The sequence below is a fragment of the Nymphaea colorata genome, chromosome 6 (assembly GCF_008831285.2).
Source record: "Nymphaea colorata isolate Beijing-Zhang1983 chromosome 6, ASM883128v2, whole genome shotgun sequence".
In the NCBI taxonomy this organism is placed as follows: Eukaryota; Viridiplantae; Streptophyta; class Magnoliopsida; order Nymphaeales; family Nymphaeaceae; genus Nymphaea; species Nymphaea colorata.
The window spans coordinates 11,042,446-11,114,534 of NC_045143.1; the positions used below are offsets into that span (position 1 = coordinate 11,042,446).

Below are 72,089 nucleotides of genomic sequence, written 5' to 3' on the forward strand. Positions count from 1 at the left end.
GACCAAATGAGGCAAGAAACCCACATGGCACGAGAAGAAGTTACGTGCTCTGGGCGCACTGGACGCAGTAAAGAAGGGGAGGGTATTTTGGTAATTTATGCAAAAACAGTTTTTTATTTTAAATTTTGTCTTCACAAAAAGTTTTCTTTTTCAGTATGAACGAACTAAAGGTATTTTAGTCATTAACCATACTAGCGCATGAAAAAATGTGAACAGTATGGTGCTTATAACCAGACATGGCACCCTTTTGTTTTGGAAGGAACTCATTGGGTGCGGGCTTGCTCCATGAGATGTAAGGTTTTCTTTTTAAGCCCATGCAATATGTAGTTAGGGTCGTTCAACGAGTTGAGTAACTTGAGCTCGGCCCATTTAGTTCAAGTTAAATAAATGTGCTTACTTACTTAACTAGACTAGAGCCATGCGAGCTCGGCTTTTTTATTCTCAACTACGTTCTTGGCTAGAGAATATGTAAAGGTGATTCACATTATTATCACAAAAACAAGTAATTCCAATGGGTTTCTTTGTGGCTAGCAAGCGCTAGGTTCAAAGTTCAAATCTAGTTGTTTCTTAGTGACAATCAAAGTCAATTCTCCACTCAAGATTGCTCGAGTGGAGTTCGAGCTTTCTTTAAGCTTGAGCCAGGATCTATTTGTTGAGACTGGAGTGGAACTCAGCTTGTGGTGTAGGCTTGGGTTTCTTATCTGCATGCCTCTTTTGATTGCAAACCCCTAGTCATAAAGCTGGGCACCTGGCCAGGGGCCAGCTGGGCTTTTGAGCCCCCTGCACAGCCTATCTGACTCAGCCCAATGGAACGTACTATTATTAATTTTTAAATATAGTTTATAAATTGTTTCCTATATTTATATAGGAGACCTAAATATTTTAACTTTTTATAAAAATAAAATCAAGTCGAGTCCGAGCTAACAAAATGGAGCCCTGCCGGCCCAGCCCGATGTCCAACCCTACCTGATAACAGTGCCACTCCTTACTATTACCATTTGTCATTTACATCTAAGAATGAGTGCTCGAATGATTGATAACAGGACAAAGTTGAAGATGTGGTTGTCATATATAGTAACAAGCACATGGACAAAGGGGGCTTCAATATTGAGGCGATCAACATTCCCTCTCCAGGCAGCTCAATTCCGAGTTGGGCCCAGCCCGACCTGGGTCCCATTTTGACTATCCGGCCTTGTCTGGCCTGGTTCAGCTTGTGTAATATATATATATATATATATATATAATGTATATATTTATAAAAAAAATAAAAATATAATTAAAATTAATTAAAAAATTATCTGGCCCGGCCCAGTTCAACATGGGTTCAAGCACGGCCCGAGGCCTATTTTCATGGCCCTGGCCCAGCCCAACCCGGGCCGAGGGCCCGAAAGTCTGTTAAAGAAATGTTTGAATTACCTAAAAATTAAATACTAAGGCATCAACATGTTCGGCATTTAGTATGAACAACCTTTTTGGTGGAATTTTTGTTTCACCTTCCATATACTTCATTTATTTGATTCCTAAAACTGATGCTCTGAGTATTTTCAGCACCGCGTTTGCTTGTTCATGAAACTTAAAATATTGTACTTTTAACAATAGTTCAACAAAGCATATTAAAAAAGATGCTGACAGTTCAACAATAAAAAAAAACTCAAGAAATAAAGTTCCACCAAAATTTGTGGAACTTTATTGTTAGGAGTAAAGAAAGTTTCTGGTTTAGTGTTTAATGGAACTTTCCACCAACTTTGAACTTTTGTTTCACTTCTACAATAAAGCTCCAGATTTTCAAATTAGCCTTAAAAGAATGATTTTTGGGAAACCAATATTTGATAAAAATCATTTGTTAAATGTGTCATCCAAACACAACTGTTCGAGGTTTAAACAGATGTTAACCTACATTAAAAAGAAGCACCAAGAAACCCAACTCAAAAATCTTTTTAAGCCCCTTGATATGACCAAATCATCAGAAATACAAAACATACCTTATTTTCTTTTAATTCCAAATCAGAGATCAAGATCAAATGCATCCATCCTTTTCTCCTCATCCCCTAAGGTCTTAGGGCTGTTTTATGGTGCCTCGAGTAAACATTCCTTTTATGCACTAAGAGCACATCAATTCCCATCCTTTTGAAGCACAAAGAGTTGACATCACAAGATTTTAAAACAGAAACTAGAAAGATAGCTAGACATCATTCTTTGGTTAAGAATTAACCACAAGCCACTTTCTCTATATAACCTCCAACGTTATGTATTCAGCTATAACTGGAATTGAATTCGGTGTCATGAACGATATTCATATAAGTGCCATATTAAGGCTCTTGATGAACTAGTTTGAGCCGAGCCCAGTTGAACAATATAGAACCTTCTATATACCAGTCATGTGTATATCCATTTGAACAATTTATTTGAACAATTTACATTTTTTGATAATTTTATGATATGTATTTTATATATTTTTTTTCTCGAACCTAGCCAAGCCCCCTTAACTCGAGCTTGACTCGTTTAGGTTGTCGAGCTTATTTCTTAACTTGAACTCGACTCGTTTAATAAACAAGTCAAATTCAAGTTAAATTTATGGAGCAAATTCGAGTTAGCTTGACTCATTGAACAACCCTAACCCTAAGCCATATGGGTTTCTTCGCTAAAACGGTGCATCAGCGGGCCTTATCATCCAATTTTCTAGTAAAAGTAATCTGATAAATATTTAAAAATGTTACAGAAAGTAAAAAAGAAACGTATATATATACATAACAAAATATCGTAGATACAAATAAATAATATACTTTCTAAATTTTCATGATTTCCTTGTCAAATGAAATGTTATATTTCCAACTATCAATATCCAAGGGGTCTTATGAAAATAATCGCGTTATCAGCAATTTCATATGTCTCTCTTCCCCAAAGTATGTCAATCATTCCGCGAACTTAGGATATAATGAACAGAAAAGGGATAAACTACGACCGTATTAAATGATAAATTTACTCCCACCGATAACCTAAACACCAACACTCTCTGTGCTCTCTTGCTAAAAGTCTCCGACTCTCCTTAGCCATATCTGGTCTCCCTGGTTTCCCTTCTCTTTCTTCCTCCTTTCCTCGCATCTCTTCGTCTTCTGTGTGGCAGAAGAAGGAGATAGCGGAAGAGAGAGATAGAAAGAAGAAGATAAACCCACCAAATGGACCCCTTCATTTTCTAGAGAAGCAGAAGTCTTCCCCTGTATTTGCCCTAAACCCTCTCTCTCTCTCTCTCTCTCTCTCTCTTCCCGAAGGAGACACAGGGAGGTTTTCCGCGATGGCTGCGACGGTGGCGGGGGGCTCAGAGGCGGCGGGGCAGGACGGCCCAGTTCTGAGCATGATGAACAAGAGGCTCCGCGCCCTCCGTAAGAAGTATAATAGAATCCTGCAGACGGAGGAGAGCAAGGCACAGGGGAAGCCCATCAACAAGGAGCAAGAGGACGTTCTGCGCTCGAAGCCTGCCGTCGTCGCCCTCATAGAAGAGTACGAGAAGCTCCGCCAGCCCCTCTCCGCGGCAGTCAACGAGGAGCTCTCCCTCTTCAAGGCCCGCGAGGAAGCCGCCCTTGCCTCTGCCTCCGCTGCATCCGCCACCGTTGCCGCCACTCCCGTTGCCGAGGAGGAGGAGGAGGAGGAAGAAGAGGCCGTCGTGGATAGGCAGCCGGAGATCACAGAGCGGCCGCCTTCAGCTTCTGGGGATCTGTTGGATGAGACCGTGGAAGATCTGCTGAAGTTGCTGTACTTCGGGACCCTGTTTGATGTTAGGTTGCAGACGGACTTCACCCCCATCATGCTCACGAAGGCCCACGAACGGAGCTCGTGCTTGATCTACGACTATGTGACCGAGGATGCTACCGATCTTCTCGTTGAAAGGGACCTGGATTTGCTCTCTCTTATGGGAAGTCTCATAATTTCCCGACCTTCAGACTCCACTGTCTCTCACAGAAATGCGTTACAAGAATGCGTTCGCCATGCCAAGCTCTGGCTCCTCAACTCCAACCAGAGCATCCATCCCAATGCTGGGGTTTCCTGTATCCTCCTTAACGTCGATACTCGTCCAACGATGATTGGTACCTTTTGCTTTTCTCTTTTGCATATTGGTTTTCTTCATTCTAGTTTTCTTTCTAGTTTCCTCCATGGCAGACGGGAATTAGCTCTGCATTTTAATTTCTGACCTTCTTAAGGCTGTCTTCTCAGTTCTTCATTTTTGCTTATGGTAAAGCATACAGTAGTTGACGGGTATATCCATGTTTCCAGTGATCGCACACAGAATTGACTTCTTCTCTGAGTAGACGTTTCATTTTTTTTTTTTTTGCAAACACAGGGAAAGCTAGAGTACATTTTATTTCTGCATAAGTTTATTGTGCCTGTTTATATTTCACTATGTCGATTTGATAACCTTGTAGGCTGTAGCTGTTATTCGGCTTTTTAGGATGTTACTTCCTTTCTATTTGTTATTTATATTTCACTATGTCGATTTGATAACCTTGTAGGCTGTAGCTGTTATTCTGCTTTTAAGGATGTTTCTTCCTTTCTATTTGTTATCATATTTGAGCTGTGATCCGTCAGATATGGTTTCATGTTTTGATTGCATTGTCTGAGGAATCTTGAACAGTTGTGGACTGAATTGGATCTGACTGTGAATAAATAAGGCATTGTTTTGTGTTTTGGTGCCATTTTAGTCTGAATTCAAAGGTGGTTTTAGGTTGGTGGAATCAATAGTTTTGTATATTCTTTATGGATTTGGTTAGTTTCATGGTCTTTGTCGATCCCTTAAGTTAATGAACAGATGCACGGTTGAGAGAAAGGCTTAACAAGATACTCTCTTCGGATTACTTCACCATGACCCCGCAGATGACAAAGTTGAGCCAGCAAACAGCTGCCGAGGCTGCCGCTGCTGTGGCTGCTGCAGCTGCTGGGAACTATAATCCACAAATAGCAACTCAAGAACCGACAAACATGCAGCAGCAGGACTTTCTTCCAGAAGAAGCTGTATCTCATTACCAGCAAGTGGTATGCCTTTTTCAAGCATTGCTTTATTCTCTCATGGTACTGACCTAATGGTTATCTGGCAAATTATTGAATAGTTATGACTTGATTAGGGAGCATTTTTTTTTGTGAGCTTTCAGTTTGCAAGCACCTCATATATGACTCGTGCATTTATGTGTCAAAGGTTGCAGATTTATAGGTCCTTAGAGGGTCTCTTGTTAGTTCTTATGCACATGCCAATGGCTCTCACTACTTGCTTTCTGTTTACCTTTCTTTTCTGGGAGGGGTGCATAAACTTCAGAGTTCAGAGATAATATTTTGACAATTCTAAATATCATGAAACTCTCCACTTCTATTATCAGAATGTCTATATTTTTGAATGTTTAAGAACTTGCAGAGTCGACTCGTTTTTGGCTCAGTTGACTCAGCTTGAAGTCAACCCACTAGGGGAATTGTGTTATCCAAAACCTGGAAAGACTTGGCCTAAATCATTTTGCTTTTCCAAAATTCGGTGATAGTTGTTGACTTTAGTGCTTGTTTTATTGTGTTGCTTCTTATTGATATATTGGTACTTTATACTCAATTATGTCGAAGTATGCAACTGTAAAGTAGCTTAACTGTCTGGTTTTTATTATTGCATGAGTATATATAATTTAGTCATGGTTTTACTTGATGATAATTTGACTTATTTCTGTACAAATAATCAGGTCATTCGACAAGCCTTTGTATGTTTAAACGACAAATGTATATCATTTTTCTTTGAAAAATAATAGTTAACAGAACCTGACATGGGTCAATGAGTTGACCTCCCAAGTCACAAATCCATAATGGTGAATTTCCCGAGTCATTGAGTTTTAAAACATTGTTTTCTCGTGGGAAAATTTGGAGAAAGTCTCATAAGTTTACAAAAACATTAAAATATAAAAAGTAACATAAAGATTGTGGAATTTTATGTCTTCCACTGTTTACCTTACATAAATTTTGGTACAAATCTAAAACAATTATTAAAATGTGAAAAAGTAAAAAAAATTAAATATGTTATTTCTAACATATTTTTCCTATAACTTCAATATTTTCATTTCAGCATTTCTCTTCAAAATCTCACATTTATTTTCTCATTTTCTTTCTTTTTCTTTTTCTTTTTTGAAAAAGGTTATATTTGTGACAAAAGTTCCTTAATATTTGTTATATCACATTTGCACGGGCTTGACTGATATGAGTGCAAGTGCGGTTACCACTTTGACACTTTTTGAAAAAAAGTTGGGGGATACAGTAAGACTATATATTTATTTGAGATTGAGCATACCGAGTAGGTCGGGCACTTGCGGCTATCACTCTATGCTCCAACTCTATGTGATGCTCACATCCTTGGTGGTAGCTAGATTGGTTGTTTGAAAACGTCTCTGTACTCCTCAAGTATGCATTGCAGGTCTAGGGGATACTGCCACTGTTCAGCTCCTCCTTTTTCCCAATTCTCCCTCTTGGTTGTCATCTCCAATGACATGCAAAAAGCCATGCTAGGCATATAAATATGTTCACCACTGTCTTTGCTTTTTCTTTTGCCATATGATTGCTTTTTTGCACCGTAGGAGTCAATTTTTCACCTTGGTGACTGAAGTTCATAGTCATGCCCATGAAATCCGATGTAACCTAGCCAAGAGTTCTTGACCACTGGATCCCTAATACCACGTCAGGTCCTCCCATTGGCAATACATATACATCTAACTTGAACTCAGCTCCCTGCAGCTGTAAATGCAAGCCCAGACATCTGCCTTCACTTTTTTATCACACTGAAAACACCAGCTACGGAGCTACCACATCAAGACCCGGTTCTTCCTGAATTCTGCATCCTGTTTTGGCAGTCCATTGCTATGTCACCAGGGTGCACCGTTTTTGGACCTGCAACCGCGTCGACGCGACGCGGGTGTGACTCAGATTCGCACCCAAATCGCACCATGTCAGGGAGGTAGGGAGAGAGGGCAGCAGGGAGAGAGAGAGAGAGAGTGCGAGAGAGTTGGGAAGGAGAGAGACAGTGCAGGAGAGAGGGCATGAGAGCTTGCGGGAGAGAGAGTGCAGACAGACAGGGGAGACAGACAGAGAGCTCGGGGCAGAGGGAGAGGGACGACACGATTTGGGGGAATAAGGAGAGCAAGGGTGAGGGGGACTGAAGGTGAGACGAAGAGACGGCGAGTGAGGAGTGCAGGAGGAAGAGAGTGCAGACTGAGAGGGCTCGGGTGAGACAGGGTGAGAAGGAAGGGGAAAACAAATGGTAGAGAGAAAAACCTAGTTACCCTAATCGTTGCCGCACTGCACCGTGCCGCCATCGCTGCTCCTTCCTCCACCTTCTTCTTCTCTATGTCGGATGCTCACTTGTGGAATAAGAGGGCAACAAAGAGGGAGACAGAGAGGAAGACGAGGAAGGGGAACCCATATCGGGCTTCCTCTTCGAGCGATGGAGTTCGGGTCTGGGTCTAGATCCCTATCCAATCCGACCTACCCAAAACAAAAATCGTTACAGGAATAATCTCTCAATGATAAACCCTACTTGTAAGTAATTTCCGGGTCTGTGCAATGGACCTGACCCACAATCTGACCCCCACTGATTATTAGTAGTTTTTAACCTCATATAGATTCCTTATTTATCTCTTTCATTTAACTAGATCCTTTTTCTTATTGCAATGGTTACCAAAAACTGCAAATCACCGAGGAATGGAAAGTGTGATAGGGGAATCTTGACATTCTTTTTTTCCTCCCCCAAAATATTTTTTCTAAGGATCTAGTGGAAGCAAGAAGTTAATAAAATTATAAAATGCAGTTGTTGATCATCTCAAAACTATAAGTATGACTGTAGGAACTGTGAACTCAAAACTAGAGTATATTTCTTGTTGAATTGATGATTGATAAAGATATCATGATTAGCAAATTGCAATTTTGATTTTGTTATTTAATAATTTTGTGGTTTATAGATAATTTGTTGTCATATATATTATATAATAATGATAATAATAATAATAATAAATTAATAATAATAAATACTCTCGCTGCACCACCGCACCTAAATTCTTTGGGATGTGCCGCACCGGCACCGGCACCCTGTACTTTGGTGACATAGGTCCATTGACACAAAATTTTGTATGCCCCACATCTATTAAGACGCTGACCAACTTCCCAATAATTCTGCTGGGTATTCTCATCACTTAGGCCACGTCTACACCTGCTAGAGCGTGCAGTGATATCTCAGGTTTCTCCTCCTCTTCAGGAAGCTGCTCTGAAGCCTCCTCATATTCTTAACCAGTATCTTCAATGATACATATGGAGGGTGTGACACTGATGTCCTGGGCTTCACTCTTATCACAATGATAACACAACCCCCTTCACCTCCTCTCCTTCATTTGTTCGGTAGTGGTTTGTTTGATAACCATTCTTTTGGGCTGCTGACATCTCATTGCTTTTGCCCTACTATCACTCTTATCTTTTCCATCAATCTCGACCTTCCCTTGCCTTGCTCGCCTCCACATGATTCTAGGCTGTGCAATCTTATTCGGCAAAGTTTTTTCTCCATTAGTCTCAGGACCTCAAAGCGCTCCAGCAAATACTTTGGGGGGTGGCCTGCACCTCCATTTTTATGCTCTCCTTCAATCCCCCAATGAATGCCCCTGGTAACGCTTTCTTAGGCCACTCCATTACCATATTGCTGACGCTTCCAACATAGACTGGTATTCTCTCACAGACCCATTATGCATGATACTCCACATTTCAATGTTGCAGTCTACATATGCAGGACCAATTCTGATCGTGAGAGCCCTTTCAAATTCCGCCCAACAAACCACCTCTCCTTCTAGGTGGACGGCAGATAGGGTGATCCATTAGTGCTATGAAATCGACTGTCATGCAAAGAATTGCTCTGTCTAGAATATCCAATTGAGTGCATCTTCTCCTTCAAACTTAGGGAAATCGAGTTTGGACCCTCTTACTTGGGAGAAGATGGTCTCCTCATTGTCCTCACATCGTGGAATGTGCAATGGAGCCCTCTCTGTTTCCATCTAACATGCTGTGTTCTTGTTGAAACACTCTGCCCCTTTCCTTTGATCCGTCCCGCCAAAGCAGTTGCTGCAACATCATCTTGACCTCCTGCTGGTCGCCTTGAGTATCTGTCATCCATGAGTCGAGGCCTGCTAATCGCCTACCAATATCTTGTTGTCACTGCCTGATGGTCTCCATCCGTCCTTCGAGTGTTCAATTTGTGGCATCCATTTGTTGTTTAAACCTGTCCATGGCTGCTGTAACATCCTTGATGGTGACTCTCTATGCATTCGTCCCTTGGATCAAGGGTCTGGGCTCCGATACCAGTTGATACCCAGGGAATGCTAGAGCTTTTCTTTTTCCTGTCTAGAGGGCCGACTCTGCACAGAGTTGAAGAACCTCACACAAACTCACACACACTAATAAAAAAATTTTCCACTTTGAGGGGGAAATTCCTGCAGCCCTTAGCAATCTGTCATTACGTTTTCAATTATTACCCTAACCCTAGTTACATCTTATATAGGGATGGACAGTGTAGGGTCGGGTCCTTGATGGATTGAAACTCTCACAGTGGCTTCTCCAAGCCCATACTAGTAAGTAACCTGATATTTAACAAAGAGATATTTTTAAAAGAACTGTAAGAAAAAACTTTGTCAACTATGGTTTTGGATCTAATGACTACTCAGCCCTATTTTCAATGGTGTTCTTGTATCACACACATTTAAGGGAAAGACATGGATCACAGAGCCTTGCATCTAGCGAACCATTCTAATCTGACTCAGTATTGTTGTTAATTTGTTAAACAAAAGAAAAGAACTGCTACTAATACTATCTTATTAGTTTTATTGTATCAACCCCTCCCCCCAAAAATGCACCTTGTCCTCATAATGCATCGGCTTACGGTTTTCATTGACCATTTCATATGTGGAGATGGTACTGCATGTTCTGTTGTTTAGTAAAATCCAGTTTATGGATTTAAATTGAAGAGTTATTCAATTGCCTTTTTGGTTAGCTTGACATATTTGTGTAGTTTTCTTTTTCTGTCATCATAATGCATTGGCTTTTTAAGACTGGTATCAAACTGGACCTTGACCTATTTTTGCATTCATATCAGTCTCATTATATGGGATCATCTAACATGAATTCTGTAGTCAAAAGCAGGCCTAGGAGGGCGCACACACACACACTCACACTCACACTCACACACACATATATATATAGGAATTGAAATCAGCCGGATGCCTCTACGGTGGGATGGTCTTTTTTCTTTTAGCAACGACTTTTAGTGATGGAACACAGCATTTGAGATAGTTCTTAGCAACACAAAATAAAAAAACCATCTGGCCACAAAGGCAGTCAACTGATTTCAATATATATATATATATCACTAACGGTGCTCCTAGAGTGCCTAGACCACCTTGTGAGAACCAAGGTGGAATTGTGCAGGTTGTATTATTGCTATCTCAGACCTTATATTATTTATCCAGCATGATTTATTAGTTAAGAATGATGGTTTAGATTGTGTCTGTTGGACATATATTAGAAACAACAGTTTCAAGTCCTGAACATGGGCACATTGGGGCCCATTGATTTTCAAGTAATTAAGAATTTAAGATACCCATGTTTACTCTATAATTATATGAGCTAATACTTGTTTTGTAATGAAAAGTGTATGCAGTTATATTTAAACGGTTGGAGAACAAAAAATATATTTATTAAAAACATAAGCTTCTTGTAAGTGGGTCTAGGCGTATATATAGTATATACATATATTTTCAACAAATATTTCAATTTATTTTCAAAATAGTGTTAACTAAAAAGTTATGTCACATGAGTGCAGGGTGCGACAAATCCCAAAAGAATTTCAATGTGGGTGCAAATATATATATATAATACTCAAAAACAGCTTTCGGTAATAACTAATATATATGATATATATTAGCGGCATATGTAGGAAAGGAATATATCTTAGCTGCACAGGTAGGAGACTAATATATAACTCAAGAGCAGCATCTCACATGACTTTTTAGCTGCACGGCTGCCAGATAAAACTCATACAAGCACAAACAAAAAAGCTAATAACTAATATATAACTAAGATATACTAATAACTAATATATAACTAAGAACAGCATTGCTCAACAGAAAAAGCATGGATCAGACAGAACAGCAAGACTAAAGTAAACTAACAAATAACATTATAACAACTAAACGACATAAAGAAGCAAAATAAGACAAAATATCTTAACGAAAAGAAATAACAACAATGAAAAAGTGGAAAACAGCAGAGCAGCATTTGCAAATTGGGGCAAATCAGTAGGAAATAGGCCGACACATGAAATAAACTAGATATAAACATGAAAACATTCGGAAGAAACAAAAAAGAATGAAAAGATTTGTAAAATCACGTTGTTATCTTCGATTCACAAGCTCACTGTCACTGTCTGTCGCTGTTGCCGATTCAATCGCCGTCGTCAAACACTAAGGTTGCCAAGGGATGAAGGAGGGAGGGCTTTAGGAAAAAATCAGATTCTTGCCAAAGGAGTGGTCGGAAAAAAGGGGGGAGGTAGAGGCAGGTGGGCGGTGCACTAGCTCATGCGTGAAAGGGTTAAAACCTAAACGTGTGAGCCTAAGTCACACGGGTGCGCCAACTATGGTGGCGGACCCGCACCCCCACCCGCATCGGTGCGGGCGCGGCCGACATGACATCAAATGAGTTTTGGCTGTTCTGGAAAATGTTTTGGCCAAGTTTTCATTGTTATATCAGTCAAGGAATATATATATATATATATATATATATATAAATTGCCCTCGGCACACGTGCAGACAAAAATCATCCAAGTTTGTGTGCATAAAAAAAATCATCTAAGCCTATGCAGTCAGCCGCACCGGACTCACTTGGTGCATTTGTGGCTCGTCTAAGGCGAATCCGCACCCACACGCGTTGCGTCGACGTGCATGCAGGCGAGACGCGATGTGCGTGTGGGCACTTAACTCACGCATGCAGGTGACTTAGCTAAAAAGTAACACTGAGTAAAAAATAAAAAAATTTCCAGAAAGATGATATCTCTTTTTCTCAAAAAGGTAACATGTTTACCTTTTTTGTGCATCTTTAGACATTTCAATAACTATTTTCTAATATTTAGCAGTATAAAGTACAATATATGTGTTTGCTTGTGTGTTTGTATGTTTCGAAGAGAGAGTTATAAGAAATTTAACAATTTCCTTTTTTCAATGATAGAGATTGGCAGCTAAAAGTTGTACCTGCCATCTCCCTTCTTGGAGAACTACTTTATTGAATACAGGGTGTGTGTTCACACGAGAGTGTGTCAATATAGATATCTATATATCTAATAGAATTTTAATTTGAAATGTATTTTTCCTTCCTTCCATTCCATAGGGGTTGTTTAGTGCCTCCGAATAGTCCACCAGGCTACAATCTGGTGGATCCATTCAGGATGTATAGAGCTGTGGACAGGTAGGTCAAGGTTGACTTTTCTCCCCTCTTTAAATCATATAAAGGTGTTTGGGAGCTGAAGTTTGGCTCAATGAACTTCATTTACTATATAGGAACACCTGCGCCATGCCAATCATCTCTCTTTGGAAGAAAAATTATCTGGACTATGAAGTGCATGCTTAATGTGTTGATTGACATTAGGAGTTTGAACACCACACGTTCACGTCCTCTTTTGCCTTCTTTTTTGTACCAAAAATGACCTTCGAAGTTTTCCATTGAATATCCTCTTGAAAAACATCTCATTGCTATGATAGGTTCATTGCATGTTCTTTAATACTTCTTTCCTTTGAATTTGTTAGTTATATGTAATTCGATAGTCACACGAAATTGAGTTTTTACAAAAAAAAAAAGCACATTAATAATGCGAAAAATAAGTCAGCAGAAAAAAAACAAAAAATGTTTTTTTTGGAAAAAAATGCCAAAATGAGAACATGTTTTTTTTTTCAATTTAGGCAAATTTTCCTTTTCTTTAAATACCAAACTGCGTGTTTCTATTTTCAAATTTTTATTTGTTATTTATGTGCTTATTTTTTTATGTTGTCTTATTAGTTTCTCATTTAATTTATTTTTATTTAATTTTTAACTTTTACTTTTTTTTTAAATTTACCTTTTGCCCTTTGTTTGAAGTTTGCTATATTATACATGAGAAAAGCCTTGCCATTTCAAATGCAAAAACCCAGTGTTACTTGTATCATACGATAACGTATCGTACAGGTCGGCAAAACCTATATGTATGCGTTTATGATACATATTTTTCATGTGTATCGTAGGTATATCGGCTGTTGTATGCTACGGATGATACAGCCCGTATCTTACGTTATGGTGAAATTTTTAAAAAACCTCCGTCTGGTTGATTTTTTTTTTAAACCACCTCTTCCCCTCCATTTCTAACTCGTCTGAGAGTTGTTGGAGGGAGACTTTTTTATTGGTTTTGGAGAGAAATTGCCATATAAATTGTCGACTTGGGGGAGGGATCGCCGATTTGAAAGGAGATTTACTTGTGGGAAACTCATTCGTGTGTTGGAAAAGAGGGCTTTTGTGTTTCTTCTTCTACAAAAGGTATACAATCTCTCAAATTTCAAGTTTTAAGTATCTGTGTATTGTTTTGTAAAGTTTACCGTACGTTTCTATTATTTTATGAAGTTATTTGTTTTATTTTTTCAATGTGTTGTCAACATATTATAGCTTATGAATGATGAATGATGAATGTTCATTATGTGCTTAATGAATTTTTTATATAGAACACATTCTTCATTATTTTTTATATTTTTTATGAATTAAAAAATAATTTTATGATATATTTACGACTATTACGACACATTACGTTACAGCATATAGGTCGGCTCAAATACATGTTTTGATACACCTTTTACAACATTGTGAAAACAATATTTGTTGTAATATATGGCATCCTTTTGGATGTATTCACTTTTTTTTTTTCCACAAAGGACAGTATTTTTTTTTTCTCCAACATTCTTAGGGTGGGAAACATGATTGTGTTGTTTTAGCCTGCTGTATCTATGGTTGCCTCCCTAACAGTGTAAAGTCTGAAACGAAGGGCCTTTGAATCCTAAGAACCTTCACCTAGCAAGTACGTTGTGGCCATACACTGGAAGAGGCCAAACCAAAGAGAAGGGATGTGAGAATCTTAAAATGTTTACTCCAACATCCGTAGAAGCCAACTTCAGAACGTTATACTTAGAAATTTGAACCATTTTGTGCAATCACAGGCCTGAAAAAGTAATGACCTGTCTTTCTTCCTCTCATCGTTACATACCATAATTGTCAACTAGTTGTGTCTATGACCTTAATTGCCTTCCAGAATGCACAGTTACAGTTATTTTTAAGCCTAATGTCAGTCCATTGATGTATTTATTGTTTGCTTATTTACCCGGCAGCTTGTTTTCTTTTTGGTTTGGGTTAAATTGGCAAATTATCTTTCTTAGTTATCAAGTGTTAAACAGAATACAAGCTTTTGATCTGTGAGCCGTCCGAAATGCATCACAGCAATCGACATGAACACCTTGGTGGTATATATGTTCTGCTAGAACTCTATACATTTGATCTAACAAATATTTACGGCCTTAAAAGTCATTACTTGGTCTAGTTATATCAATGGCATGTATTTATAGATACCCTATATTCTTGTTCATTTCTTCATTGTGACTTTGTTTCCAAAGTTCTTTAACGTGCATGGTATAGGTTGGAGCCAGTAAGTTTTAAATGCTCGGAAAAGATTTCAGTAGTTGAGCTTCTGTATGTTATCATGTTAATTTTGAGTCTTTGACTAGATCAAGAATAAGGGTCATAGGTGCAAGTTGCAACCAGCACATATAGAGCCATCTGCCTCTACCTCACCAGCCATGTTCGGAGAACTTGAAATTCACGTATAGTGTCATGGGTTTCACTCGAGAGCCTTGTGCATGTCTACATGAACATCAGAACTGCTTCACATGTGATTGTGTATTTTGTACTTTTGGCAAGCCTTTAGCCAGGCCCCGTCTCTTTTTAATGGCGTTTTGGAATTGAATCTCTCTTTGATGTACTGTAATATATTTTTCAACCCTGTAAAACTGCAGAATGATCTGGGAGAATACAACGGAAACGATTTGTCTGGTGGTTCATCTACGCATGGTGATCCCTCTAGCCCTAACGTAGAGCAACTTCCAAAGGTTGTGACTTTGTTTCATAGTTTATATTTTTATTGCTGATGCATGGATATGTACTGAAAGGTGGTAACTGTGTTTTCTCAGGCTGAGGAAGAGGATTATCTTGATCCTTCTGAAGATGCTCCAAATTCACCACCACCATCCTCACAAGACCAGCCAAAACAGATAGACTCGGAGCAAAATGGAGATGTTGAATATAGGGAACGGGAAAACTTTCCACGGAGGCAGTACCCCAACCCAAGAGGAAGTGGCCGTGGTGGGCGAAGAGGGTACATGAATGGGCGTGGTGGTCGCGGTAGCAGAGGAGGAGGTTTCCAGAATGGTCGGAACCAATACTATGATGCTGGAAATAACTATTACCCAAGAAACTATTATGGTCATCCTAGAGGAAGGGGACGTGGTGGTGGAATGATGTACAACAATAGTGGCAGCCAGGCAGCAGCCGGAGGCCGTGGCATTCAGATGCATGGAGGTGTAGTAGCTGCAGAGCAAGCTTAGTTGTTGCCTTTCCTTGGTTTTGAGAAGCTTTTGATGTCATACAGTGGTGGTAGGTGCCCGCTTAGTTGTAGGGGAAAAAGAGGGGTCTCTGCTTGGACTTGGGTGAAAATGTTGGTGAACTTTATCGATAACTACATAATCCATCTTCATCTGATGTTTTGTGGTGTACCAGAGGTATTCATTCTCTCTAACATTGTTGACATATTTAATAGCATCTTTATTGCCCTTTGTGCTTTCTGGCCTTCGTAGTTAGGGCGAAGAGTAATAGGTTTTATATTTTTCCCTTGTTGGGAAAACCCTCGTAAAAAAGCGCATGGCAATTTAACTCTTCCTCTTTGCATCTGAAGAGTTTCATATTTCATACCAAACAGGAGCCAATCATGGGCCTCTGCATTGTCATCATGATGTTTGTTCTTCTGTGGAAAAATCTTAGTTGTCGTTGCCAGTTGGGATGGTCTCTTCATATAGCCACTTCCCTTGATTTCATCTCGCACTATTAGACTTGCTAGTCCAATGACTCCAATCACGTGAATGTTTCAATGCAGTCAGTCATGTTATTTGAACTAGGGTTGGTGACAGACGCTATTGATGCTTGCTAAAGGGCGTTTCTGATTTGCCGGCATGTTGAAGGCTTTCTGTGTAATCTCCATCATTCTAATGAAAGCAGCTGTGATTGACATCTTTGCTCTCTCTCTCTCTCTCCCTCTCTCTCTCTCTCGCTGGCAGGTCAAGAGCTTCAAGTTTCTGTCTAGGTACGAATGGTGTAACGTTTTTAGCATGTCTGTTCCGTCATGTGATGATGGATTGCTGAAAGCTTTTCCATGTTCTTTTTCAGATGCTTAGAATTTGGCCTTCATTCAACACCTTAGATGTGCTGCATTGCGGACTTTGTTCTAACCATGTTCAGTGGTTTAGATTTGTTATCTAAAAAAGTCCTCAGTACAGATATAAAAGGGGCAGGAAACAGGTCGGCTACGATGCCTATCTTGATAGATTCCTTCTCTCTCTCTCTCTCTCTCTCTCTCTCGCTCTTGCAATTTTGCTTATCCAAATGCCTTTTGGGCCCAACTGTAAAGTTTCACAAAGAATTAAAGTCTTATTCTCTCAGATTTTCCGAACGCTTGAAAGATCTCTGTGATCTGACCATGCTTATACTTTAATACATACAGTGAATGAAAAGCGCAGAGGAAGTAATACGAGGATAGCCGGAGCACCCGTGGGGAGAACTGGGAAAGTGACTGGTTAAAAATATATTTTTGGATAGGTGACGACATTTTGGTAAGTGAAGGCAAATAAAGAGGATGTTGGGGAACACGTTTTTAAAAAGGGAAGCAAATTTCTTGGTAAATATGGTACATTCGTTTATTTAGCTGTGAAAATTATGAAAATCTTGCACATTTCGGAACTTCTTTTTATCTTCACGTAGTTTGCTAACAGGAAGGACTGGAATCGAAGAGTACTGGTGAAAAAGAAAAGGAAGAGAAAAGATGCGCGGCTGTCTCCCGCAAGAATTTATCGTGTTGATTAACAGATCCGCAGGAGAGATTAGAGGGGGAGGGGGACGGGGTGGGGTTGGATCTGAGATGCGTGGCAGGATTTCAAATCGATGTTTGTCCAAACCATAAATCTTACTTTACATCACTTTATATCAGATCCGAGGCTATCAAACACGCCTTAGAGTGACCATTGGCAACATGGAAAACACAGCATCCCACATTTTTGTCTCTACCATAGTTACTCTCCGTAGAAGCCAACGACACCGACCAAAACCACCGTAGAGATTCCATGCCCATTATCCTTCACAAAGTCCTCATGGAACAACTCAGTTTCTCCAATAAAGGAAGAGAAAGAACAAAGTAAACTCGAATAGGCGAATTTTGCATAGCGTCAGGCTAAGCAACAGAGAATTTTGGCTCGGCCTCCAGATTTTCATTGCATGAAGAACCTTTCAATATCTTTTGCACCACTTTTCATTGCACGAATTCTAATGTCGCCCACTTCATGGCATAGGAGCATTACAAAGGCAAAAGTTTGATTCTTATAGAATATTTCTGCAGTAATCGTCTCCATGAATAATAGGGACCATTTCATCAACAGAAACAGAAACTCAACTCATTTTATTTAGTTCTGAACTCCAAGGTAAAGACAAGAAGCAGCAAACAATCTGTAGTTTGATAACCAAAGCCAATATAAAGCATTGGGATGTTTTTCATTTTTTTTTCTTTTCTCCAATGGGAAAGAAGGTCGAGTTGTCTCCTAAGTCGCAAATACAACCATAAAAACAGCATCAAGATCACAGTATTAAAGCCATATATGATCAACACACTCCCCTCATCATATAGATGAATTCGAGTTGAGTCAACCCATGTGGCTTAGGATTTTCTTCTCTAGTTCATCTTTCTTGGCACCAACAACCTTGTCGACTTGATTTCCTCCCTTGAAAAGAAGAAAAGTAGGCATTGCCTGAATCCCCAATTCACTAGCAACACTCTGCAGTGATTCAACGAGAAAAGATAACCAAAAGTTATAAAGAGTTCAGAAGTAATAAACTATTACGCAAAAAGAGGAAGGAAAAGAGAAGAAACCGAGTCTCATACCTGCAGCTCATCCACATCAATCTTCACAAATGAGACATTGGTGTACTTTTGTGCAAACTCGTGGACAGCCGGCTCAATGAATCGACATGGCCCACACCAGGAAGCGCTAAAATCAACGACCAGCTAAACAAATTTCCCAAAGAAAGTTAAAGAGTTTCACAACCGTAGTGTTTGGAATTTCGATTGATCAGAACAGAAGTGCCAATTGTTGAGTATAATTTAGAAGGGAAGACCGTGAGATGAGAGCCGTGGAGTCAACTAATGCAAGACAGAATAATTTTGGGGAAAAAAATATGAATAGCCTAGAGATAAACAAACAAGCCACAACACGAACAAACAACGACAGTAAGGAGAGGAAACCAAGAAAATGTTTCACATGCCAACAACAACTGCTATTCATCAGATTCTATACGAGATCGACAGAAATAAGAAACGAAACAAGCTTGCCAGAAGGTTTCACCCAAGCATCATTCAAAAGCCGAAAACAACCAGTACCAATTTATTGTGTTCCTATTGGAATCAACATAAGAAGAATCCACCATAATCTTGTTCAAACGCAAAAGAAATCCTAACGCTGCTTGCGTTCTACCATAAATCAACAGAACCCCATCAGCGGATCAGCATGTTGGTTCATTGACAATCAACTCCGAGAGAAAGAACACCAACCACCACCATGAATACATGAGAAGTCAAAGTAGAAGACAGGGAGAAGAACCAACAATGGGGAGGTTGCAGATTACCAGCTTGTTTGATGCTTTAACAGAGTCGAAGTGGGATTTCCAATCGGCTACACTATGAATGAAAAGGATGGCATCTGATTGGTGTTGCCCTTCGGAGGAGGGTGCAGGAGAAGAAAGAAAGGATCCCATCGTGGCTTCAGATACTTTCTCCTCCGCTTTCTTGCTGCAAAATTTCTGTCTTTGACCAACCTCAATGGGGGGTGCTGTATAAATAATAATATGCTACCGCCTACCGGTTACGGCCGCTAACTACTGCCTGCTCATATAAGAAAGAAAAGTGCCAGTGCCCCAAACTGTGGTCGGATTCTAGTTCCCAAAGATGGCGGCTACATTTCTTATTTCTATTGTAGCTTTTCCAGAAAATTTTAATATAATTTTACATCTCAAATTTACCAAGGCCCTTGCTCATCTGGACGCTCGCATCCTCATGTGCATCTTGACCATTGGATTTGAAGGTGGAGGGTTAGATGAAGGGTTCACATGGATGCCAATGGCTCACCAAGTTGGACCGATCAGTCCTGCCTTTTATAATTACTTTTTTGGTTATTTTTCGAGATTGAAAGTTGTTCGTTTAACCATCTGATAGCTACAGTAAAAAAAAAATGAATCTTAAGCATATTTTTACTATACATAAGACCAAAAGTTGAGTGTCTGTGTAAAATTTTCTTGAAATTTGAAAGAATTTACTTTCAAGATTACCACAAGGCTTTCAATTTAAGGCCTTATTTTCCAATGAAAATGACCGAAGGTAGCGTCCCGCATAAGCATAAGGGCAACTTAAAGGCATACGTTTGAGGGTGAACAACGAGTTTAGTAGCTCGAGTTTGTGAACAAGTTTGAGTTGAATCATTTGCTTAACAAGTTGAGCTTGAGTTCAACATGTAACTGTCGAGTGGAGCTTTCGATCTTTAATCAAGTTCGTCGATACTTAATACTTAATCAAGTCGATATATTCAAACAAATTTACAAGTTTGTCAAACTTTAATCGCGTCGAGCTCGAGCTCAACACGTAACTGCTGAGTCAAGCTCGAGTTGCTTCCGTCAACCATTGTCGAGATCAAGCCAAGGTTTCATTAGTCTAGCCGAACTTTAACTGACTAAACTCGAACTCGACTCGGCTAGTGTTCACACCTACATACGTCTCATAAATGTGCTCTCAAGTTTGAGGCATAAGTGTGTTTCTTTATTTTTTTTTTCTGCATAGAAATTCACAGTTTATTTTTATAAAACTAGCTTAGTAAGTAACATCTTCATGGTGAAATTTCACGAAAACAATATTAAACTTTGAGATTTTCAAATGCTGTGAATGTTCTTTCACGTTTTTGTACAAGCAATTTTTGTTAAACCATAATAAAGGTTGTGGTCAGACGAATGAGCAATATTTTGAAGAGAAACATCTTGTTAAAACAAGTGCAAAGCCATCCTCCATTTAATTCACCATTTCCTTCTCTCAAATGGCCCCTCCCTCTCTTTCATTTAATTCACCATTTCTCTCTCCCTCTATTAATTATTCTATGTTTTTTCTATCTCATTTAACTCTCCCTAACTCTCTCATCATTAATTAAATACTTTCTCTCTCTTTTAATTTGCCGTCTCTTTTGTCTCTCTCCATTAATTGCACCACCTGCCTATCTCATTAAGTATTATCTAGTATCTACCATCGTCATATATAAGAGAGAGAGAGAGAGAGAGAGAGAGAGAGAGAGCTTTTTAAAACACCAACATGGTTTCAAATATTATTTAAAAAAATTTACCTTCATAAAGCTCAGGGCGAAATATTTTAATTAAAAGTTTAAAAAATCAAATAAATAAGTTTAACTAATCGAGCCCACTTATATAAATGTATTATCAAGCCGAACTCGAGTAAAGCATTTCAAAGTGTCGAGCTGAGCTCGAGTCAGCTTGTGTTCAGGCCTATTAAGAGCTGAATTGCTTCTAGCTTGTTTGGAAATGATCTTCTTAATTATATGCAGTAAGGCATGTGCTTAGTCTATAAATACGATGAAATTGTTATTAAGCCATTTTGCTAGTTGCTTAGGCGTAAAGGTCTGGTCTTGACCAGAGATTCGGTTCGGTCCTATACCCATTATTAATATCTCCTACCTGTATAGGGAGGTAAGCAATTGAGTAGGCACTTCAAGATGGCATGTACGTTGAATCTTCTCCCATGATTTTTAAGAGCATGTTTGGCAATAATAACAATTTATTCATGTGTGTTATGAATCTGCTTAGAACAAACAAATGATTGAAACATATTCATAAAACATTATGTTATAATATTTCATGCCCTAATTTTTGAAGGAGGTTTGTAAGACAGCAACAGCTTTGCTACTGTTGCTAAATGTCGTCGTCATATTGTGATTGAAAAGAATACGAAATATTAATTTGCACATTTGGTGTATCATCTCATTTCATGGAAACTGGAGTCCCGCCCGTTGGAGAAGGCTCAGCCTTCCATCTCAAACGATCAGCAGCATCTAGCACTTCCACCCACTCTATACAGAGAGAAAGCGGCCGACGGTACACAGTAAATGAACCAAGGATATTTTTGTAATTTGTTAAAAAGAAATGTCTTACAAAGTATTTTTACTTTTTTTTAAATTTTTATTTTTCTCTTTACAAAAAGTTTTTTTTTTCAATATAAACTAAAGATATTTTAGTCAAAGAAAATTCATACATAATGTGGCCCATATAACCAGGTCGGTTCTACATGGGTGACAGAGCATTATGTAAAGCCAAAAAGCTACCCACATCCAAGAATACTGGCTTTAGCCAATCAGACAAATGAGTGGCAAGGTTTTGAGTTATAGCCACAAATATTGTTTTTGAGTTTTAAGTGGCAAGCTTTTTCTTGGATTTAAAGGGACAAAGTTGTTTTTTTGAGAAGAAAATCTATAAATTTTAAAACAATTAATCTTTTACCGAAAAAGAGAAGGGTAGTCGAAATCTTAAAAAGGAAATGCAAAAAATGTGAAAAAAATAGTAACTAAAAATTATAAAAATGTAAACAAAATGGAACAAGAAGAAACGGCATTTTTTTACATTTTTTTGGAAAACAAAAACGTTTTTTCCCCTTTTTCGGCTAACCTGTTCTTAAATCTTAATGCATTTAAAAAAGAAACGCATTTTCTATAGCTACGTCTTTTCCGCTGGCCTGCTTTTCATGTTTTCAAGGCGTTTTTCAGACGTTTTCTTCTGAGCCCGCTGGCTTTTCAGCTTTCAAGGGAAAGCATAAAGGAGATTCATAATGGATATCCAAGACTGTAAGAAATGTAGTGCGTACTTAATATTCTTAGTGAGGGCAGTGATTCCCTCTCGTGAAAGCTAATGCGTTCTTTTTCCTGCCACTATGCATTCTGGAACCCATCTGCAAGATGTTACGAACTATGGCGGAAAACGAATCTGGAATCACCATCGTCTGCCAACTTATTCATGCTTCTTGCATCATGATCCAGTCTTTTCTGCCTTTTGGCAACTGCAGTGTGGAAATTTTTGGTATTAATTAGAAGCTGTAATCATCATAAAGTTCCTTCTAATTCACTTCTGCCGCAGCTTCAAAAGGTGGTTTGTGGCATCTCTTTCAGCCATGCAGATGAATCAGAAGGCGAGGTGACAGAATGTTTTAAAACCCAGTGACTCGGGACTCAACTCCGCTTGAACTGGGTTAACATGTTTTTAAGAAAAAAACAATATATTACTTAAACGTAAAATCTTTGTAAAATGACTTAATTTCAGTTGCATCATGCATGGTTCAAAAAAAAGTCAAGCTAACATAAAGTGAAGTCACAACTAAGCTCGGCCTCCTTGAAATGTTGCAATGTAGCATGTCGAATGGAAAGACTTTAAGCAAACTCGAATCAATTGGGTTAATATTGCTCCACTTTAACAAACTGAACTTGTAACTTTAATGAAGTAACAAACAGAACTTATATCTTAACATGCATGAGTTATCAACAGCATTAAAATATTGAAGCATGAAGTAAAACGAGTCACCCTACTCGGTTGAGTTGGTAGTAGAGGTCGGTTGGCTCCGCGAGTTTTTAAACGTTGGGTGACAGCAGCAAGTTTTCTTAGCCTGATAATTTGGAAGCAGCGTTGTCATCTGAGGTTGGTTTATCTTGTTCAAGTTGCAATTGCAGAACTGTGAGACAAGATGTGTGAGTGAACTGTGGAAAGCTTTATAGTTTTCAATCTGGACATGGAGCAGCGGAAGCTTGTATAAGAGATGGAGTGATAACTGATCCCTAAGTACAAGAAGGCCAAGAACCAACAGTTCCCACCACTGACAGAATTGCTTTTGCATCTCTAACTAAATGCTCAAAAGTGGCATATCCTACTTATAAAGAAGAATTGTCCACTGATTTCCTGTTTAGAAATAGAGTAAAATGGAGACCACCATCTCATGCCTGATAATTTTGTTTTCATCCTCAATGTACTAAGTCAATGAGGTACAAATAAGTGTATGGAGATGTATGTAAGGGTACAGCAATTTTAAAAAATATGGGTACTCTAATATATATATATATATATATATGAAGATGTATGTACGGGTACAGCAATTTTAAAAAATATGGGTACTTTTATATATGTGTGTGTGTGCACGCGCAAAATATTACAAGAAGAACAAAATGAAAGCAACATTTAAATAAACAAATGATATAATAAAGACATTATATCGATGAACAAGAACTCTCAAAAACAAAATGAAAACTGAGTTAGGAATAAACTAAATCAAATAAATTAATTTAGTTCAGTTTCTAACTAAAAAGTATCCAAGTGTTTCTAAAATACCCACTTTAGATATGGGTGCAATGACATGATACGTGGACCCTGGTGGAATTCCACCCATGTGACATTAGATAATATATTACTTTTATGTCAAATACCTTGATGAAGTTATTGCTTCCATTATATTAAATCTGTTTGACCATTACTTCATCACCAACTTTCCACAGGCCCCTTTGACCCTTGATGCCCTTTCAACCATGGGAACCGTTAATTTTCCATGCAGCTGGTCAAAGCAAGGTGGAATTGGAATCATTTAACAATTCTTTTGCAGAAATAATTTGATTGATCTGCCACAATCCACTAAATAATCTTTAAAATTTACATAAGTTTGACTAATTAATGAAACCAATTTCACAAGAAGTAGGGTTTCCATAGATCTTTATAAAAAGGAAACTAGCATGAAAAACAATTAATAGTTCAGCAGATGTACTGAAATCTAATTGAAGAATTTATTACTTAAAAGATACCTTCGACCAAAGGGCAAAAGCACCTTGGCTGTACCATTTTAGTAAATGGAAAATCAGCTCTGTTGGCGTATGTTTGTATTGTTTGAAAATGTAAAAGTTTTCTCAAGTCATGAAGAAATTTGGTTCTCTAAAGTGTTTCTTGTGAATATATGTCAAATATCTTGTTGAAGTTAGTGCTTCCATTACATTAACTCTGTTTATATATATATATATATATATATATATATATACCCGATAAAAGAACCATCATATCTTGGTTCAAATATTTTTTATTTTGATTTCAAGTTCTAAAATAAAAAGTTGACCTTCGAGGAACTTATAATTATAAATAAGTAGCACATAGAAACGGAACAATTGTGTCCATATGTGAAAAAGTTATTCTGCTGTGGAATATTTCAGTTAAATAAATGAGGGATTTTTTATATACTAAATTAGCTTCAGCAGATTCTGACGAGCTCAGCAATCACGGAAAGAAAGAAAGGAGTCGCAAGATCAACCGTTAGCACCTTCCATAATTCAAACTAAGGACGTGGTCGGCCCGTAAGAGTCGGGTTCAGGTGGGCCCGACGCCTAAAACATGATCCCGGGTCGGGCTTCGTACTTGATACACAAGCTTGGGTTCTGATCCGATTAAAATAAAAAAATATTTTTTAAATATAAAATATTTTTTTAAGAATAAAATATATATTATTATTAAATAAAAATAATAATAATAATAATAAACTAATCGAGTCGAATGGGCCGGCCCTAGCTACAGCATGCCTCCTAACCAGACTGAACTACCCATCATTTTGTGCAAAAGAGAAAGAGAAAATCTCCTGTTCATAAACCTAAATTAATTACATAATAAGCATTTGCTTTATTGTTTGTAATTTGGTAGATTTATTTATTTTTCAATTAATTTCTGGCCCCGCCACTACAAACAATTACACAGGGTATATCAAGCGCTTAGCTGCTAATATTCTTCTCTTCGCTTGTTCCTACATCGTTTTTAATATAGAATGCACGCGTTCTAACTGATAGCTGCTAAACTGTTGCCAATTTAAAATCATAAGCAATTGTTTACTCGTAAGATTCTCAAGTGTGGTGCAAGAAAAACATAGACCTTTTCACGAGTTGATTTTCAGTTGTACAAAAAGAATTTTTGTTTATTTCCATAATCCGTGGTGAAAATGATCTTTCCGTCTTTTTGCCATGACAAAATACCATTCTTTGTAGAAAAATCCCCGAGCGATGCGATTGGAGCATCTATATTATGAATTAGTTAGTGGAGTCGTTGGTTAACTTATCTAAGATTAAAGCACTAATAAAAACTTTAATGTTTAATATATATATATATATATATATATATATATATATATATATATATATATCAGACCATCTGGGCAAGAGACAAAAACTTGACCCATTAGAATTAATTATTAAACTATTTTCTGGCAATCTAACCTTGGATATATGATCTTAAGAATGATGGTGAGAACCATGTATTAAATTAGTCATTTTCTTACTTAAATAATGTTTTTTTAATAAATAAAAAATGAACAGCTCTTATAACATCAATTGTTTTTTTAAGAAATTGACTTGAATTAAAACATGATTTGTATGAAACACATTAGAAGGTTTAAGTTTTGTTTAAAACACTATTTAATACAAATCTAAGGCTGGTTTTCATCCCCTACCTAAATGGTCTTGTATTGAACTAATATTAAATTATGAAAATGTCACATCACCTTTTTTCCTGATTTTATTCTCAACTACCGATTTGACAAAAATCAAAGGATGACTCTTTTTTTTATCCCTCTAGCATATAGGCAACTAACAATCTCTCTCTATTGGGCCCGGCAGCTGGCGAGTACTTAAATAATAATAATAATAAAATATATATACTGCAATCTCTTTAAATCAACAAACATGACTTGCAGTGTCTTGATTCTCTAATTTCAAGGTGCTTATGAAATGAAAGTCTTTCAAGCAATTTCGTTATGTTGCCTGTAAGATTATCCCAAAATTTATGGCTAGTAGAATAAAGACCATTTTATCTAGTATTGTCGAGCTGGAACAAGATGCTTTCTTACATAATAGAGCAATTCATCACCACAGCCATTTGGCTCATGAAGTGGTTAACAGCCCTAAAGAGGGCAAAGGTCAGTCTATTCTTCTTAAATTGGACATATCCAAAGCCTATGATAGAGTAAGATGTGGCTTTCTCTAAAGGCTATGAAAGAGTAAGATGAGTCTTTCAACATAAAGCCATTTTCATTTGACATCTTCTGATGAATGGACAAGGGGAAAAATGGCATGTGTAATTACTGCTTCCTTTGTGGTCATAAGATCAGGCAACAAAGCTGCTCTCACTCAAGGGGTCAGAGGTTTGAATCTCATGGTCATTTTCAGTTTTGGTGTGTTATTCGTTTAGATTGCAAACAGTGGCAAGCGTGACACTGGAGTTGAAGGATGTACTATAGATCCTTTTACGCTTTGAAACAAGCCAGAACAGAACCTTGGTAGCATAAAAGAGAGTATGGCCTTGGAGGTTTTATGGGGAAGGCGGTTTCTTCTAAGTAACCATTATAAACAAGTTCACAAAAGGAAGGTTTAAAATTCCTAGCTGCATTGCTAACATAACTTCATGTCCAGGGATCTTTTTCTGTAGACGACATTCTCCTTTTCACTAAGGTCGGAATTCTATAAGACATCTTCTGCATTGTTTGACTATACCACCAAAGAAAGACTGGCTATAAATTCAACTAAATCACTCTTGGTCCCTTTCAATATACAGGAAAATAAGGCATTAACTTTGGCAAATACATTTGAATGGCAGATTTCCAATCTCCTCTTTACTTATCTTGGTATTCCTTTATTTTATGGTAACCTTAATATTGACTTGTGTGAAGAATTTTGCAGTAAAGTGGACCAACGTCTTGCTGACTGGAAAAGAGGGATTCTCTCCTTCTCTGGTAGAGTTTCTTCGGTTAAGCATGTGCAACAGGAAATGGTGGGTTATTGGAAGAGGGCTTTGGGACTTCCACCTGCTGTGGTAAACTTACTAGAAAGGATGACCTGCAAATTCATTTGGTGGAATCAAATAATAGCAGGAGATACCACTTAGCGAGGGTGACTTTAAGGTCATGGCTTATTTTAAAAAAAAAAATTATAACAGGGCAACCATGGTTCAATTAGCTTTTCAAGCCAGAATGTCAACCCATGATTAGGAGTAAGTATCTAAAAAGTAGAAGCCTTAGGAAACAAAAATGTAAGCCCCATTACTCCTGGATTTGGAAGAGCTGATTATGGGGTTGGGAGGAGGTTAATTATCTGGCTGCTTGGTAATGGGCATCATGTGAAAATATGGATAGAATATTGGGGTTGGGATTGTGGATCAGTTGTTCAACCTAGAAGACTTTATAAAACAGAAAGGGTTATTGTAAGTTTCTGCACACCAAGTTATTGATAATAAGCAGGAAATTTTGGCCAAAGGTTTATTTTCAAGGGCAATTACAAATCTTATTGAAGTTTCTTCTCTTAATGAAAACAGCGAAGGGGACCAAGAATGTCGCAGATTTGAAAAACAACTGGACATATCATGAATTAAGAACTAGGGTACCCCCAGATCCATGCTTTTTAGGTTTGTATGGCAAAATCATTCTTTGCCTAGAGCGAACTGGTGCTTCTATTTTGCTCTGAAAGGAAAACTTTTTACACAAGATCAACTGTAATAATTCGACATCAACTTGTCAATTGATGCTACATGTGTGCAACCAAAGAGGAATATGTTAACCATCTATTTATCACCTGCCCAAAGGCTAAGATGGTGAGGAGTTTCTTGGCATCATGCTTTAATTTCAAAGTTAAAGACTGGAACTCCATACATGCAGCGGTTTCATGGTGGTGAAGGCGCAAGTTAAAGTTTAGGTGGTTGACTATATATTGGTGTTCATGTCTTCCCTATAAGTTTCTGGTGTTTACATCTTTCTATATTTTTTTGGAACATATGGAAATTTAGGAATTCCTTGGCTCACAACAATTACCTTGATCAAAGATGTCTCTATTGGAGGGGCAAGACTTCAAAGATCTCATGGCAGGCATCAGGTTGAAACAACATCACAGATTTATCATTTCTTTGTAGCGGGCCACAGGGATACGGCCAGATCCCAGACCATCTTTTGGTGACAACAGTTTTGCTGTGCAGTCGGTATGTATATGGCAAAAGGGTGTACAGAAAATAGCATACTTGATAAGGAAAGGTAGCAGCAGTTCAGTTTGGACTAGAGTTGGATATTACCAAAAGGATATGGCAAGTTCTGCTCAATGTTTTATACATAGTCATTTACTTAGTTTTGATGACTGCCACGGCACCATCTTTTTTTTTGCACGTCCTTTAAAATGGAGGCAGGAGCTTTTATCTCTTTTTAGTTGTGACAATAATAGTGGTCTTAGTTTCTAGGGTCTGTCACTATAAGGGCTCTTTTAAGATGCTTAATGTGAATCCCTGCTGGGAAGTTGTTGGTCTTTTGACAAGACTCACCCTCAATACTGAATGGGAGAAGGGGTCTAATTATTTTTAGTGAGGCTTTTAGCCTCTCTTGTATTTTGTCTTTACTCTCCTCCTGTTCTCTTCTTGTAATCGTTTTACTTCATTCATTATTATAAAAGTTCGAGAGGCCTACCCCCCCAACAATGTCGCATTAGCAACTATGGCAGGTTCACTAGCATTATAGAGAATATGTTCTCTCAATCTCTTTTTGGCCTCCCGATGGCCTGGATTTGCTCTTTATGTGGCTTCTGTTTACATTTGCTCATTATAGAGCTCTCTGATATGTGTTCTCTGCTGCATTACTCTGCTTGTCATATCATCATTGGCCAGGCGTTGGTAATGTTACGTTGTCTCTCTCACTTAATTACTGTTCTTTTTTTGTTTGTTAATTTTCATCCTCCATACCCAAAGATGGATGGATTCGATAAGAGATCTAGACTTGAATTTCAGGACTGGCTTTTACTTAATGCCCTTTCAAATAATAACAATTTAAGAATTCCCAATATAAACTTCATCTTAGAAAAGCATAAACTAAAGCTTAGGAAGTTCTTCATAAAAGTTCTCTAACGACCTATACATGTTCCAATTGACAGCTTGACGGAGGCAATTCAAAACAAGGAAAACTTTCGTCTTATAAAATGCAAGCATCCAGCCTCGTTAACCTTCATAATGATGCTATCAACTATCGTTATATAGAAGCTTCTAGAATCTTTGAAAAGAATGAATAGTTAAATGCTTACTTTGCTCTCATTATATGTTCAATGGAATTCATACACTAACATGCTTATTTGCAACAACTCTTCCTACGTAAAAGCAATACGATATATAGCACTCCTGATGTAACTGCACTTTGGCCAAAGACAATTTGAATAAATTGCATGCTGGCCGAATTGTATGTTAATCACATTTTACAAGTCAAAGGTTTCAACTTGTTTAAGTTAATAATCCAAACCATCGTGAACTTACATGCACTTCTATCAAGAGCATTTTAAGAAGCATAAACAGAAATCAAGGATACAGTAATAGTCAGCAAGCAAGATTACTTGCTATGTGTATGACAAATACTCGAATTTGATGATGCCTTTACTTGAAAATGATGTTGCATTGCATTATGTTGAAATTTAAGCGCTTGACTACCACTAGCAATCTAATAGCCAACAAAGATTATAAAAGTTTAGAGAGAAAGAAAGAGAAAGATTGTCTTTTAACAAACGACCTTTTGGTGAACACAAAGAATGGTTTATAATTAAAGTTGTTGATATGGGCCTCAGTTTTGCTAAACAGCTCAAATGTGATTTACCACTTGTCTTAATAATTTTTAAAAAATGTGAAATTTGATTGTTAATAGCATTTTATTTCCAAAAGTGCTATTTCTTGCTCTCATAAGAAAGGTATTATTGTTAATTTCTTCTACTTATAGGCTATTTGACTAGACTTGAAAGGACGATGGTGAAAGGCCAAAGATGCCAACCGAAGTGATGAGGCTTGTATTAATAATCCATAGATATGAGATATATTCAAACTCATAATTGGAAAGGGGCCTCCAAAACGGAAATTTCCTTCTTTAGTTACTTTAATTTCGTTAGCCACCAATGCTGGATAGCCTTGACAACATCTTCACAACTTCCTTCTTTCAAATTATGGTAAGGTGTTCTATCCTGTGGCGGACCTAAAAGAGGCAACGAAAAGCTTGGATCTGCTGTTCTCACTCATATTGTGCAGAGCTTAAGCAGAAAACTGAGACCTCAGTACTTTACTGCTCGTAGTTTCTACTAGAGCTGAAGACGATGTAAGTTGTCTGTAAGCTCAACTTACTTTTGGTTCAACTTCTATATTATTCGTTGCTCGAGTCTTCATATTCTGAAAAGGTAAAGAGAAAGAGAGAGTGTGTGTGCTTGCCCCAATTTAGAGAATTGTAAGACAAACACCATGGTGATGACAGACGAAAGAAGAAAAGTTAAGTATATGAAGCTGTTTAAACTTTAAACATCAAAGAAGCATCTAAATATGAAGCCAACAAGATGTTCATCCCATCGACAGTACGAACCAAAATGACAGAAAAGAAAAAAGGAAGAAGTTAAGTTCAGCAACCGTACTATATAATCTACAACTCATTACACATATAAGCATGTTAAATCATGCATTAGACCAAAAATCAAGTTATCTTCAAACTCACTAACAATATTGACCATGTTAAGGATATGGTTGAACTGTCCTCTTGGTGTGCCTTAACGGGGTGTTTGGGAAATGGAACACTTTATGGGTGTTCCATGAATCTGCCTGAAAATTTGAGGTAGATTCATGGACACCTAGTTCTAATGTTCCATGAATTTGCCCAAATCTTTGGCATAAATTCATAGAACACTCATAGAGTGTTTCAACTGCCAAGCGACCCCTAAGAGTACAACCTGTAAAATTAGCCCTCTTAGCCAGTAGATGTTCATGAACTAGCATTCAAAAGATTCAATGCAGATGGTGTATGTAAGGCTGGACCACTTTCAGAAAATTGAGTTGGCAGTAGTGATTTAAACTTCAAAAGCAAAATGAAGGTGATGAGTATTACAAAAAATATATCCTTAGACTAACCATCCAAGGTTATTCCTCGGATCTTGATATATATGCCATTTGGTAAACATTGTCTCATTTGGTAGTTCATGGACTCATGACCTTCGTCAACTCCTACTACAAGCAGCCAAGGATGAGCTCTGAATCTACTCCTGCTCTTGTTTTGTCTCTGAATGTCATTGGTGTTGGTCTTCTCGGTTTTCTAGTGGAGGACCTCAACGAATCATGAGCAGCTGGTGAACCTCTGAATAACAGAGTACAGTATCCATTCTGGAGCAAAAGGGTGCTTGCGACTGTTAAATAGAGGTACCAGATATGTGGGTTGCCACTGTCAGCCATCCTATGGGCAGCCTGCATACTAACAGGCTTTCATTGTTGTAATCTAATGTTCTGCATATCACCCACCAACATGGGTTCATGGTTGACACTTTGCACTAGATGATTTCAATGCAGTGCATGGAATAGAGTTGACTTATTTTCATTTAAAGCATGTCAGAATGCTAAGATGAACTATGTTGAGAGGCCTAGTAACTAGTAAGTAGCACCTTGATCATTACATTTTAAAGTAAATTACTTAACAGTATTGCCACATTGTGCTTTCCATGCCAGACATCATAAAGCTGTTACATCACATAAAGAAAGGCCAAATCCCCAGCATAGAAAGAGAACCCCATCTACCTACTTCACCACTCAATATGGCATATCAAGGTACGACAAATTGTCAATATACCCTACAAATATCAGAGTAGAGATGTCCGTGGATCAGGTTTTGATCTCAAACCAATATCGTACTAGTCAGGTTCAGTAAAGCAAGTACTTTATGCATGACCAGGTCCAGGCTGGGTATAGTTATTTCTTACTTGCATCAGAACGAAAATTTTATAATATATATATATATATATATATATATATATATATATATATATATATATATATATATATATATATAGTTTTTTGGCATTTGAGTTAAAACTTGATGGATAATCTAGCTCGTACAACACATATCCAATTAATTACATATCACCAAATTTCTTATTATATCTTTCTCATCTAGCTCTAAAATAAGGAGATGCTATTGTACAAAGAGCCTTAGATGGTCCAGAAAAGATTAAAAGTTATATGTGTGCTTATCTTTTTAAGCAGTGAGGCAACCCCTCATTTGAGAAATAACTAGGATATCGACTGCCTTGGCAGTTGAGTTGCTTGATAACTGCTCTCTTCCGTGCACGTGATTTGGATCGCAGACTGCATTGAACAGTGAAGAGCCATAAGCACGTCCAGCAAACATAAAAGTTCCACAACATGGAAAGAAAATGCTATAACTTGCTAAATAATATGGTTTCAAAGCATGGCCAGCAGCAATTTAAATTGCAAATTGACTGTACAACTTACTCAGATGATTGATCTGTTTTCGTTATTTTCTAGAAAAAAAATCTTTTAATGTATAATTTTTGCCAACCGACAACCAATTCAACTGAATCAATTGGTCAATTTGCCAATCAGTAGCCTCACTCGTCTGGGTCAAGAACCAACATTGACAACGCTGTGGTTCATACTGGAGATCTTTACGATAATTATTGTCTAACGCTATGTCACATAGGTACGGGTGCCAATATGAAGCATTTTAAAGAAAACTAAGCTACAAGGACAAAGTTGTACATAATATCATAGTCACAAATAACGTCTCGGAATTTTAAACAGCAAGGTTTTTCTTGGGTATAATACGGCGAACTTGAAAAAAATAAGAAAAATATGGTAAAATTTTAAAAATTTTAAAAAACTAAAATTGTGGAAAAATAAAATAAGTGAGAAACTAATAACACAAACATCAAAAGATAAATAGTTTTGCAACAAATAAAAAATAGAAAATGAAAAAAACTGTTTGGCATTAAAAAAACTGAAAAAAATGAAAAAAAGTGAAAAAGCAAGTTTTTTTTTTGTTTTTAATGTTTTTTTAATTTTAAATGGCCATGTAATTTACAATTTTTTTTGCGTTTTTTTGAAAAAAAATCGTTTTTTGTGACTATGCATAATATATATATATATATATATATATATATATATATTTTTTTTTTTTTTTTCAAAAGATGAGATTTTAAACATACAAAACAACACATTCATGATTCACAATTTATAGATTCAAAGTTCAAACTCATAATTTTGCCTAGGAAATCAAAAAAAAAAAAACAATACAAGAAGTTTCAAGCTAGGCATACATTGTATAAATTTGTAATTTTTTATTGCTTTATATAATATCAAGGAATCAACCTATGCATACACAGTAATACCCAATTAAACCAAACCCAATTTTTCGATGGTCTTGGATTCGGTTAAGTTTGACCAAGTCCAAAAAAGGACTGATTCAGCTTCAGGTACATTGATCGCACCTGGTATGGCCTTGACCATACTTGAGACTTACCCGAGGCCGCACCAATACCCATCCAAGTATCTTACTGGTTCTGTACTAGTACTGCTTCATTTGAGTAGCATACATGTGACATCATGGCCTAAATGGAGAAGTCCTCAATATTTTTCACAACCATTCCTTCTCCACTGCATAATCACACAGTCACACACACACACACACACACACACATATATATATGACACATCACTTGTTTTTCATTTCACTTCTAGTACTATTCTTGAGTTGTCCATTCCTATTTGGCAATTTTCGAGGGTAAAACAAACAGTTGGTTCAAGTTGACTGACTGCCTTGTGATCCCCACAGTGTTGGCAGATCACATTGGATCTTAAGAGCAGCACCAAAGCATCAAAAAGCAGCTTGAATGTCTTCAGAATCATCTCCTGTTGTAGGTACTTGTCCTTGTCCTGTTGCTTATTCATTTCAGATTTCACTGGAAAATGCAGATCGATGTCTTCTATTTATCAGTTCAAGGCAGTTACTGTCCTTGCCATGTTGGTGTTTCTTTACTACTTGGGTTCTTGCCAAAATGCCTCTGATTTGTAGACCATGTTCCCAAATAGTCAAAGATTTAATGGCCCTGTTGATTTATTTTCCCAAATCATAAATTTAGGACCAAAAGCAAGGTCCACCCATGAAGGACAAACGGAAAAAAGGAGAAAATACAGTAGGAATGTAAAATACTTCCTCCTTCTCCTTACCATGACATTCAAGCAATGAAAGCAGCAAACTTAGCAAGAACGAAAGCTAATAACAAGGAGCTCTATTTTTTTTATTCTCCTGTTCATATATCAAGCATTATGAATATTCATATTTTAGATCATATGATCCCATATTTGAAGAGCTTAAGCGTCCCTCCATCTTATCCATTCTGCTCATTCAAACATAAGTACCTCTGTCAAGTAAAAGCACCAGAGTATATATAGACATAATTCTTCCTCTTTCACAAGAACCACAAACCAAAGATCTAGACTGCAGCATGCCTGTTCATGCGCATATCTCAAATCATCCATGCTGAGGGGACAGATCTGCATTGACACTAGGTGGTGGCAGAGGTTTACCTTCTGCTAGTGCTATGCCTTTCACTTGCAAAGAAGTGAAGAGCAGTTGGAAAATAATCAATATAAGAAAAACAACACGACAGACTGAATGCCTTGACACATCAGTTACATGCAAGTACTTCTCGAATCATTTGGATGCATCTATAAAGATACGTTTACAAATGTTATCATAAGTTTTTTTTTTTCCCGAATAGAAAAGTACCTTATTGAAGATCCTCTTTGAACTGATATTATCTACGAAGTGGAAATTAGATCTTTCTCACTTAAGATTTATATACCACTTATTTAACATAACATGCAATTTTTTGGAAGTTTTTACTAAGAAATTAACAGAGAATATCAATAAAATAATTACTGTCAGAAGGTTCAACACAATTAATTCTTTGACAGACCCAATCTGGTGGACAAATTTTATAAACTTTGCCTCCACTCGTTTGTCATGGAGAAAAGCACTCCATGCAAGCCTAACATGAGTTGAAGAATGAATAGGTAGAGCATGGCCACAACAATCGTTTTTCAGTATCAGCACACACTTACCAACTAGACCTCACCACTTAACTAAAAGAAAAAAATAACTATAACATCCAAGTGCAAATGATCTCGATGATTCATGCCTTCAAAAAAGAACTAACCTTCTTCCCCTTCAATAGAATTTCCCTTGTCGGACAAGAAGCAGCTGTTACACAGAGATTCTAAAGCAAAATGGCAATTATGTCATAAGCTAAACCGCTAAAGTAACTAGGAGTTCCAGGAAAAAAATAGAGCAAGTAGCTTTATAACACCTTCAAATTGCTTTCAGAATACCCATCAGTCGTACTAACATACAAAATGTCCAAAAAAATAAATTGGAAATCCAGGATATCAGTTAGCTCAGATGGAGAATTAGTGCATGAAGCTGTAGCCAAAGTGGGCCTCTTCCAATGGATATATTCAAGGAGTGCATATCGCAGTTTTAATGAAGAAGAACAAAGCAGACAACCTATATTAGGAAGTCTCATGGTAGTCGTTATTTCTCCCACGTAGAACAGTAACCTACTGATTAGATGCTTGACTGACAAAAAACTTGACTTACATCAACCGTGTAATAGAGAAGGTCAAAGTCATGTGCCAGCAAATAGCCCCAACATATGACTGTTTACGTAGTACCAAATATAAGAAACTTTCAATAACAAGAAAGTGGCTCCCTTAATCAAAGTTCATCAATTCAAAAGATCCCAAAATTACTTTTAAAGCATCCAAGTTAATCTCATTGGTAAGATATTGGCAGGTACTTGTACTTACTATATGGCAATGCAAAATGCCGCAGCAGATGCTTGAAGACCCTGAGCTACAGCCTGAACCAATTGAAAGGCAACTAAAAGAAATCATACACGGGCACATGTGAACAAACTTTAAGTATTTACCTAGGTACACCAAATAAGTTATCATTTTTGGTATTAAGGCAAACAACCTATCTATAGCTATGAGGCACAAATCAAAAGAAATGGGAAAGAAAAATGACAATGAACTTTATTCCATTTGAAAAGCTCAAGAAATTCGTGAAACAGGGAACATGAACCTCAAAATTCGACGTCCTTCAAAAAATTTGTTCTCAATCTAAGATAAACTCATAAGGAACTTAACATAAAGACACAATAAAATTTGTTCTTGTTTATGGTATTTTTCAGAGCTTGAGATCAACCTGGTGAAGACCAGAAGATGGAGAGAGTGTGAGGAGAGTCAAAGTGGAGAGAAGGGCAGAAATTTCAGAATAGGATCATAGGAGAAGCTCTCTGCATTTCGTAGTTGAGGAGGCATTAATGCCTGCAACCCCTTGCTCAAGTAAACACAGTGAAAAAGATGAAACAGTAAGGGGGGCAAAGTAGTCGACATGGAGATGAAAAGCCACAATATTTCCATCTTTTCTAAAAGATGGAATTTAGTACAATTTAAAAAAAAATTACAAACTGTTTTCCCCTCTTTTCACAACGACTCGAGCAGTTGTTGCATTTGGGGGCCATCACAACGGCTCATCTATCTGTCACTGTGTGCCCCTCTTCTTGTAGTCAAAGTTTAACTTGTTTTCTTTAATGAATCAAGCTCGAACCAGGTGAGCGCAGCTCATTTAGGCTTGAATAAGTTCATTATGATAATATATAGACAATATCTTTCCTAATATTAAGACAACCAGATTAGTTGGTATGTTGGGAGTCTCATTTGTCTTACCAAAAAAAGCTCTCCATTTTCAAAGTGGCCTATGGCCTTTCCATTTCTTTTTTTTTTATAAAAATTAATGTTTGCCTGGCTGCAGTTAATTGATTTAGTCTCAAAAATCATCTTAGCTAAGATTAGCTCAAGCTGAAGCAGATTGAGTTGAGTCAAGTTTGAGCTGGTGAACTCAAACTCAACCCACCCAAGTTTCAGCTGAGCTCAAGCAAAGTCTTTCGAGACTCAAGTTGAGCTTGAGCTGCCCCACCTAGGCTCATGAACACCAGTACAGCCAATATTGTGAATGTGGAACCCGTATCAGTCGAGTCAATTTTACATAGTGTCACCTAATGTAATATGATGTAAAATGGAAATTTATTTTTTAGTATTAAAAATTAGAAAAAACAGAATAAATAATAGGAAATAAGAAAATAGGTAAATTTTTTCTTTATGAAAAAAGATAAATTTGATAAATGGATCCCAATATTTATAAGTATCAAATAAATATTTCAATGTATAACACTATAACTTACTCCTTAGAGTCTTTAAAAACATAATGGTCATTAAAATTTAAATATTTTATTTTTGATGACAAACATAGGCTCTTATAAAATCACGAAGCCTCTAATTTTATTTCACATCAGCCCTATATATTTTATGTTAAATGTAATTTCATTTTTGTTGATATATATGTGTGTGTGTGTGTGTGTGTGTGTGAACTGCGTAAATCTAAGGACTGCTTAAATTGATTTATAAGTCATGCAATGAACTTGATTATTAGTTCATAAACTATGTAACATGGGTATCTTAATTTTGGTGGACTACCCCTATCAGTCGGGTGTGACACGGGTATGGGTACAGTGTTGGGTGCGGCTCAGGTACACTCAACGTACCCAGGTCCGTATCTGTCCAAAAACAAACTCGGACAATGTTGACCGAGTTTATTTTCGTCCAAAACTTAGGTTTTTTTTTCTTTATTTCCTTTCAAAAACGCAGAGCCTCGACAAAATTGTGGGCGACATCCAGCAACCTCCAGCGACGTCCAGCAACTTTCGGCGACCTCCAGCGACCTTCCTGCATGAACTATTTTTTCTTTTTATTGTTGTTCTTAGTAGTATTTTTGTTTTCCTGCATGAAAATTCGACTAATGTTTATATTTGACTGTCTAGGGGGCTGCTCAGTTGTCCATATGTTTAAAGTTTTTCATAGGCTTCTTAGAAACACTGTTGCAAAATCCATTGATATATATTTTCTATGTTGTTTATTTGTTTATGTTGATATATTTTTTTTATTTTGATATATATTTAGTATTTCTTCTTGTTTATAAAGTGACATAGTTCATAAAGTGTCGTGTAAAATTATTTTTTCAAAGTTAAAATAAAACCCATCATTTACCTTTTAAAGAAATAACATTACACATAGTGCCATGTGAATCATCAATCATGGCTTCACTTTTCACACTATGTAAAATGCATTGATTTACCAAAAGCCACAACTTGAATCAAGTAAGAATTTCTGTACTTTTTCTTAAACCTATTTGATAGAGTAAATTCACAAATGGAACATGATACAGCATGCCATTTTTTCCAAAAGGAATGGCTAATAAAAGTAATTAGCAGACGTGGACCATATTGGTGACTAGTGTCACCAACAGTGTCTTTAAAAGTTGAGACCACATATAATTGTGTTTACGACAAGAATAGTGTGTCTATTGTTCTATAAAGCAGTCATTTCAAAATGGGAAATGGAAGCCAATAGGATATTGCTGATGATTATGATATTATATATTAGGTCATGGATAACACTAACAAAAAGATAGCATGAGACAATGGATAAAAATGTAATCAATATGGGAGGAGGTACTACACCTTCCAAAGCTGATGAACAGACATGAACAATGAGCAGTTTTCTTCAGGAACAACGCTTATTTTGAGTTCATGAAGATCAAATGCAAATGATATGCATGTAAAGCATTAAACTGTGAAACTGAACTTCACTATATTGCTGCAGAAATGCAAAACAGAGTTCACTTCAATAGGAAAAAACCAAAGAAGTACCCAAACTCTCTGATACATACATATATATATATATATACTAAATAGAGAGAGAGAGAGAGAGAGAGAAAGAGATCTCGTAAAGAGGTGATAAGAAATTGCACCTGCAGCTACAAGAAGCTTTTTTATCTTGTTTTTTACAATTTACACACAAGCTTTTTTTGGCTGATGATGCCATTTCTCCAGATCAAATTATAGCTCACAAGTTTAAATATATCCACTCTTCATGTTCATTATAAAACTGTAAAAGCTGCATCCAATTGAATATGTACGTTCTGTGTTCTACACCTTCCAAAGCTGATGAACAGACATGAACAATGAGCAGTTTTCTTCAGGAACAATGCTTATTTTGAGTTCATGAAGATCAAATGTAAATGATATGCATGTAAAGCATTAAACTGTGAAACTGAACTTCACTATATTGCTGCAGATATGCAAAACAGAGTTCACTTCAATAGGAAAAAACAAAAGAAGCACCCAAACTCTCTGATACATACACACACACACACACATATATATATATATATAGCTTTTATCTTGTTTTTTACAATTTACACACTCAACCTTTTTTTGGCTGATGATACCATCTTCTCCAGATCAAATTGTAGCTCACAAGTTTAAATATATCCACTCTTCATGTTCATTATAAAACTGTAAAAGCTGCATCCAATTGAATATGTACGTTCTGTAATTGCTCTTTGTGGTCCAATAATTCAAGAAAAAAGACTGTTTGGTTGTCACACGGGTGCACCAAATATGGTGGTGCACCCGCGTCGACTCGGGTGCAGGTGCAACACTATAACCTTATTTACTCAGAAATGAAAAAGACATACAGAAAAGATAACAGTCAACAGTAGGGAAAATATTTAGAAAGAAATGAGACTCAGTATAACACTCCAATGAGTATAACACTTCAATGAGCTGAACTGGGCCTAATTTCATATGGAAAACCACTAAAAAACAGCAAAGGGAATGTAGCCAGACACCCATGAATGTGAACACTGACAATGCAAGTGCCTAAACTAAAGAAAACCAGAGATATTGAAAAATTTTCAAAAGGGAGAGGTTAGAGAGAGAGAGAATGAATTAGAACTAGAAGAAGAACTCTCAAATGAGAGAGGTTAGAGAAAGAGAGAGAGAGATTACATTCTCATTTCCGGAACAGTGGAGCTTGTGATAAGAGGAAATGATAGGTTGAGAGCGGATGGATTGTGAGAGCCACCAAAGATAAAAGAGAGATTGGACTGGAGGAAGAAAAGGGATATCTCCTGTTTTTAGGGTTTCAAAAGTCAGACTTTTTCCAATTTTTAACTACCTCACTATCTTAATGGTGTTTGGTTCGTCTGATTCTTTCAAAAAACCTCATTTTTGTTTTTCTGGTTTTCTATTCAAACACTAGAATACTTAAAAGTTAAAACTCAGCTTCTTAACTTCAATATCCAGCTCTTTTCTGATATTTCTGCTAACTAAACAAGCCCTAAAAGCAAACCAAAAAAAAATTACCTACTTTAACACATTCACATGTTAAATAGTTTGACATGATGTTGGTCTTTAGACCATTCTCAGTTTCATATACATTAAAAGAAGAGGGAAACAGAGATTTAGATTCACAGACATGCTGTTGTTTTACTCTATCCAGAACTGATTCTCATTCACTTGGGAAGCTGATGGTATAAAGAAGCAATATTGTTTCTTAATTTCTTTTCTTCTTCTTTCTGCCTGGCATACCAACTGCTTTTGCTCATACAAAAATCCGACGCACCAATTCGTAATGAATATGGATAGAGCAATTGATCATGATAGATAGCATTAATTGCAAACTTGTGTAAGAGAACTTGTTATTAACCAAATAGAAACACTTCTCGTGTTGCCTGTGTATTTGTGAACGCGCTGCTGCCTGTTTTGAAACAGAAAAGAGTAATAAAAATTATCAGCAAGTACTAGCAGCCAAATTACAGGCAGACACAACTTTTTTCCCAATAGTATGGCAATGTTACAGACATGAGGTCAGCTTGTTTATTCATGCATGGTGACACCAATTGCAAAATTTGAAAATTCTGATCCTTTATGTTAATTCAGAGAGAAATTGTTGTTCAGTACTCAAACAACTTCCTCTAAATTGAACCTCCGAAGTACGTTTCCAGTTTCTTCCAGAGCACTGCAGTATTACACAGCAATATTTTCAATCAGTAACACATCAAAATGAAGAACTCAAAATCATTGTAAAACACCAAGAGAGAGAGAAAGAGAGAGATTTTACTACTTTCGTGTACTTGGCTATATTCATACACACCTTCCAGGCCTAAGGATCTTGTACTTTCCCGGATTTGTAAGGTCCACAACTGTGGACCCAGAACGCCCAACTGGAAGTTGGCCACCATCATAAATGTGTGCACAGAGTGGCCAAAGATCCTCGAAGTCTTTAATGTCAACACTGCTAGGCTGCCCACTCAAGTTGGCGCTTGTAAGGGCAATGGCACTTCCAAAACCTTGTGCAACTGCTTGAATAAACGTAGCATCAGGCACACGAATTCCTATACTATCCAACCCTGGGTTGAGGGATTCCTCCAGGTTACTCGAATCTCCTGTGTATTGATGGTGATACTCTTAATATTTCTTCCATAAACATGAGCAAGGTTGGGAGTTTGCTGTATGAAACTGACCTCGCAAAAGCACAACAGTGACAGGGCCAGGTAGAAGAGATTCAAGCAGATCATTTGGCAAGTTCTCTGTGACTGCAAACCTACAGATATCTGACACTTTTCCAACACAGATAGCTAGAGGACTAGTCAGTTTCCGCCCTTTAATCTCATAGATTCGATTAACAGCATCCACAGAGCTATAAAACAGCAGATCAACCACATAAATTTTAGTGACACACATAATTAGCACAAATACTTTGTAGACTAAAGCTGCATAAATTAAGGTAGAAAAACTATGATAACTTGGAAAAGATGGGAATCTTGCATTAATAATGATCATTGGTGCTTCTATTAGCTGTCTTGCCCAGCAGTCCCTCAGCAACATTACTTGAACAATCACAGTAGCCCACGTGCAATCTAACACCTTTAGCTTACATCCAACTTTGATGGTAGCACTGCTACATCTGTTGTAGGATGTGGCAGTATTGTATCCAGAAAAACTCTAATCCAGCTATACTTTTTTCATTCTAAGTACTTTCTGCGACTATAAACTTTCTACTTTTCAAAGTATTATTGGTTTTAACTTTTCTTCAAGACCAAGATTTTCCTAAAATTATCCTGAAAAAAATATACTTTGGGTTATTGCCTTGTCAAATTTGCCTGTACCACTATATATGATAGGACAAAGACATGCAGGCATCTGGGGATAGTACATGTGAATGTTTTCCAGCCAGAGTAAATGCAAATCAATTCACCCGTCCATTCCTCAAGACTGATTGCTTAAAACACAAAAACAGAGTTCTGCTGGTTTTGTGCTGTATTGTACCTGTGGAAGTTATACAATGGTATATGGGCAGTGATGTCACATGACTGCTTGGAAGGGTGCCATGGCCTTGTTGACACATATGGACAAGGTTGTGGGTGCAATAGACAGCTCTTGCACTGATTTGACATAGATAAGTAGCTATTGTCATTTAATTCTTGAATGCTGCAAATTTAGATAGACATGGAAAAAACAGATACACTGCACATCTTATTCCTCCACCTCCTCCATCAGGTGCTATAGGTGACAATTTGGGCAACATGAGTTCTAATAAATATTGTAACTTGGAGAATTTTGAAGCACATACTGGTATGTAAACAAAATGATGCTCTATTTAGTTTCTCCTACATTATGCACTTTGATACAGGTGCACAGAATAAAATAGAGATAACAAGACACTATCCTAGTAACCCATGCCTTGCACAGCAAAAAGTTTAATCCTTACCAGGCATCACAAGCAAGGCCATAAAGAGTGTCAGTGGGTACGGCAATAACTTGCCCAGACTTGAGAGCATGAACTGCTTCTTCTACATGCAGTTCATTTGCCGGAAGTACCATACCCATTTTAGTTGTATCAACATTTGTGACACAATTCTGCATTTTGCCGACAAATCTTTCCCAGCAGGTCCTTCTAGAACCTTGTCTCTGATTTGCTGCGAAAGATAAACCACACTCAAGCAAGCCTTGACGAAGCCTGCAACTCAGGGATGGAGTCCTGTAAAATCTCCCTGCCATAAAAGGAACAAAACTTACATTATGAATAACAAATTCTGCAGTTGAAACAACAGGAGGACTTTAAAAGCAAATAAAATGACAAAAGAATTTGGAGCACCTCTTAACAAGAAAAATTGAGGACACATAGGCTGAAGAAAACGTATCTTTTCTGCAACACTGATAGGAAAAACCATCACAGTATTTATTCTTCACAGTCTCAATCCCTAAAGACAAGTAAAAAAGAAAAAGTAAATTGAATCTCTAACATGCATTGCTCTAGCATCAAGCCTGTAACTGCATTAGTTCTTGAACACAACAAGAGTATTTAAAATATTACAACAAATTGTTGACTAGGTCAAATTATTCCAAACACACGTCTCAACTATAGCCAAACAAGAAACCATTGTCACAAATATCGTTCTAGGGTTTTTAATGGTGAGGTTTTTCTGGGGTATTTTTTTAGTAAAGTTGTTTTTCTCGGAAAAATTGCAGCAAAACATTTCTAAACATTAGATAAAAATAAAATAAAAGAGAACCTAATAAGAAGACGTAAGTAAAACCAGATGAAAGTGATAGAAAGAATGCTTTAATGATCATAAAAATAATGGAATATAATTTAATTTAACACTTTAAGTATAAATTGAATCAACGACGAGATTATTGTTAAAAAAAGATAAAAATAAAAAAATTGGGGAAAATCACGATAAATTTATTTGTTGCATTCTTTTAAAATATCACGATTTTCCCATTTTTTTCGCTTTTCTCTTTTTTTCGATAATATCGCAATATTTTTTAAAATACCATGATATTTGTGACACTGCAAGAAACCAAAAATTGCAACCTCAATCACCTTTGGTGACATATATCCAAGCTTCGTGCCATTTAAAGCTTTAGCAAGAAATGCTCTCCATATCGCCAGCTGAACCCTATAATGGGATAGTCTTCACTAACCCAAGGAACCCAACCTTCGTACATGAAAAGAAAATCATCAAATCAGAGCCTTTTTATAGACTTAGATCCTTACACTGAAAGTTGGATACAAATTTTTCAATCAATACAGTAAACACTTGGCACACATCACCCAAAGCATTTCTTGCCAACAAAATAACCAATAACCTATGACAACTTCAAGCTATCATGAACAGGTCCGTCTATCCATTAGAACCAATGGGTTAGGTCAACGTTTCAAGAACACCGAGAAATCTCCAACAAAAATTAAAAAAAAAAAAAACAAAAAATCAGTTGAGGAACTGACCATGAATGCCATTTGCTCGTTTGATTATTAAACAGCCAACTTCTTAACTGTTCATTTTGACTTTTCAACTAAACACAAGAATGAACTCAGTACTCATATATGAATTTCATTAAAGACTAATTGCACACAGAACGCAGAAGTCCAGAGAATTACCCCAAAAGACATAGATAAACAAATGACTAAAATAAACAGGAAAAGCCTGATATTACACCATCAAAATTTACATTGAGATCAAAGACAGAACTAAATAAAATGCAGAAAAGAATAAAGCACGAACTCCTGCATCAAAGGGAATCAAATTCATGAACACCCAATTGATGAAACTTCAAGGAATGAACTGCAACAAAATAGAGACATACCGTCGATGCGAGTTCCTGCTGTTCAAATCAGCGAGGGACCAAAGCTACCTCCACTGGTATTATCAGCAGGGCAAGAAGCAGAGAATGGACGTATAAGGAAGAAGCTTACATGCAAGCAGCGCACGTATGGGAGTTGCCCTGGCGCACTCTATCCAATTTAAGCCCTTTTGGGCCGGTGGTGCTAAAATCGGTCCCAATCGAACGATTTGTGCCGCATCGTCCCCCTCCTGTTTCGATTCTTTGACCGATTCAAAATTTATTGAAATCGGCCGATTTGGATCAGAATTGGATAAACAAGGCTAGAATAGCCCGATTCATGGTATATAAGATAATTAGTACAAAAAATCCTAGCTCTTTAACTTGTACAACAGTGACAAAAACCCACTTTTTAGTCCAAGAGGATCCAAAAACATAGAAAACAAAACCTTCCGTTCCAATCCCCAAGACAATCCCAAAAATCCAAAAAAAAAAAGTGTCATTTAAGAAATTCACAATAATCCAAGAAAAACAAGCCAATTAAAATACTTAGAAAAATGAGGCTGCGAAATACCACCAGCAGACCATGATTTAAAAAAAGAATGAAATGAAAGAAAGAAACTGAAGATGCCAACCAACATGAGTGTAATTCTCTGCCACATAATCCCAAGGAATATGTCTTGGAGTTGCATTGTACACCCACCTTCCTGATTCACTAGATTAGTCCATAATCAGTTGATATATATGCTTCCCTTTAAATATATTTTTCCTAACTAGTTTTCTCGCATAGCCACAAATACAGCTTCCAAGTTCTAAACAGAAAGGCTTTTCTCGGGTTTAAAATTGTAAATTGTCTCCTTGAAAAAACAAATTAACGGAAATTTTAATAGAAGGAACAGAAAGATGACGAAAGTCTCAAAAATTAAATGAAAAGAAAACGTGAAAACGAATATCTGGTAATTAAAAACTGTAAAAACGTGATAAGAAAATGAAAAAAAAAAGGTGAAAAACTCATCTTTCGCTTTTTTTTTTGTCGTTTTTTGGCATTTTTGAATCCTTGTTTTTGTTTCGTTTAACCTGTTTTTCACGATTCTCGTGCTTTTTTTTTAAAAAAAATGTGTTTGTTTTTTGTAAGGCTATGTTTTCTCATTAATACTAAATAACATAAACTAAAATATACAAGAAGATAGAAAAAGGCACCAAAATGTTGAAGAAGGGGGTGAGGAGGGGATGCACGTAATTTAAAAACATAATATGTGGTTTTGCATAATAAGCTACGGAATTTTGGATAACTGTTTCTTTTCCATAATAAAATTATTACAAAGTTTGTTCCAAATTTGGACCGATTGAGGTTGTAGTAGCGGAGGATTCAGAAGAGAATCGAACAAATGCACTAGGGTTCGGGTGCGTGCAAGTAGACCATGTGGCGAGGAACGAAACCCCCATAATATACTAGTGCCTGATGCAGGAAATGGCTCTCTTGTGAGTGGATCATTGATTCCTCAAAAAAAAAAAGAAAAATCTTAACCTCTACTAGTTATTCCAAATGTGTATAAGAAACGCTGTACTGATAAATATAATTAATTCCAAAGTCAGAAGAGCGATCGGGTTGCAAAAATAAAGGATTTCTAATACACAATCTCTTGTAATTATACCTAAACATGAGTGGATGGAAAAAGAAAGGATGTGTTCATTAGGCGTTTGTCTTCAGGTATATCAGTTTTTACTAGTGTGTGTGTTGGGTGAGGGTACATGGGGGAGGAAAGTCGAAGCAGCCATAGTTGGCAAATGAACAAAATTTAAAAAATTATTGCTAAAAAGAAAAAAAAATGAGCAATTATAGACTATCACACTCCATGCATCATAGTCAATGACTAATAACAATTTGGCACACAAAAGAAAGTTAGTAAATACCTGACCACTTAGGTAAGGGGAAAAAACGAGACCCATTAAAATTAATTATTAGAATTTTTTTTTTTTCGTAATCTAACCTCATGGATATGACCTTAAGAGTGATTTAGTGAGAAACATAGATTAAGTTAATCATTTTTATTTTAATTTATAGATACATTAGAAGGTTCAAATTTTGTTTTAAGCACTTTTTAACACAAATTTAAGAGGTCTATTTTTTGTTCCTTACCTAAGTGATGTATATTTACCAATATCTCTATCTCTTCATATATATATATATATATATATATATATATATATGCTGAACTTGCCAAATCGTTAAATTTTATAAAAACTATTGCTAACAAAAGTCACTACAAGTACGTTACTGATCGTTTATAATGCAGCAATGATATCTATGGCAGCATTTGCAACAATTTATCTCGTAACAATAGCTTATCATACTTTTGTGATGTTTTAATAATGTATTTATCCAAATGTTTAGCCATCCAGCAACATCTAGCCCGATCTCAATTTTCCAAACGTGTACCACCATACTTAGCACCAACACCCATGTGAGTTAGGTGCAGGTCTTCATTATTTACCTAAAATATTTCATAAAATTAAAGTCTTTTTTTACAATGAGATTAAAGTGGGTCTGATTTTCTTTGCAAACTTCTTGGCCATCCATCTTGCTTATTAGCACCTCCCCAAATCATTTGGTGCCTTACTATAATTAATATATTTATAGTGGTCACTTGCAATTCTCAAAGTGTTAATGAAAAGTTCTTATGTAATTTAAACTTCATAGCTTCAATCCAACATAACTTATTTGTTTTTTCATCTTTTGAAGGTTGCTGTCATTAACTAAAAGGAAAGTTACTCTTGTCTATTTTGCGTTTGATTATGGCAATGAGTTAGACCTACAATCTCAAAATGGATCAGAGCCCATTGTGAAACAGTCTGCTCATCGATTATAAGGTTGATTAGATGAATTTATGAAATGGATGTATTAAACCCACAATACTGCTTCCATTGACCCCCATAAATAATTAGCCTGAGGAATGGGGAAACTAGGACTGCCATGTTAAATGGCATAGTACCCTCCTTTAAGAAGAGTGAGATGCAAATTTTATTCAATTCATAAAATTTAGAGAGAAAACTGACCCGCTAATTAAGCAAATCACTTATGGGTAGAGGCAGGTGCAGGCTTGTGTGGAAAATTGCCCACACAGTCCAACAAAAAGTGTCTATTTGCATATTGATATATCGGGGTAATTTTCTTCATTTACATGTTGGTGCCCCTTCAAAATTTTAAAATTTATTACCAGTGCTCCTTAGCAATTTCTGGCTCTACCCCTAAAATCATTTTTCTTATGGTTGAACTCTTTCGTTCTCCTGTTTATTGTGCATTACTGTTGTTGTAAGCTGATGGTTTGTCCAAATCCTGGGAGTTGTTGAAGTTCTAACCCTTGTTCTTAAAGTGCACACCTCAAGCCCAAAGTTTGGCTTCTTTTGTTAAAGGCATATGATTCAAGCCTTGCCTTGAGGTTTTGGAAGGTGATGAAGCATATTCCTCACGCTGTAGTAAACCCCAAAAGATTGAATTGAAAAAGGAATAGCTGTAGCATTACGGGAGATGATAAAATAAAAAACGGATATAGTTTTTTTGTTAGAAAAGAGAACCTGAACCAGCACAGCAAGAGAGCCAAGTATTGAAATGAGCTCTTCGCCCAACACAGCTATGCAACATTCTATTTCCGTAGTTAAAAGATTTTTGTTTGTAGTCCACATACCTTAATTGGCTGTTCATTATTGTTTGTGAGCCAACTGCGCTTTCCTTGTGCAGCACTTGCAATAGATCATGTGTTGCTGGACTCGTAACAAAATGAGAAAGAACAAAACAACCGTTGTGCTGGTTTCTATCGTGGATGTAGGTCTTAAGGATTGAACTACGTTAATTCTTGTGTTTTTCCTCTTCTCTTCCAATTTCATAACATAGTATCAGAGCTATGGTGTTGCTCATTTCAGTGATCATCCGGCTTCCATTTCCTCAACATCATGATGGGACCAAACAATGAAACTACAAATCGTGTGGTAGAAAAAATTGTGCTGCAAGAACAGTGAAGCCCTGCAACAAAATAATGTTGGTTCTTCTCAATGGCAGCAATCAATGTTGTCAAGTGTGTTGATGCCAAGCGATGCATTGACCCTGTGAAGCATTGCCATGCGTGATAATGCGGAGTGATGCTTACATCACGACTAAAACTTTGAAATATGTAATGTCCTTAAAGTAATGTAAAAAATGAAAAATCACCACTAAAATAACAAGTATTTAAATAAAAGACAATGTGTAGAAGCAATATGCACAACTTTAAACGCAATATTCAAATACTATTTGACTGGATTAATGCAAATAGTCATAATTGGACTTCTAGTTAGTCATCTTGTAATAAACTCCTAAATGGATCAGCCTAGTTAAACTTCTAGTTAGGCATACAGAAAGTCGATTTCATAATAATAAAAAATATTGTGTCCACTATTACAAGAACTTGGATCAAACCGACCAATTTTTATCAAAACCAGACTGAATTCTCAAGTGCCAATTTGATGAGTAACGATCTACATGATTCAAAAGCGATCAAAAAACTCTCCTTCAAAAGTTTGGCTTACTGATTTGTGCTGCTTTGTTTATGCATCGGTGTTAAATCCGATTTTTTGTTTTCGCAGCAACTTGTTTGCAGCAAACGTTAAACTGATAATGCCACGATCTTTTTCCTATTTCATGGAAAATCAGATCTGTTACACTTTCAATCTTCATCCAATCCAATACTTTCAATCTCATGACTGACAATTTTCCTACCAATCCAACATTTATCAACCTTGATTTCATACCTCATTTGTATTTTGCATGGCTGATCATTGCAGCCTGACCAATCAAAAGAATGAAGTTCAGAAAACAGTAATAGGGAAGGTTAAATTCAAACCAGTTGGACGGGTAAAGAATTTTGGCAACCTGTTACCGTGTTACGACATTTACATATGTGACTACTTGCATAAAACAAGATGGGTTCAAATGCTATGAATTTCCACCATTCACTAAGCAATCAGAAAAAAAAGGAGCAAAACTGAATGCAAATTGTGAAGGGTTCAAAGAAAACAAAGCAAATTTCATAGACAAAAAAATGTTAAGCTAAATGTGATTGTTCTCAAGATAATATTCTAGCAAGAAAAAACTAATTCACTGAAGGGAGGGGTGGATGTCAGCATTTTTTTGAATATCTGGTGAGATTATCTGATATTGAGTAGCTTAAGCTGCAATGTGAAGAGAATGCTGCTGCCATAGAGAAAGAGCTGTCACAGCTAGGGAGAGAGCTGCCGCCACCGAAGATGTTACTGTCACCGCCAGACTGCTCACCAAAGGGAGGGGCGGACGCAGCGTTTTCTGGTGAGAGTTTTTGAAGTTGAGCAGTTTGAGCTGCAACGAGAAGAGGCAAAAAGGTTTCAATTGATCGAAACCTTTTCCCAATTTTCATTAAAACCACAGTTAAAATGCTTCTAACTTTACTTCAACCAAAAAGCGTTAATTTATACAGAAATAAATGCAGCGCCTGATGCATGAGCATCAGATGCTTCGTGCGCACAGGACTGCTGTGCATGCATCAGGCCAATGAGGCCCACGCATCAGGTCAGCCTGCATCTTACACTAACTTATTGACGTGTTCAAAGGTTTGGTGCGCACTGAGGCGTGTGCATATGCCTCGGCGCTCATGCATCTAACAACATTGAAAGCAACTATCTAGCATGGTCCAAATCAGTCTTATTGTATTTAGTGGAAGAAACAAGCTTGGCTACATCAATGGACACATTTCCAAGCAAGCAGAGACAAATTCCTTATACAAAGAACATGCATGATGTAATGTATAATTTGCTCTGCATGTCTAAAATCACCAAAGAACTAAATTTTCAGGTTGTGTTTGCCCATACTAACATTGAAACACAAGATCTTACAACGAAGAAGAAGATTGGTGAAGGCATCTTGGGACAAGGCCCTTATGTGATTCATGTGCGCTGATCTGCCCTGACTGCCCATACAAGGAGAGATGGCAATTTGTAGCATCAAAGACTTGGGCACCCCTCTTACTGTGCTCAAAATATTTTGCTTCCTAGTTTAAGTTATGATTCTCATAGTTGTGAGATTTGAAAATATGCTAAGATGACAAGACTCATTTCATGAATCATTACTCTTTTTTATCTCCTTTTGAGTTAGTGCATACTGATGTGTGGGGACATGCTCATGTTAATTCTCATTCATTTTTAATTTTTGATATTTTTTACTATTTATTGATTAATATTCTAGAATTGCATGGGTCTATTTGTTGAAAACCAAAGACGATTTTTTTCGAAGTTTCTAGAATTTGAAACTCATAAAAAAACTCTTCATTTACACAATGGGACTGAGTACAAAAATCATTTCTTTGATAAATTTGAAAAAGAAAATGGGATGGAGCATCAATTCACCTGCATAGACAACCCCAACAGAATTGGGTTGCCGAGTGAAAAAACCACTAACTTCTTGCACACCTAGAATTTTTTAGAGTGATGCAATATTGAGAGCATGCTACATTATAAACCATACTCCCACAAGGGGGCTTGCCGAAAGGTCACCATTCGAAGTTCACATGAAAATAAAAATGGATCACTTTAGAGTCTTTGGATGTACAGTTTTGTCAAGAAAAGGAGAGTGACGAGCTTTGTCAAAAACAAGGAGGTTGACAAGTTTTTAGGATACTCAACTTCAAAGAAGGAATATACGTGTTTTGACATCACCACCAAGCAGACATATATCTCTAGAGAAGTATTTTTTTTTTATGAAGACACCCCTTTCTTTCTTCATAATATTCGATAAGGGAAGAATAGTCAAGATCATAATGACAGTGTGACACCAAATATGAGTGAATATGAGGACTTTGATGTGTCTATTATCACCCAAAGTCAACAACAAGATCCAACATCCATTTAAACTGCTCATAAGAGTAGAGGTTCTGATCCGACTGGTGTCAACATGAATCTCAGTGAGTCTCAATCTGAGCAAAATGACAACCCTACAGGTCATACAAGCACCACTTGCTGAGCCCATTGAAACAGTTTTGAGAAGATCCACTTGTATGGTTCAAACTCGTAGGTACTTGAACATTTTGTCACATATGCTGCTATCACCCATTCTTTGAGCAAAGTTCTAAACTATATTAAGGTTCCAGCTATCACAAGGCCTTCATAGGTCACTTAAACAACTAGATCCTTCATCCAACCAAAAAGCAAAAAAACAAGAGATCTGAGTCAAAGCTATGCAAGAAGAACTAAACACCCTTCACCAAAATCACATTTGGGACCTCACAATCTTTTCTGAAGGCAAGCAAGCTGTAGGGTGTAAGTGGATATTTAAAACTAAATATAATTGTGATGGTTTCATTAAGCAACATAAAGCTCTATTAGTCGTGAAAAGGTACACTCAAACCCACGGCCTTGATTATGAGGCTTTTCTCCTATGGCCAAGATGAACACGATTCACATCATTTTGTCAACCGCATGCAAATTTGAATGGCCACTATATCAATTGGATGTAAAAAAATGTTTTTTTGCAAGAGGACTTAAAATGAAGAGGTGTACATGCATCTTCCATCGGCCGGACACACAAAAGAAGGTACTCTTAACTTTGTTTGTAGACTTAAAAAGACTATCTATGGATTAAAGCAATCCCCTAGATCAAGGTATCAAAAATTAAACCATGCTTCAGATGCCCAAAACTTTTATATATGTCACTTTGATAATTCAATGTTTGTCAAAAGGCATGAAGAATATATTGTCCTTGTAGTCAAATATGTAGATGACATAATCGTTACCGGAAATTATTATCAAGGTATACAGCAGATTGATCGCAAGGTTATCGTTCATGAGAGTTGCTTCTGAATTTGAGTGATCTTGGTTTCGATGGTTTGGGTTCTTCCTTCTAGAGACTCGAGGTGACCTAAAACCAGACTTTGGGTAGGGGTTTTTGATGGTATGGTAGTGGTTACAGGCTTAGCTTGGGTAACTAAGTTGGAGAGATGACTAACCTGAGTTTCTAGTTTGAGAAGGTGGTTTTCGAGGGATAAAAGTTTTACCTGAACACCTGCAAGCGCAGAGAGGATTTTTTGAATTTCTTCTATCTTGTCAACAAGGGTTTAGGATTTTGGGTTTAGTTTTCCAACATCTGTGCGCAACCTATGGTGGGTTGTAAGGCTTACCTGATGCCTCTTTGACCTGGGTCTTTAACAAAGATTGTTGGCTTTTGGACACAAAACCACAAACACCGTGATGAAATAGGTGAAAGGAATAACAGAAATCTTCGCTTTCTACGTATCAATACTTGACATACATCTGATAGTGTATCAAATTTTGAAAACTTGGATGATGATAAATATCATTTTTAAATTGCCCTTTCTGTGGTTGCAGTGGAGACTGAAAGTGTTAGAATGAGACCAAACAACTTGTATACAAATAGATATCCTTAACTTTTTCTACTACGTACCAATGCTTGACATACATATGATAGTGTAACCAAATTTTAAAAACTTGAATAATGACAAATATCATTATTATAATATTTCTATTGATAATTTAAACATATTAAATCTAAGTTTATATAATCTTTAGGCTAAAATTTTTGTGCAAAAGTGTATGCATCTCATGCACTAAACGACTCATATTGATATTTAGAGTCGAATGTCGACATTAAACAAATATTTTTATAAACTTCTCATTAAATATTTTATTCAACTCTACCAATTGAGAATCAATGGCAACAATAAACATATCTTCATAATAATAATGTCTCATTGTAATAAAATTACGTTCACAGCGAAAAAGTGATCATCTGACAAAATATTGGGCGTCCATATATCGAAGAGGAATATCATATGTCATACAAAATGCTTTCATAGTATCTATAAATAAATCCCAACCAATCTCTATAAGTTCTTGTAGGAACTTTTTTGAACTATAAACTATAGTCATTGCATTTAAAACGTCTTGTCTTTGTATTTGCAATGCTTGACAAAGAATATCACTTTGTCCCAAAATTTTTTATATCAAGTGCAAAATAAATATAAAGTCAAATGATGTCATCAAGTTGTAAGCTGAATAAATTTCACCCTATATTTGATATGTTGATCCATTATCTCTTAAATTTTCCAATACTACACATGTTGCATAGAACATTTTTATCAAACTGCATACAGACAAAAAATGAGATCTTATCTAATATCACCAGATCGCTGTAGTGATCCAATTTGATTAAGTCATCTTCTTATTTCAAGTTCATCTATAACAATTATAAATGCAATTTCATTTGATTGCGCTTCATGCAATTCATTGTTATATTTACTGCTTGCACTAACAACATTAATTACATATTTTAACTGTTCAAAAAAGTTATGAACATCGACAACTTCTTTTGAAGCTGCAACAAGTGCAAGTTGTAATCTATGCACAAAACAGTTAACATAATATGCATAAGGACATCCATTCAAAATTAATGCTTGCAATCCATTTCATTTACCTCGCACATTACTAGCATTATCATATCATTGACCCTGTATATCTTGAATACTAAAATTATGTTGAGACAACAAAGTAGAAATTAAATTCTTCAAAATAATTGTTGTAGTATTCCTCACATGCACAACATTTAAAAATCGCTCTTGAACGACGTTGCTTATTAACAAATTTAAGAACAACAGTCATTTACTCTCTCTCTCTGACTCATCTTGAGCTTCATCAATAATAATACAATATTTAACATCACCAATTTATTCTATAATTTTAGTTTTCACTTTATTTGTAAAAACGTGTAAAATTTCTTTTTAAGTTGATGGTGATGTATATTTAGCATTCTTTAGAGCATTATCCAAAACAACTTGTGTAACTTTGTCATTAAAACTAGCTAAAGTTTTAATGAATTCAATAAAATTACCTTGATTCAATTTACCTTGATTCAATGAACTTGAACTTTTATCATGGCCTCTAAAAACAAAGTTTGAAATGCTAACCAATGAACTGCAACTACAGATGCCTTCAATCTCAAGCGGTTGTTATGAACAAACTCTGAACTTTGTTTTTCAATCATTTTATATATGTTTGCTATGACGACTTAAGTCAATATATGCTCGCACATTCATATTATATGGCGAATTTTAACTTGATCTCTCATGACTACCAAATGCACATGTTTTTTCTTCCTACCATCCACCCTCTTCCAACTCTGAATCCTTCAGTAATAAATGGACTATCATTTGAAGTTGTGATACTAAAACAATAACAGGGCAAACAATATAATATATATATATATATATATATATATATATATATATATATATATATAAGTGTACATATTATATGAATATATGTATCTGCACATAACATATAGTATGACATATATGCTATACTATATATGTCCGTATAACATATATATAGTATATAGTTTTACATATACGTACATATTATACATTTTTAAGACATATAAATGTTATGTTAACTATGGAAATCTTTAATCATAAGACACATATATGTTATGCTAATTATGGACACTGGATATCTATGAAGCTTGTGCTGATATGGCCCATGATTAATATATATGTTCATTTAACTTCATCTCTCTCATTTACTGATATCTCTCATATAAGTCACAACCCTGAATCACGAACGATGCTTTCTACAGTTTGAATTTTTGAATACCTGAAAGGTGGAGAATTCAAGTCAAAAAGACCAACATCAAGAGCTTTCGGACTAGAACAACCAGCAATATGGTTTCCTCCCTCTTTGCTTTCTCCCTCTTGGTCAATAACTTGTTTTTTTTTTTAAATAATCTTGAATATTTTTCATCATCTTTTCAATAAGCTAACACAAAAAATCTAAAATTTAAAATAGACAATAAGATTTAAACATATCGAAGTAATCAAACTTGAACCATTTCAGCCAGCTATAACTCGAGCATAACAGTAAAAAAAAAAAAAAAAAAAAATTGTGGAACAAAGACCATTGTTCTACAGAATTTTCGAAATGCGGCAACAAGCAACACCAAAAAAGAATTCAATTTGAAAATTTTGAAATAAAGCATTGTTGTGAAGAACATTTTACAACTAACAAAAGTGAACTCATTACATATATCCATTCAACGTTTGCTGACTTGGATCCAACGAATACACAACAATTAACAGAATACACAACAATTAACATCGCAAGACTATATTCTACCAAGTTGGCCAAAAACTAAAGGGACATAGTCACATAGATGATAGATCCCTACTTCTGCTTGAACCAATGCGAGAAGCAAAGAGAACTAGTAAAATCCAATGGCCGAGATTAACTTAAATAGCATCGATATGCTTTGCAGTTAAACTGAAAACTACTTCTAAATACATGGTTCTTGAACTTTCTTTTATGAAGCCCAAGTACATGGAAAGAGGCTTAATGTGAAGTACCTTTCTGGTTTTTCAAAAAAGTGAATGAAAGTCTAAAATTAGTGCTTTATATGACAACAAAAACTACTAGTTTCTACAGTGCAAGAAGGTCATTTGCAGTTGGGTTTGTGTTTAGCTCTATCAAAATATGCGCAAAGCAGAACCGACACAAAACTTAATTTTCAGTCTAAACGGTCATAAACCTTGAATATGGATCACAGTTGGATAGATATGATCTCAATCCTTTGAGGATCAGGTTTACATTTGGATGTAAATCAGTTCATATATGCAACGGTTAGAGATGATTACAGCTATTAAATCTACAAATATTTCAGGTTAAACTTACCTCATATATTCGAGGCTAGCGTTAAGAGGGCTGAACTAGACTAGAGTAGCATTACTTCAACACTAATGAGAAAACAAATGACATGCACCTAATTGCATGGATTAATCAGATAATAAATGCACTATGCAGCTTAAAACGACAAGTAATTTGGATATTTATCTGTTTGAACTTGAACTTGTTGAATACATCAGATTCATGTGCAAGGTCTTTTCAGAGATGAATTAATTCATCTGCATATCATAAGCAATTGATAGGATTAGCCACAGAAGCTGTTTGGTATAAATGGATAAAATGTTAAATTTTCATGCCAAAGAACAAACCATCTTCTCAAACCTTTCACACACTATGCTAACCTGTGTTCTTTAAGAATCAAGTCTGTGAAGTCCGCTCAAATTGGCTAGGTTCCCAATTTCTGAAGAGGATAGCCCTTCCCACTTGAACCTAAGGCCACGTTTGATGGCTAAGAAAAATACTGTTTATCGAGGGGTTTTTTTCTTTTTTGTACGGTTTCAACCAGCACCATCAAATGTGAGAAACTTTACCGTGCTAAAAGTCGATTTTCAGGGTAAATTTACCCCGGAAAAAAGTCGGACCCGTGGGGGTCCGACTTTTTTTCAACGATTTTTTTTTTGCCCGTTGGGGCTTTTTCCATCGTGCGCGCTCCTCTCCCTCGCCACCGCCGATCGACCGAGCTCTTTCTCCCTCGCTACTGCTGCTTCCTCTTTCGATCGACGGAGCTTCTTCTATCCCCTTTTCATCACACATCGACCGAGCACTTTCTCCCTCGCTATCGCATCTTCCTCCTCCGTTCGAACCGAACTCCTTCGATTCTCTTCTCATCACAGAGCCGGTTGGGCGATCGCATTTCTTCACAGGTAAGCTCGTTCCATTCCCCTCTTTCGCCCCATCTATACTTCGTTCTCCTTTTCTCCGCAAAAGCTATTGTTCCAAACATCGATTCGGAGCTTGTTCCTCAGCTTCCGATGATCGACCCATCTGTTTCCGGAGATAAATGCATCTATTGGACTATCTAGGGTTGGATTGCCGTGTTTTATCCCTCTTCCGGCCGCATTGTGCTGTTCCAGCAAAATACCCTGCTACTATTCCCGGCGGCTTGTTATTTTCCTCCTCCGGCGACATTGTCCACTTCGCCATCGTTTCTACTTTGAAGACCTGATTTTGATATCCGATGTCTCTTTTTGTGATTTTGGGGGTGAAAGGAAGCAACTCTGAATTGTTGTTCTTTCATCGTTCGCTGTCCCTTTTCCTCCTCCGACCTGCTTCTACCTGCAACCATGACGCCATTCATCAAAGATTTTCATTTTGCAGTCTAGGTATGATGCTCTCTCTCTCTCTATCTCCCCCTTCCCCCTCAGCTGGTTAACATTCTTGATATGCATATTTGTTATGTGAGAGATGATATCTTTTTAATTTCTTGATGCCATCAAACATGGCCTGAAACAAGAAAAAGGAAAATTTTCCTTTCTGTCAGTTTACCGTGGAGAATTTACCCTTGAAAAAATTCCCCCCCAAAAACATCCAGGCCATCAAACGTGGCCTAACAGTTTCACACAACCAAAATGCAATAAAAACACCAAATTGTACATATTTTTATACAACAATTTCCAATAAACTTGGATATCAACCATAAATTGTGAAGAAAAAAAGAAGGAGAGGCAGTCACTTTATTATTTGACCACAAAAGTGTATACTATAAAAGTAAATGTAGGATTGTGTACCTCAAAACGGAGGTAAGGAACAAAAATTACTGAAAACACAAATCCAGCAATTATGTAATAGGTTGGAGGCTTCCCCTTGATATGGGTAGTTCTTTGTTTTTGAGTCTGTCACTCTGTCAAGGGCACAGCCGAACTCTGGTGGCAGTGGGTAGCAGTGAGTCAGGGAGACAGGGACTCAAGTGGCCGGTGGGTGGCGGTTCGGTGGCACCGGGTAGCAGTTAGGGACTCAGGCGGCCGCAGGCTGAGGGCTGCGTTTTTCAAATCAAAATTGAAAATCCCCCTTCAGTTACGAAATAGGGCAAGACAGAGACAAAAGAAAGCTTCAACCTAGGTTTTGTGGGTTGGATTCGGGTTTAGATTTACATGGGCCAAACTAAACCACATCCAAATACTACAGGGGCCAAACTAAAAATTTTCATTTATTTTAATCTTTTTTTTTTGTCAATTCCCTCCCCATTGGCTTCGACCTTGGTTTTCTACAAATCAATGAATACGAAGCAAGTGGGCTGTTTACATCTTTATGCCTAACTTGAGGAGAGTGTTGAAATGAACTCTTTGTCCAACATAGCTATGCAATATTGTATATCCATAGTTGAAGATCGGTTGTTCATTACCGTTTATGAACCAACGAATCTTTCCTTTGAGTGCTTTTCTTCTCCGCCATTTGCTATATATCATGTATTGATGGACTTGTAACAAAATGAGAATGAACAATACAGCTGTGGATGTAAGTCCTGAGGACTGAACTACCTTAATTCTCGTGCTTTCCTTCTCTTTCAATTTCACAACATCAAGAGAGAGATGGAACGGTACAAAGCAAGGCGACAGACAGTTGGCCAGTCCAGCAGCAAAAAGAAGAGTGCGACGACAGAAAGGGGGAAGCGACCTCTCCAGGGTCGTGCCGGGGCTCTTCCGCCACGCCCATGAAGCCATCTCTGGCATCGCCTCTCTCTCTCTCTCTCTCTCCCTCTCTATACCTACAGATCTCCCTCTGTTCTCTCTCTACAAATCTCTCTCTATTGGCTGAGGGTCTGAGAGCACAGACAAACCCTCGGCAATGGCCGAGGGTTTGACATCAACCAGAACCCTCGGCCATTGCCGAGGGTTTCAACTTTCAAGTAGAACAGAACCCTCGGTAATGGCCGAGGGTTTCACAAAAAACCAAACTCTCGGCCATTGCCGCGGGTTTCAAGAACAAATAAACCCTTGCAATGGTCGAGGGTTTAAAAAAAACACAATCGTCAGCAATGGCCGAGGGTTGTGAGGAAAACTCAAACCGCCGGCAAGGTGATAACCTCATCGGCGCATTTGAAACCCTCTTCGTTGGCCATGTGGTTACTGGAAAAGAAGGGCTGCAAAGCCCTCTTTTTCCGGAAGGGCTGCAAAGCCCTCCTTTTCCGGCAACTCATCCCTCCTTTTTGAGAGAGAGCGAGAGAGAGAGACTTGCCTGGACATGGCCACCACCAGCTATGGCGCCTCGCCGAAGATCCTTTCGTCACCGGCCGTCGCATGCTCTCACGGCTGATGCTGCCGTGCGTCGGTGAGAATGATCCGATGGCTTCAAAAAGCCACAACACAACAAAGGTTCTCGAGGGTCTGGCTTTACAAGCTTGGATTCCAGATCCTTAGATCTGAAATCGGTCCCGGATCTTAGATCCGGGGCCATCCAACGCAGCCCTATGGTGTTAAAGCTATTACAATAAACGTACATTCCTAATCCATCTATATCAGCTTTGTGGAATTCATAGCTGTTCCGAATTAATATTTAAATATGAAAATTTCAACAAAGGTTGTTTGATTATCTCTAATTTAATTTGATAATATATTTTTTATATTTGAACGTCACGAATTTAAGATCACTCCCTTTTCTCTTTTGTTTCAGGTCAGACATTTTTTTAGTGCAAACGAGCAAAATGAAAGTCTCGAACATAAACTTAGATAAGATCAAAGTATGCAAGCACCATTATAAAAAAAAATGGAGAGCTAATACATTGTCATGTAAATAGCATTTTTTAAACAAGAATATACGTCCGTGACTATGGTAAACTGCTAACTATGGTTAATGAACAGAAATTATACCTATCAAAAATAATTTTGCTGAGCAAAATAAAATATCGGTAGACATGCAAATATTATGTTTCTCATTATTTTTATAAATATTATACAGTTCACAGATTTGACATTGAAGCTTATGGTTCAAACAATGTCTCACATCGCCTCATCTTGCCTCATGAGAGGCTCATCACCTCGTCTCATCACCTTTTTACAACATTTTTCTCTAACATCCAAAACATTCTTTCCCTTTGCAAGTCTGATTCGGTTTATGCCATTTTTAGAATTGGGTTAAAAGGACTTGATCAGAGTGGCTCAATTTGAGTGTTTCCCTAATTAACAATTATGCCAAGGTAGGTTCATTTTTTTTATAATATTTCAAAAAAGCTTTTGGAAAATTTTCTTAAAGGTAGATTAAAAAAGAACATTATGAATGTATTTAGTGAATAGTACCTAAAACATCAAATAATAATGACATTTTTACAGAGTACTTGTAAGAGAATATTCTTAAACCATGTTGGTAAGTATGCTCTTATGAAAAAATTCTTGGGGTGAGATTGCGTCTATAACTATGCATGTTCTAGAGGATGTGTAACACATAAAAATAATAGATCAAAAACTTGATAAGTTGATAACAGGTTTCCAAGATGTATATTAGTTGAGTACCCCAAAGAATTTAAATTTATTAAAGCTATGGCGCTAATTGAGAGTACATATGTGGAGTTTTTGAAAGAGATAAATAATAAATATAGTGATCATAGATCAGTTTGATCTAGATGATGATTTTGACTATTCGGACAAATAGCTTGCAAAGAACCAAATGTGGACCAGTTAGATAAAGTATCAATTGATTTTTATTTCCTATTTTCATATATTGATAGGTAATAAAAGGTATAGAGTTCCTCAGCCATGTATGAACCACTACTTTTTTTCAAATGAGCTATGTTTTTCAGTAGACATTGTTGAAGCGATTGACAATTTGACAGGTAAAAAAGTGTTAATTAAATTGATCACATGCTTTGACCTGCATATTTTGCAGGGATGTGAAAACTACCTTCCTTGAGAGTTTTTCAAAATAGCCGAAAGAGTTTATTAATGAAATAATGAATAATGGCATATTGTCAGGTCTAGAAATTTCTTGTATGGTATCTAACAGTCTCCCAAACACTCGCACTTTGCTTTTCACAAAAACATAACAACAATGAGTCTTAAAGCTAGTCAGTTAGAGTATTGTGCATAAGTTTGGAAAAGTAAGAGCATGTTTTGTATATTGGTATTATGGGTGGGCACCGGGCCGCGTCACCGGCGGGTACCTGGCCTAGTACAGACCCAGGTCCAGGCCCGGGCCCTATGGGCTGACCCTGATCGGCTCGACGGGAAACCGATCTGGCCCGATAACGTTGAAAAAATATTTTGTTATTAATATATATTTTATTATTAAAAATATTTTAAATTCAAAAAAAATATTTTATATTTTAAAAAATATTTTTATTATAACCAGGCCGGGCCTAGGCCCAGGTTTCGGGCATCGGGCCTGGGCCCAAGTTTCAAACATCGGGCCCGAGTTTAAGACATCGGGCCGGTTGAAGGAGTTAATTTGACTAAAAGTAATTATCCTCATGAAAGACAACAAAGTTTAAATAAATTCTTTTGGTTACATTGTTGGAAGTCCAATATATCTAATATTGTATATATGAACAGTTATAATTTTCTTTAATAAGTTGGCCCAGTAGATTTAAAAAAAGTTCAGATTGGTTTTACTGGCAAATGGTAACAAAGAATATTCAAATATATGATAGGAACAAAAAAGTTATATTCATCTATTAATATTACCACTGATACTTTTTGAAAATAAATAATGTAGGAGTGTTTGCTTCTCCGAAAATATATTAGTTTTTGGAGTGTTTTAGAAAAATGAGATTTTATTTTCAAATGAGAGAGAAATAGACTCGCCCGTTGGTACCAGGATTGACCATATCTGACACATTTACCGAGAGTAATCAATTTAAGAGTTATGTTTATTTTTGATGTCTTTCATTTTTGCTTGAACATCCTTTTATTTTAAATGCACTGTGGTGTTTGAGAAAATATTGAATATTTGATGTTTCATTTTTTTTTGTTTGAGAAATCTTGAATTGGGAAATCTTTACAAATATTGTTTGGAAACATTTGAAGAACATCTTTTGAAGCCAATTTAATGTTCTCTTAAGACTTTAAGTAGGTTTGAGACTCTGCTCTAATTTAGTTACTACCTAGCTAGAGTTATACCTCGTCTTGCTTAAGTTTTTTTAGAGACGTGTTTGTGATCATTCTGATTTTAGGAAAACTACAATACCTCTAATTTAGATGATTTTAGGAGGTGGTAAGAGAAAATGAAAAAAAAAATGAAAACAAAATTTGGACTACATACCTCTAAAGAAATGAGTCTTATTCTTTGGATGATCATTGGGTCGCTTTGAGTAAAGCTCCAAGATGATAAAGATATGCCTCCAAGGGACCTCCTCATGCTCTCTTGAGGAGTTAGAACTTGAAGAAACTTGCTTCCAAGGTTATAGAAGAAGAAGAAGAAAAGAAAAGAAAAACAAAAATAGAGAGCTAAGGAAAACTTAGATTTTCAAATGAGAAAGAACTAGAGGTTCCCCAAGGGTTATCTTATGTCCAAGTTATCTTATGCCCAAGAGAGAAGATTGTGGGGTATTTATAAAAAGTTTTGTAGCCAAAATTCAAATTTTGATTTTTTTTTTAATTTAACAAGATTTTCATGCGAATCTCAGGTATTTTTTAATGATTATTATTATTTTTTTAAAATAGGTTTTGATCGAGTGGGATTGGTCATTAGCCCAACAAATACCCCTTTGAGGTGTGAGCAGGGCTAATGCCCACCCAATAGAGCCAACATGGCATCCCAAGGGGTAGTTTTAGCATGAAAATGGGGCATGCGCAGCATGTAGACCCCATTTTGGTGCATTTGGGCATGTGTGCGTGACTGCACGTCGTGTGATGCTGGGGTTCCAAAAAACAATAAATAAAATAAATACATACAAAGGCCGTTCATAAAAAAACATAAAACCATTTTTAAATGTAAATAAAATGGGTTTTGTCACAAATGAGGGGCTGACTCCATTTTGAGTGGCTCTAGGCTCGTTTTAAATTTGGATTGAGTTTAATTGGTTGTAGACGTATTTTAGTGAATGTTTTAAGCTTGAAAACACATCTTCAACACGAGAATGAAGTATAAAAAAAATGCGCGTGCGGTGCTCAAAACATCAAATTTTGTTGTTTTGATCTTGGTTTTGGATTTTGAGTTTAAAATTCTTGATTTGGATCTAAAGTTGGGTTTTGAATCTTTTTTGGATCCGAGAGTTAAATTTTGGTTTTGAATCTCACTCCTAAAGTTGGGTTTTTAATTTGAATTTTGTGTTTGGGTTCAGACATGGGTTTAGAGATTCATTTTGGATCGAATAGTCACAATTTTGTTTTGGGTCTAGGATTGGGCTCAAGATCCAAAGATTAAATCTAAATACAATCTTTTAGAAAAATTTGGAGTGATAACAAATGTCCATCTTTGTTACTAAGTCAACACTATCTGCACTCAGTGGCAAAGATAAGCACCCATATTTTTTGGGTTATTTGAGCTAAACTAAATACAGGTTTGACCCTTTACCTGAATGGGTTTGTTATCACCCTAAATTTTTTTAAAAAAGACTATATTTTATTTTTACCAGACAAAATTTCCAGTTATTTGGATTTAAATTTTAGACCCTAAGCCCAATCCTAGACTTAAAACAAATTTGCGACTATTCGATAAAAAATGAACCTCAAACCTACTTAAAGTCTTAAGAGAACACCAAAGTGATTTCAAAAATTGATCTTCAAATGTTTCCAAATGAAATTTTTAAAGTTTTTTCCACTCAAGATTTTTCAAATCAAAATGTTTTACATTCTCAAATGATTCTTCAAAACTTACTCAAAATCTTGAAACATCAAATCTTTAATATCTTTCCAAACACTACACTGCATTTAGAATGAAAAATATGTTTAAGCCAAAACAAAATGCATCAAGAATAAACATAGCCACTAGATTGATTACCCCAGGTAAGGTGACGGAAACGGTCTATCCTTGTACCAACGGGTGAGTCCCTTTCTCTCTCATTTTAAAACAAAACCTCATTTTTATGGAGCGCTCCAAAAACCAATAAATTTTCAGGGATGTGAATCGGTGGCAACCACCATGATGGGACCCTTCATCGTTTGGCTATTATTGTCATTGATGCATTTTCACTAGTTTAAACATCTCATGTATTGACAATGATAAAGCATGTCACTTCTTTGGCCTTGACCCCGTCGGCATTTCATCACATTTCTTAATGATTGTGTTTAACATCTTGCATCTAAAACTAATTAAGGAAGATCAATCATGTTCACCTAGATCTATGATCAAATACAACCCTCCTTAATTTAAAACTTCATTGAAGACAATATTTGTTCTTCTTATTTTAATCATCATCTTAGGCAACATTGCATTAGAGACAATTGATTTTGCATGTTTGCTCACATTTCAAAAACTTCCAATATCTATTTGTCCCGGTTATCATTTTGCCGGGTTTGGTCTTAGGCGGCAGTACATGACTAAACCTTACAACTGGACTATACCCTGGGCAGAAAAGCCCACTCGTTAGTACCATGAGTGGTAACTTATGGTATATTGATGGGTGACCAAAGAGAAATGATAAACCCAACTCTTAGTTGCCTAGTGGAGGAGTCTATGCTTGTACTAAGACTCTTAGCTAAGGTATATTGACATATCTTATATGAAATAATCATCTTTGATCAACCAAACTCAATTAGGGTCTGATGCCCCTTTTCTAAATATATGCATGACAAAGGTGACTTTCGAGAATGCTAGATGTTTATCATTATATGATGAATGCATGTGTGTCTTCCATACACTCCTTGATCAATTAAATAATTTCACATTTTATCCTCTTCATTTAAATCAATGTCTTCTTCGATTATCTTTATGTAGTCTTCAACATGACTACGCTATAAGCTCATGCTTTAATCCATCTATCTAAGTGACATTGATTTTTCAAATTTTGTCATTCAGCAAGTTCATATTTTTTTTTTTCAAATCTACATTCTATCATACTTTGTCAATTCCTCATTTATTCATTTGTTTAACATTCAATTGTTAAACGTGATAGCCATTTATTGGCTCAATTACCAACTTTACTTGACTCAAGTCATACATTCTTTTCTTTTCCCTTATTTATATTCAGCCAAATAATTTTAATAGCTTCAATACCCATAGCATGCATTTCTCCCCATCTTACTGCTTTCATAATTTCATTGAGTCATCAATTATTCCTTGGCAAGTCCATTTTTTAAGAGTTGCTTTGAAATCTATATTTTATTATACATTGTCAATCATTATTTATTTGTTCGACCTTATATTCTTGAACATGATAGCCATCTATTGGCTCAATTACCGACTTTGCATGACTCAGGTTATGCATTCTTTTCATTATATTTAGCAAAATAATTTTCTAGCTTCAATACCCATAGTATGTTTTTCCTCTTATTTTACTTCTTCCATGATTTGATTAGGTCTATCATTTATTTCAAGTTGATTACTAATCTTTGCCTTACTCCAATATATTCTATTTTCAATCGTCAGACACTTGATTTTGACTTATTCATTCACCCTTATTGAGTTTATATGTTTACGAATCAAACCTCATATATTTATACTCTGCTTGAAATTTAATCTTTTCAAAATTAAGATTCTTCACAAGTAATAGATCGCTCATGATTTTTCTTTGTTTTTCTATATTATCTTGAAATATTATCAACTTGACATCTCACTAAGAGAATCATTGTTTACTGATCATATTCTTACAACAAATTTCTTTTCCACAAGCTTTGTCTCAATTGCTTGTCATTAAATACAAATCAAAAATTCTTTTATGTCTGCGTTTATACACATGCTACTACCTTTCATTCTCAATTCCTATTAGCAAAGAAAATATATCGATTTTCTTTATATAATTTTTGTCAACATCATCTATTGTTGGGGCATTTTCCAATATTTTTTTCACCTCAATCTCAATCCCAGATATCAACCATGTGTCTTTTACCAGTACATGACGCATTCCGTTTTGAACCAGATCCTATCTCTTACCAGTCATAGCAATTGCTAACAATGGGACATTTTTTAAAATATTTTGAGGTATTTTCTAAATTTTTAATTTTGTGACATGTATTTTTCTTTCACAATCATTATTGTCTGTCAAAAAAATGGTCATATCCAAATCAAATCAACTCACCCGCTAAGCTGAAGATTTGATCAAATGCGATTTGCCTCAGTATCAATCCAAAACATCAACCTTCTTTTACCTAGTACATTGGCACACTCTTTTTTAAATCATTCTTATCACTTATCAATCATGGCAATTGCTAACACTAGGATATTTTTTTTTAATTATGAATATTTTGAAGCATTGCCCTTAAATTGACTACCCCCAGAAAAGGCACCAGGAATGGTCGATCCTCATACCGACGGGCGAGTCCCTTTCTTTTCATTTCAAAACAAAACCTCATTTTTCTGGAGCACTCCAAAAACCAAAAAAATTTGGGGGATGCGAACATCAACCTTGTCACTAGACAAGGGATCTTATGAAGCAAGCACAACTTGGCTACTTGGCCAAGGGCTTTTCAAATCAAGCTCAACCTAAGTGCTAGTTTGGGGAATTTTACTAAGCAAGTTCAAAATCCAGTCTTCGGTGGAAACAAAAAACTTCACCATAAAGTACTCGAAGTGATAGAAAGTTTTCTTGTCACAAACAATGTAGGAGCAATAAGGTCTCATTCCCAGTTTCAACAAAGGCATTCGAGGTGATGTGGATTCTTTCTTTGTTATCAAGCAACCCATTTCAGAAAGAAGTAAAACTTGAAATCATGGACAAAAGAGCAATCTATGTAGGTAAGAGGTTAAACCTACAATACAAGTCAAGAACAACTCACACAGGTAAGGGGTTAAACCTACAATACAAGCCAAGGCAACCCTTTCAGAGGGGCTAAAACCTACTTCAATTTCGGCAAACCAGTGCAGGTAAGGGGTTAAACTTGCAATATAAGCTTAAACAACCCATTCAGGTAAGGGGTCAAACCTGAAATATCACTCTAAACATGTTTTGTTTGAAAAATAAAGGGTGCATATCTTTGTCACTAAGCGCGGCTAGCGCCAACTTAGTAACAAAGAGGGGCATCTATTAACACCCCAAATTTTTCAAAAAAGGACATATTTTATTTTCACCTAAATGAAATTCTCTGTTATTTGGATTCAAAGTTTTAGACACCAATGCTACACCCATAACAAATTTGTGACTATTCGTTCCAAAATGAATTTCTAAACCTATGTCTGAACCCAAACATAAAACTCAAATTCAAAACCTAAATTTAGACGCAAGATTCAAGTCCAAAATCCAACTCCCATGTCCAAATTAGTTCCAAAACTTAAGTTTAGATCCAAATCAAGAATTTGAAACTTAAAATTCAATGCCGAGATCAAAATAACAAAATTTGATGCTATTGAGTGTTGCACACGCATGCACGGACTTTCCCTTTGTTTTATGTTTTGTTCTCGCATCAAGATGTGTTTTTGAAGCTTAAATCACTCACACCAGTATTGAATCTAATCCAGATTTGAAATGAGACTGGAATCACTCAAAACAGAGTCAGCTCCGTTTGCAACAAAATCCATTTTTACCTCTTTTAAATATATATTTTAAATATGATTTTTATGTTCTTTTTATTATTTTTATTCTTTGAACGACCCCCAGGAGGCTAGGGAAGCAAAATCCACCCTGTTATTGGTCCATATGAGGCAATAAGATGGCATTTTGCCCCTTTTTTATGCAAACTCAGCACGACAAGGTGAATAACAGAGCTTTGTTTTGCTACTTTTCAAGAAGTTTTGAAGGCATCGCAACACAATGACACAAAGAAAAAGTTAACCCAATTGAAGTGAAGAAGTATGACAAGCTAGTTAACATGTTCGTAGAGATTTAAGCAAAATGTTTCCATGGCTCCATCCCTCAATATTATTTGTAGTCTCTGCCAAAAACAAGGAGAAGACGTGAAAATTATTCAAAATGACTAATTCAATGCAACAAGATGAAAAAGGCTATTTGTGAAACACAATGCTCCAAACAAGACCTTTGCTGAGTTGATTGGACAATCAGATTCAATAGAAGAGAGAATTGAAGAAGGCAATTTTGATGGAATCATCACACCCAAATATAAAAAAGAGGTAAGAAAGGAAGAAGGACATACTTACTTGTTAGTACGAAGATTTTTGTTTTTGGAGTGCTTCAGAAAAATGAGGTTTTATTTTAATGAGAAAGAAATGGACTCGCCCGTCAGTACAAGGATTGACCGTTCTCGGCACTTTTACCGAGATAACTAATCCAAGGGCTATGTTTTTTCTTGATGCATTTTGTTTTGGCTTACATATCTTCCATTCTAACTATTGTGTTTGAAAAAATATTAAAAATTTGATGTTTCAATTTTTTGATAAAGTTTTTGAAGATTTGTTTGAAAGTATAAAACATTTTGATTTGAGAAATTTTAAATGGAGAAATCTTTGCAAATATCATTTGGAAACCTTTAACGATGATTTTTTAAAGTCACTTTAGTGTTCTCTTAAGACTTTAAGTAAGTTTAAGATTTTACCCTGATTCGGTTACTACCTAATTACAGTTTCATCTCATCTTGCTTAAGTTTTTTTTAAAAATATGCTTGTGATCATTCATGGTGTTAAGTGAATGTGAATCTATGAATGCATTGGTCCTACATGATTAAGAGTAAATCATTCATTTCTATCAAAACATTTATCTAAGAGCATTCCTACCATCACATACATTTAAGTTTCTCATTTTTATTTATAAAACTGTTATAAATATTTTTATGAAAAGGAAAGAGCTTTTGAAATGGAATGGCGTTGTAGAGCATTAAACATGATTCTAATATTGATCATTACTTGATTTTCGGTCTCAATGAAGTCGACAAATGAAAAATTAAAACCTTAGATCTTGGGAGAGAAATGTCCAAAAGAAAAACAAAATACTTTAATATGAGAGAAATAGGGAAAGAGAGAGAGAGAGAAATAGATTTAAAATCACAAAATAAAAGATTATATATATACACACACACACATATATATATATATATATATGTGTGTGTGTGTGTGTGTGTGTGTGTGTGAAAGCTTGTGAAAAGAAAGTATTAATTCAAATGGAAAGGGAGAATAAGATTTTGAAAAAAGAGAGAAAGAGAGATTTTATAGAAAAAGAGATCTTTGGAGAAAAGGGGACTCTAGAGAGGGAGAGAATTTGGAAAAGGATATGTTTAATCATAAAAAAAAAAAGATAGCCATGTGTATGTATACGTATATAACATGTATATACGTATATATTTTCATGAGAGTTGAAATCAAGAAATAACTTGAAAATATCCAACTTCAATTTTTATGTAAGGCACAGAGGAACTTGGGCTCATGGAAGAGTCCAAGCTAAGTCTTCAAGGTCTCGTTAGAAATGAATTTGCTTTTCCAAATATTTTTTACATGAATATAAAATCATAATTATTTTGTTTTGTTACAAGAGAACATATTTCCCTCACTGTTGAGTATGAAAGAAAATCAAGCAATGTAATAAAACACTCATTGGGGTTCCTAATCGGGTGACTAAAAGAGAAACTAAACATGAAAATGACTTGAAGATACATTTTAACAGATATATATTCGTGAAGGGCTTTCTCAGGTTGGACAAATCTCAACCTCAAAAATCAACATAACAATGAAAAGATCTCAACCCAAACACTCATTATCGCCGTACATTTACTCATCAATTAAAAAATAATAATACATCATGCATGAGTGTCATCTCAAACATAAGTGATGAGTAAAGCAATGTAACAAGCATATTTTTGAAAATAAATGAAGAAATAAAATTTATTTCACATTGCTCATACTCCTAGTGCACTCAAGAGTAGCACTCGACTCTTGAAAGGAAATCTTTAGAGGTTTCTTGCACGGCCATGGGGAGGTGGCAAGAGGAAACGAAAAAAAATGAAAACAAGATGAGGACTACATACCTCTAATGTAGATGAATTTAGGAATGAGTCTCATTCTTTGGATGATCCTAGGGTCTCCTTGAGTAAAGCTTCAAGATGATGAAGATATACTTCCAAGGGATCTCATCGTGCTCCTTTAAAGAGCTAGAATTTGGAGAAACTTGCTCCCAAGGTTAATGAAGAAGAAGAAGAGAAGAATAGAGAAATGGAAATAGAGAACTAAAGAAAACTCTATATTTTCAAGTGAAAAAGCACTAGGGGTTTCCCAAGGGTTAGCTTATGTCCAAGTAAAAAGATTGTGAGGGTATTTATAGAGAGTTTTGGAGCCAAAACTCAAAAACTGATTTTTCTTAATTTAACAAGATTTTCATGCGAATTTCAAGTATTTTTCAATATTTTTAATTTTTTAAAGTGGGTTTTGGCCAATTGGGATTAGCTATTAGCCCTGCCAATGCCCCTTTGGGGTATGGGCTGGGCTCATGCCCACCCAACGGGGCCAAAATCGCCCCCCAAGGGGTGATTTCAGCATGAAAATGGCGCATGTCCTGTGCCCAGACCCCATTTCCGTGCATTTGTGCACGTGCATGGCTGCGGTTGCACACGCTATCACGCACGGCGCATGGTTGCATGACGCTTGTTGGTCAACATGCGGTCGTGCTTTTGGCGTTTCAAAAAATTAATAAAATAAAATAAAATAAATACATAAAAAAGGGCCATTCTGGAAAAAAATGCATAAAACCATTTTTTTTAATTGTATATAAAATGAGTTTTCTTACAAATGGGGGCTGACTCTGTTTTGTGTTACTCCGGGCTCATTTTAAATTCAGATTGGGTTTAATTGGTTGTCGACGCGTTATAGTGAATGTTTAAAGCTTAAAAACACAATTTCGGCATGAGAATAAAGTATAAAACAAAGGGAATGAGTGTGCAGTGGACATAGCTTCAAATTTTTTGTTTTGGTAACGACTTTGGATTTTGAGTTTGAAATTCTCGATTGAGATCTAAACTTGGGTTTTGAATCTAATTCGGATTCGGGAGCTCGATTTTGGATTTGAATCTCACGTCTAAAGTTGGGTTTTGAATTTGAATTTTGTGTTTGGGTTCGGACATGGGTTTAGAGATTCATTTTGGATCACATTGTCTCAAATTTGTTTTGTGTCTTGGATTGGGCTCAAGATCCAAAGATTAAATCTAAATACAGTCTTTTGGAAAGATTTGGGTAATAACTAGGAGTTATTCATGAAACTTGTTTTTTTATGTGGGGTTAAGCTATTTGTAAATATATTACCAATTGGAATTTAGTACATTGAAAACCCTCGTATTGAATAGAAAGTAAGTGAAGTTATATTGGAAAACCAAAAGGATGAAAATCATGTAATTGTTTTTGAGGAAGCCTGCAATAGTGGGAGCAAACTTGCAGTCTCATGGAAATGTAAAATGTTGGGTTTTTGACACGTCAAACCCACTATATCCTGATAGATGAGATGGCCCACTCATCAGTTACAAGGTTAGTTTGATGACTTTTAATTTTGGA

The 72,089-nt window shown here is 36.3% G+C and overlaps 4 protein-coding genes across 10 annotated transcripts; 1 reads left to right on the plus strand and 3 right to left on the minus strand.

Moving 5' to 3' along the window:
* Positions 1-2,994: 2,994 nt before the first annotated feature.
* On the plus strand, positions 2,995-15,940 carry LOC116255853 (uncharacterized). Its single transcript, XM_031631931.1, has 4 exons — positions 2,995-4,043; positions 4,802-5,025; positions 15,120-15,212; positions 15,294-15,940. Exons 1-4 carry the CDS (start codon positions 3,293-3,295, stop codon positions 15,705-15,707), a joined length of 1,482 nt encoding a protein of 493 aa, XP_031487791.1. The 5' UTR covers positions 2,995-3,292; the 3' UTR covers positions 15,708-15,940.
* Positions 15,941-17,803: 1,863 nt separating this feature from the next.
* LOC116255615 (thioredoxin H2-like) lies at positions 17,804-19,295 on the minus strand. Its single transcript, XM_031631486.2, has 3 exons — positions 19,045-19,295; positions 18,305-18,427; positions 17,804-18,197 (listed from the first exon to the last, which is right to left on the minus strand). The coding sequence occupies exons 1-3, from the start codon at positions 19,171-19,173 to the stop codon at positions 18,066-18,068; spliced, it is 384 nt and encodes a 127-aa protein (XP_031487346.1). The 5' UTR covers positions 19,174-19,295; the 3' UTR covers positions 17,804-18,065.
* A 13,125-nt stretch (positions 19,296-32,420) lies between these two features.
* On the minus strand, positions 32,421-45,084 carry LOC116255383 (uncharacterized). 5 transcript variants are annotated; one of them, XR_007573670.1, is made up of 8 exons: positions 44,919-45,084; positions 44,155-44,269; positions 43,423-43,481; positions 43,036-43,318; positions 41,789-41,964; positions 41,419-41,710; positions 36,166-41,283; positions 32,421-32,643 (listed from the first exon to the last, which is right to left on the minus strand). XR_007573670.1 is itself a non-coding variant. In XM_031631176.2 (7 exons), the coding sequence occupies exons 2-7, from the start codon at positions 44,184-44,186 to the stop codon at positions 41,226-41,228; spliced, it is 900 nt and encodes a 299-aa protein (XP_031487036.1). In that variant the 5' UTR covers positions 44,187-44,269; positions 44,919-45,084; the 3' UTR covers positions 33,501-41,225. The 5 variants fall into 5 exon arrangements, 4 of the variants coding, with proteins under 4 accessions (XP_031487040.1, XP_031487036.1, XP_031487037.1 ...); XM_031631176.2 differs by lacking the exon at positions 32,421-32,643 and having other exon boundaries at positions 33,501-41,283; XM_031631177.2 differs by lacking the exon at positions 32,421-32,643 and having other exon boundaries at positions 33,501-41,283; positions 43,423-43,528; positions 44,919-45,083.
* A 4,855-nt stretch (positions 45,085-49,939) lies between these two features.
* On the minus strand, positions 49,940-59,790 carry LOC116255767 (uncharacterized). Of its 3 annotated transcripts, XR_007573611.1 has the most exons (3): positions 59,120-59,790; positions 57,173-57,917; positions 49,940-50,262 (listed from the first exon to the last, which is right to left on the minus strand). XR_007573611.1 is itself a non-coding variant. In XM_031631752.2 (2 exons), the coding sequence occupies exons 1-2, from the start codon at positions 59,309-59,311 to the stop codon at positions 50,095-50,097; spliced, it is 360 nt and encodes a 119-aa protein (XP_031487612.1). In that variant the 5' UTR covers positions 59,312-59,790; the 3' UTR covers positions 49,940-50,094. The 3 variants fall into 3 exon arrangements, 1 of the variants encoding a protein (XP_031487612.1); XR_004172948.2 differs by lacking the exon at positions 57,173-57,917 and having other exon boundaries at positions 49,940-50,303; XM_031631752.2 differs by lacking the exon at positions 57,173-57,917.
* Positions 59,791-72,089: the final 12,299 nt, after the last annotated feature.

Bases quoted from the DNA above. Each gene is read 5' to 3' on its own strand.
- LOC116255853 (XM_031631931.1), top strand. From the start codon at position 3,293: ATGGCTGCGACGGTGGCGGGGGGCTCAGAGGCGGCGGGGCAGGACGGC. The intron at 4,044-4,801 runs GTATCCTCCTTA...GTTAATGAACAG, and splicing joins TCCCAATGCTGGGGTTTCCT to ATGCACGGTTGAGAGAAAGG. The intron at 15,213-15,293 runs GTTGTGACTTTG...GTGTTTTCTCAG, and splicing joins ACGTAGAGCAACTTCCAAAG to GCTGAGGAAGAGGATTATCT.
- LOC116255615 (XM_031631486.2), bottom strand. From the start codon at position 19,173: ATGGGATCCTTTCTTTCTTCTCCTGCACCCTCCTCCGAAGGGCAACAC. The intron at 18,428-19,044 runs GTAATCTGCAAC...AAATTTGTTTAG, and splicing joins TTAAAGCATCAAACAAGCTG to CTGGTCGTTGATTTTAGCGC. The intron at 18,198-18,304 runs GTATGAGACTCG...GAATCACTGCAG, and splicing joins TTGATGTGGATGAGCTGCAG to AGTGTTGCTAGTGAATTGGG.
- LOC116255383 (XM_031631176.2), bottom strand. From the start codon at position 44,186: ATGGCACGAAGCTTGGATATATGTCACCAAAG. The intron at 43,482-44,154 runs GTGATTGAGGTT...TTTTCCTATCAG, and splicing joins TTGGATATATGTCACCAAAG to TGTTGCAGAAAAGATACGTT. The intron at 41,284-41,418 runs GTGTGTATGAAT...GTAATACTGCAG, and splicing joins AAGATCCTTAGGCCTGGAAG to TGCTCTGGAAGAAACTGGAA.
- LOC116255767 (XM_031631752.2), bottom strand. From the start codon at position 59,311: ATGCCAGAGATGGCTTCATGGGCGTGGCGGAAGAGCCCCGGCACGACC. The intron at 50,263-59,119 runs GTAGTTCAGTCC...TTCTCGTTGCAG, and splicing joins AGGAAAGCACGAGAATTAAG to CTCAAACTGCTCAACTTCAA.